The sequence below is a fragment of the Anas acuta genome, chromosome 2 (genome assembly GCF_963932015.1).
Source record: "Anas acuta chromosome 2, bAnaAcu1.1, whole genome shotgun sequence".
NCBI classification, from domain to species: Eukaryota; Metazoa; Chordata; class Aves; order Anseriformes; family Anatidae; genus Anas; species Anas acuta.
In genome coordinates, this window is record NC_088980.1 from 8,725,779 (window position 1) to 8,786,726 (window position 60,948).

At 44.0% G+C, this 60,948-nt stretch overlaps 1 protein-coding gene across 1 annotated transcript; it reads right to left on the minus strand.

The window, feature by feature from the left end:
- Nucleotides 1-2,571: 2,571 nt before the first annotated feature.
- CNPY1 (canopy FGF signaling regulator 1) lies at nt 2,572-46,648 on the minus strand. Its single transcript, XM_068673760.1, is given in 5 exon segments — nt 2,572-6,252; nt 11,228-11,324; nt 12,875-13,078; nt 40,251-40,353; nt 46,635-46,648. Coding segments are annotated over 5 exon segments (585 nt in total). The 3' UTR covers nt 2,572-6,085.
- Between the last annotated feature and the right edge of the window lie 14,300 nt (nt 46,649-60,948).

A 60,948-nucleotide genomic window follows, 5' to 3' on the forward strand; every position in this document is an offset into this window, starting at 1 on the left:
AAAGTACTAAAAACCTCAACATTTCCTTTGTGGTCCACTCTGGTTGTGCAAAGCAAAACCTTCCAAAGACAAAGCAAAATTACCCTGAGAAAACCAAACCTGGGACTTGGGCATCACCATTGTTCTGCTTGCCCCCAGCCCCAGGTGACCATGAGTGCCTCTGGGGACATGGCACGGCCGGAGTCCGCTCCGGGTAGGTTAAAGGATTAAACCATCAGTGTGTGTTACAGGTTGCTTGGTTGTGCACGGGGAGCTTCTTTAGGAAAGGCAGCGTCACCGTCTGGGGGCTGAGGGCTGGTGATGCTGGCTGTGCTGGAATTAAGCCCAGGGGACTGGAAGGAAGAAAAAAGATATTTGAAACTCTAAGATCTACCAAACTCAGACAGCTCAGTTTTATATTTTGTATTTCAGAGGTAATGGGGGAATTAAGAGGAAAGAACACACATGGGGGTATGTTGATCACCAAAGCCTAATCTGAGGCACAGCTCCATCTCCCCTCCCCACCCCCAGGTATGTAGGCACAAGGCACCTGGAGACTCACATGGGCCTCTTGGGTGCTGTCTTTGCACGTATGAGTTTAGACATGAAACCTGCTTGTGCTCTCTCTGTTGTCAGGTGATGTTTTGTCTGAGCATAATGGGATGAGCACAAGGACACTCCCCAGGGACACAAAGCGGGGACAGCCCCGTCCCATGGGCACCAGGCAGAGCCAGGCTGGCCTCAGCATGGCAAAATCTCAACAGATAGAAAGTCGTCACCATCCACCAGGACACGGCTCACACAGCTGAAGAAGTTAAAACCCTCCCGATGAGCATGGTGGAAATTGCACTGCCACCCCTGGTCCTGCTCAGCAGCTGACGGCTGAAGCTGACCTTATTTTAGGGGTGTGTGGCCCATGGCTGAAGCTGACCTTATTTTGGGGGCATTTGGTCCTCAGAACAGGTCCAACCCATGTTGTACCCATGCTTCTTCTTCTGGAGCTCAGCCCCCAATACTCCAGTGAGCAGCACCGACCACCACACCATTGGACAAATCCAGCCCTGAGTAGCACCAGGGCTTTCTGAACTCTCACCCTCTGCTCATGTCACATTTAATACAACAGCAAAGACTTTTTTTTTTTTTTTTCTTAGCATTTGAGAAACATTGCCATACTGAAATCTTTTCCTTCTTCCTTCATTAACGTCTGTGTCACCTCAAGGGTTGTTATAATTCCTCATTGGCTGCTCTTCCAGAATTTGCTTTAAGAAAACTTCAGCTAGTTTTGAATGCGGCTGCAAGGTTAACTAGAAATATAAAATGTCATGAACATGCTGGATATATATCCCTTCTGCTTCCCTGCCACTAAGCCGGCTTTCATAAAGTTTGAAACTGATATTAATATTTAACTTTTAACTCACACGATCTTTCATGGTCTCAGCTCTGCTTAATTAGCTGACATTTAGCTCCCTCTCTTCCACGGCACACACCTAGGAGTTCTCGGGTACCCGTTTATTAACATTCCCCAAAGTAGATTGGAGCAGGCGGTTACCAGAACCTTTATCAATTGCTCCCGAAGGCGATGGAATTTATTGCTGAATGCCATTAAACCAGCCAGGTCTGTAAATACGTCGAAAGGCACGGAGGCACCCGCGTTTTCCAGAGCTCCTCAGTCGGGTTAAATGAGCTTTGTGCATTGGTCGCTCTCTTTCTTTTCCTCTTGCACGCGCAGCCTGGTCGAGGCGCTCCTAAAGACAGACTCTGCATTAACCCGCACTGCATTAAGCACAGTTGTGCTGTTAATCAACGCTCTTACGGCGATACACGCTGCTGCAGCACTGCTCCAGCACACATACGTCTGCGTGGAAGTCACCGGGTGTAGCAACTCCACCTCGCACTTGCTTGCTAACCTTGTGTGCTCTTTTCCTTCCAAGAGCTCTCCTCCCTTTCATACTTGTCATGCAGCCTCAGGAATCCCCTGATAAGACAGCACAAGGTGTGTGTGATGGGTTTTAATGCATGTTGTGCCCAGAGTGCCCTACTAAAAGCATCATTCCCTTGCTCCTTCCCTACCCCCGGTGGCTCCCCTGCTGCCATCCCCAAGCGCGGTGGCAGAGCTCCTGCCTCTCCTGCCTGCCTGGAGCCAGAGCTGCTCAGGGCTCAGCCCCACTGCTGGCACCGAGCGGGCAGTTCACAGAGGCTGACATCATCTGAGATAGCTCACAACTCCATAACCGCAATACTAATTACCTACTTAAGCCTCCATAACAAAGTACGGCGTACATGGATGTGTACGCTGTAATTACGAGGTATTCCTCCCCGCTCCTGCTGTAAGACCCGTTAATAGTATTTCATTAAATGCATATCTGGCTCTCCTCATTTCTGGTAAACTTAATATGCATTAGGAACACCATGCAAGTTAATATTTTGTTCATAAAATTCTAACATGATTGTTCTCTGTGTCAATGAAAGAGTGACAAGCGATATGCATTTTCTAAAAACTGTATTGTGATGAAGCTATCACAGTGTGAGCAAGCGTCAGACCACAACAACAAATATGAACAGAAAATAAGACTAGTTAATGATAAACTTGGGTTTAGGGTTTATTGTAGTAAATAAAGTATTGATCTTTCCTGTTTAGGATCTCGTTTCATCCACTCTCTGCTCCTCAGTGAAATGAATTTAGTGGCCTCAACTCATTCAGCACAAGCCCCGTTTGAAATGAAATCTGTCACAAGGAAAGTACTCTTTTCCTGGCATATTTGGCATGAAAAGTGAAATAAAACATTTTAAACAAATGCATTAACAGCCATCACGAAACGGGGACCCCCAGTCACCCCAAGTCAAGTGTAACAGCTCAATCCCAAGTCGACACATTAAAGCTACTTGCTCTGGGCAAAGATCTGGTCCTGCTGTCTGACAAACCACCTTTACATTTCTGTTGCATTGATAAAAGGCTCGATCGTGCCTTCGGATACATCTCTGCCATCCTTTGACCTCATCAGAGCAATGTGAGATAAATGCGGGAGCAAAGATAGGGGCTGAAGTCAAGACATGTTTCTTCTGCTTTCCATTTAGGTTTTCAGATGCTCATCTCTTGAAGAGAACTGAGGAGATGAACTGTGGACAGACGTTTAAATATCTGTATAATTGGGATCCCAAGCAGTTTATCACATCATATCATATATCATATCATATATCATATCATATCATATCATATATCATATTATATCATATCATTCACATCATAATCATATCAATTAAATCATAATCATATCATATAATTCACCCAATCTGTTAATTAACACAAGAAAAAATGTATAAATCTTTTCTCAGATACAGCACTTTTTACAGAACCTGCACGAGTTTGCCTTCACAAAGGTTCTTGTGAAATTTAAGTTTGCTTCTCACTCTCTGCTTCAATAAGGCAATTCTGAAACATCCGAACATTTACCCCGAGCCCTTCCCAGGCTGCTTGCAGCTCCTATCAGAAGTCCTTCAGCACAGCACTGCTCCAGCTGCAGCCGTTACACCAGAAGAAGCCTGCACCACCAGATGATACAGGGATGAATCTGGCCCCTATCTCATCATCGGAGTGTAAAGGAACAGATACAAAAATCCTCCCGTAGTTTCTCACTGTGAAACCCAAAGACAGAATGTAAATGTGCAAATTAGAGTTTAGAGACAGACTTTCCTTCTGAGGGCTGTATGTCAATACTATGATCTAGCTGTATTTTCTCAGCAAAACCCACACAAACTTCAGCGGCTGAACACATGCATCGAACTTGGCACTAGAGGACTTGATGCTCAGTGAAACGACCCGGTCAGGTGGTCAGATCTCTTTTATATCATGATCACGATCAATTTTGAGGGAATATCCAATAAAGTGCAAGACAGCACTAAAATTTTGAAAGGCAGATAAGAAATCTCTAACATACCTGTCTGAAATAATTTAACAGTCATTACAGACAACACGTAAGTTCCCTCTAATTAAAAAGAAAAAAGAAAAAGAAGGAAAAAAGAATAAACCACCCACAAATTACTCTCTATTGACATCCTGGTTTGTTTATTTTGATCTTTGAATAATGCTTGGTTGCTCTCACTCTGCTGGTCTCCTGGATAATCAATTTTCTTTGTTGCTTTTATGAGTCTCTCACGATGAACAATAAAAAGAGGATGCTGGGAAAGGAAAAATATTTTCACATTCAGAGAAAAAAAATGTAATTAAAAATGAGGTGATTGCTACATTTTGAAAATTAGCTCAACTTTGAAATAGCTACACAGATTCCCAGCACCTGAGTTCCTTTTACATGACTTTGCAGTATATGTTTTTTAAATACACTTTGTGCTTTTCAGTCCACTCACAAAATCAACAGATACCACAGAATAGAAATAAGAGGGGAATGAAAAACTTTCAATTAAATTTTACATGAAAGTGTGAATAAGATACATTTTTTTTTTTGCTTTCAGTCTTTAAACGGAGTCAGCTGAGGCTGTAGGTCTTGCCTTTGGGGTGAGTTTGACATCAACACTGAAGACCCCGCTTCGGTGTAAATTGGACATTTCAACGCCATGCTACAGGATGAGTTCACGTATTTCAAAGTTACTTTAAAAATCAGTGTTTACATATACGTGAAAGATGGTGTTGAATTGGATTAAGTGTGAAGACAGTCTTCCTTAAATCCTGAAGGTATTCCCATTTTACATGGTATAGCTGCCTTGCAATGCTCAGATCTAAGTTTGACGAAGTATTCTGCAAAATTGGTCTGTCAGTAGGAAAAGGCAGAAAATAATCCACGCTGAGGAAAAACTTCAGAGTCCTTTTAAACACATTAAACACTAGACAACAAATCCCCGTGTAACAAATGTAGGGATGTTGAACTGTTGTAAATCAGTATTGCTTCTGTGAAGATGTAACAATTTGTGCTGAGGGTCGGCCGGTGTTCTTGTTTTAATATTTAATTGTATAAATATTGTAAAATTATATAAGTAAACTTTCCAGTTATATGACATATATTAACAGATTTTAGACCAATGTTTTAAACCATTGCAATTTATCACTTTGTATTATTTGGTGGTTACAAAATCCGTAGGAGAGGTAATGTCCTTAATTTTAGTAAAAAACAAACAAACAACAACAACAACAACAAAGAAAACACAACAGTTATAAATATTACTTTTCCTCTAAACATTTTACCAGACCATTATACTATTTTACATGAATTGTCCTCATTACCTTCAAACCCCAGTTCAGTAGTTTTAAGTCTTTTCAAAGTGTTTTCGCAGAGTCTGCAGCACTTATTCTCACGTTTCATCTTCTGGGGACCCAGCCACAACCTGAAACAAGCCACAGCTCTGGGGAGGATATATGAACTTATATTTTATACTGGTTAATACATATTTTGGACCCCCCCAAAAACCAAACCAAGCCAAACAAACAAACAAAAAAAACAAACACCCCAATGATGAAAGGAAGAAGCCTATCGGAAATATTTTTTTGTTTTTTTGACATTTCTTCAGCAAGAAAGCAGTAATTTTAAAAAGTTATTACACCAGTCCTGCTAAGGTTCAGTGAACATTTATATCGTGTTCAGTAGTACATTGATATGGAAATTGTAAAGGGATAGCTTGTTTAAATGAAACTACACACATGCCTTTAAGTTACCTCACCTTTAAAAGGATAAATATTTGGAAAGCTTCCCATCACTGTCTTCAGTGCAACAATATAAATTTAGCAGCAGCTCTTAGCTAAAAACTCTAAACTCTTTTCTAGCACAGAAATACACACGCATTGATCATCTGCTAAAACAAATGAATGAACATGACGAAAAAAAGAGGTTTATTGTGATTGCATTTGTTCTCTTTTCCTGCTTGAGCAGGACCCTCGTTTTTTAGGTGCTCTAGTTCTGTCACAATCAGATGTCGATTTTGTGAAAATCGGCACAACCGAGGCGAATACCTTAGGGTAAAAAACCCACAGAAATAAGGTCAATAGACAATTCCCTGTTAAACTTCACATTCTCACCAAAGCTCTGCAGATTTCATTCAAAATACTTGAATAGAAAGCAGCTTAAAAAGACAAAAATAAGACTAGGGTGTGTGTGCACATTTAAAGATGAAAGTAGAAAATACGGAGGGTGTTACAGTGGAAAGAAGGAAAAACAGCCGATTCTTGATTACACAAAAAAAAAAAAGGTGCTGTCATCTTACTTCGCTCTGCAAAGTGAGCAGCTGATCTCCTCCGTGCCCTGGGTGAGCAGCAGGCTGCACAGGCACCTAAGGAAGGAAAAGTTGCATGTCACTTACTGGTGTCCCGAGCAGCAACATCCTGCTAGGAGCAACAGTTTCTTTACTAAAAATATATCTGTTCTCTAGCTAGAAAAATACCCTTTCTCTTCTGTAAGCAATTCCATCACTGAAAGTGTTTAGATGAAAACTGAAGTACTTTAAAATACTTTTGCCCAGTAAATCAGAAATGAGAGTGAGGCATAACCACAGCACACTGACACAGTCAGGATTTTCTAGACATAACTTTTGCAGTACAGCAAGAAGATTTAGAAAAAAAAAAAAATAGAGTGAAACATTCTATTTTAAATCCCCATCCTCAAATGTGAGAAATAATTCAGGGTCCGATTCGTCCCTCAGAGGCAATGACCACAACCTGTACAAGCCCATATGAGGTGGCATTTTTTTGCAAAATGTTTAAAACCCTACAAAGTAAAACAAGTGCTTGCTACAACCAAAAAACAATCCCATGCACAGTTCCAGGGTCCCTGACAGTTGTCCTATCACCAGTACACAGCCGGAGGGCTCACTGAGGAACCCAAGCCTCGCGTACCCCATACAGGGGGTGCCACTTCTTGCTCGGGCACCTGCTCTGGCTCCTTGGCCATGGGTCAGCCTTGGGGAGCAGATCCAAGCACTTTGCGTCCACAGAAAAATGCAACTGCACTCCTAAACACACAAAACATCCCACATCTCTCCAAGGGGCTCATGGTAGTGCTTATATGCACATTTCCCTGTCCTCTCTGTATTGACTTACTGCTAGAGTAGAGTTAAATTTCTTTTTTTTTTTTTTTTTTTTTTTTTTTAAATCAGACTTGGTATTTTCAAACGAGAAGCTGCCAACTTGGAGAGCCTTCACTCCCTGGTAGCGCTTCTCGAAATCTGCACCAGCAGATCCTGTTGCAGGGCAGGGGACTCGAGGCTAATCTCCCTATATACTGTTCTCTTTCCGAGCGGCATGGTGAGAAAAATGTGCAAAAATATGTAATTCCAGAGTCCTGTGGCAGCATTAAACCACAGCTTTGCCCCCCCCCCCCCAAATATTGCCTTTCTTTTCCATAATCATTGCAGATGGTATTAAGGTAAATGGTGAATGGTTTAATGGAAGTTTAATATTCTGCACATACACATAACAGACATTTTAGCTGCTTTTAATTGATGTAGCTGCTAGCTTTGTTAGGCTCTCCAGGAGAGTAGTTCTCGCTGGGAACGAGCCTCCTAGAAAGTATCAGTTTGCAAAAACACAATAGTTTGAGCGATAATTGTGCAGAAAGAGACTTCTATATTTCTTCGCAGCTGAATGAGAGTGTTTTGTTTCACTTTTGTGTAACCCAGCATTGGGTGCCCAAATTATATTCAAACTTTCAAAACAGCTAAATAAAGAAATACTTGGGCCAAGTCATTTTTAGGATAAAACATGGACTGGAAGATTTTAGCCAAACAGCACATTTTTATAGATGTGAATGCATTAAAAAAAAAAAAAAAAAGAGAGAGAAAAAAAAAAAGTGGGGGGGAAGAGAAATAAAGTAGTAGCAGAAGTCCTGGTATTACTTAAATGGTAGCTTTCATCACTCCTGAAAGACATGGTATTAAATTATTTCCCACTTATAAATCAGCTGGCCCTGGTCCGTACATCAGCACAAGCCTTAGCTGGTGCCTGGTTTCGTATGGGCCGGAGCATTCCCTCTCCCAGCTCCTTCTGGTGCTTCAGAAAGCCCCATGGCAGGGCACAAACCATGGCCACCGAAGCCAGAAACATCCCCAGGCCCAAGAAGAACACCAGGAAGACTATTTTAACCAGCAATGGAAATTCAAGGGGTCCAGGATTAAAACAAAGCTCAATAATTTCATCGGTCCAGCCGGCATCTGCGCTTCCTGTCCAGGGGAAAAATAAAGGCAATGGTCTCGAAAATGAACTCTGAGATTTTTAAGCTTGTGAAAAAACAGGATCTGAGGATCTGAAGGTGTGTCTCAGCAGGTAGTGCCTGCCTGTCTGGCACAGGGACTTTTGGCATGATCAAAGAATACATGACAGAAAACGGATCCCTGCTTGTAAATATCAAACGTTTTGATCGTTCTAAAAGACTTTATTGAAGTTTGCTGCTTTTTAATCAAACAAGAATCACCCACCTACGGTTGCCATAGGAAAAGGTGGAGGATGATATTAGAATAAAACAAGTGCTAAACATGACTCACGGATAAGGCTTTTTCTTCATATATGCATACGACTTCCATTAATGTCAAGACTGAGAGGAAACTGCATTCCTCATTATTTTGCTATCGCACGGCATAAAAAGGATTTGATTACAACAATATGAATAAGTCTGCAGTGGGCCACAAGAAATACGCCGTGCTCACCTATACAGCCTTTTAAAACAAATTAAAAGCATAATAATGAAATGAATACATCATTGATTTTTTTTTTTCTCTCTTGCTTTATGGCGAAATCCACAGCATCAAAATCTGCAAGTGGCCCGTGGAGAGGTTTTATACACTATTTCTATCGCTCAGTATGATAATTTGCCAAAAAAAAGTTTAAAATCGCATTCTGGCTGAGCACGCGGAGCTCCGAATAAAAAGAGCCAATAATTTACAGTAAGGCGATAAGAGCGCAATATTGCTTTAATATAAGGTATTAATGAAAATTGCCGTTGTAAGGCAGATAAGACTTAATAACACAACTCTCATTGTGCTCTGTGAGCTGGGTGCTTTTGTAAGTTAGCCGGAGCGCTCCGCGGCTGGCGCGCAGCCTGACACGATTTTGAAGACCCGCGCTTTCCAATGCCACAGGAGCCTGAATCTGCTCTCCTGGAAAACCCCGGGCAGGCTTTGCTGCTCCGCCAGGTATCCCTGCACTGCCCTGCCAGCTCCTGAGCACCACAGCAAGCGTGCGAGCAGGCTTTCAGTGTTTTTAATGCAATTTAATACTCCTATTTTCATCCGCTGATAGCATTTAGCTTTAAAACCAAATGCCTCTGAGACTTTTTTTAGTCTTCTGTTTATCCTTTAATACAGTGACATTTTTTAAATGGGCAGTGGGACGATGCGGGGACGGGCAAATTAATTTCTCGCCCTTGTTTGTGTGCCCGGGCAGCACAGCGTTCCTCTGCCTCTTCTGCAAGCATCTTGTGCCGATGAAGGCTTGCACTTCTGCTTATTAAATGGCAGATGGTTTATTTGTGCTAATTGCCAGGGAGAAGGAAGGAAACTGCACTTTTTTTTCCCTCTTTAGAGCACTATTTGTATTTTTTGTGCAAGGAAGGGCAGCCCCACGTATCGGCAGTGGGGGCATTTGTGGGAATGGGACCAACGTGCAGGCACAGCCAGCTCCTCTGTTGGAAGGGTGAAATTGTTCTGCTGATGGGACAGGGCTGAAGGGGTGCACAGTGCAGGTTTTAAACCCAAAATGTGACCTCAAAGGGGGGAAAAAAGCTTTTGTTTAGAAGCAGGTACATTAAAAGAAAAAAAAAATAAAAAGGAGAGATTTTAACAGTGTGGGCTTTGATATCAATATTTTGTGCTCATCTTTGGCAAACATTTTTGTAGTTTTACCAAAGACACACAAAACTGTAAATTCGTCTCCAAAACGGTAATGGTGCGGCCAGAGAGGAAAGGGAGTTTACCTCACTCTTCAGTGCTCTCAGAAAATACACGTGGATGGCGATAATTTTCCTGCATGATCCCACAGACATATCTGCATGTTGTATCTGTATTGCCTACAAAGTTCTTCTGTTTGAGTCTGACTACCAGAAATTGTGCCATCCTTTTTGGACTAAGTGTGCAGTTTTAGATATACCATGTTAACTCTCTGTCGGTGCTGTTTTGGCAGGTCAGGAAGTTGCTCCATAATGACACACATGACAAATAAAAAATATTTCTTAAAAAATCAACAACTGTTCTGCAAAGTTTATTTTCTACAAATGATTTGTCTGCATAGATTCTAAAGATAACAGTGTCATTGCAGAGTTCCCCAGTGCTCAAGGCTGTGCTTTTTCAATAAATATTAAAAATGCCCTGATGCTTAAAAGTACTCAAACTTATTTCTGTGAACTTTTGGTGAGTCAGCTTTCACCGGCTTTGAGCACTTTTGTGGGCTATGTTTATCATACCACAAACAATTATTTCAGACTTTAAATCTCAGAAAACACACACTAATATTTACAAGCATTGATTCTGGGATCGATATTTCCATGCATATTCTATCACTAAAGGCAGCACGTTGAGAAAGGGTAATGCAACTTCATTTATAATCTTGTAGCACTTAGTATCTTAAGTGATGTGCTTTCAGATTTAGAACTGATTATAAAAGTTAAAAAACAAAACCAAAAGCATTAAAAACAAGGGCAACAAACAGTGGAGTGGGGGAAGATTTTTAAGAAGCTGAAATGAATTTGTGACAGCATTTTCCCAGTTTGCTGGGATTTAAAAGAGGCCTTGCTTATTTGGAAGGGTGTATTTTACAGACATTTTAAAATCTGTTCTTCCTAGCAGCTGATGGCGGTGGGCAGCCAGCCCCTCCGAGGACAGCTCTGCTCTCATGCCAAGGAAGAGTTCTCCTAAAAATGAACCGCACGCTTGTAAGCCCACGCTCTCCTGCTCGTAGCACAGCAATTAAACAGGAGAAGCAAATCCCCGCGTTTTGCTACAAGGGGGTTATTTTCATTCCTGGCTTTGAAATGACAGCACAGATACACAAGGAGCAAAAATCACGTAGCACCAGGAGGAAAAGACGCCGCGTTAGGTGGAATGTTAAAATTATGCTGCATTAATATGCACGAAAGAATTAAAAACAGCAACTAAAACCTTTAAAAAGGGCCATTTCTTAAAAGTCATGTAGTGTCATTGCTTATTCAACAACAGAACCCGTCTCCTCCAGAGTGGTTTGCTGCACCAAAGCAGTACACTGGGTTTGAAAAAAAAAAACACCACGCTGTAGAGAGAGCACATGTTACATCAGACACAGTACCTGATTTTTCACTGCACAGCTTGTCAGCTAGATAGTCTGCCTCTTGGGCGATAAGTGAGAATATTTCATCTTCAGGCTCCTCTACGAGACTTTCACCCTGCAAGAAGGAGAAAAGGAGGATGCTCACACTGGGCTTTTTTTTTTTCTCTTTTCTTTTTTTTTTTTTTTTTCTTGGGAGAAAAAAGCCTGCCGGCAGCTCGGAGCCCTGCTCACCCTGCACAGCGCGGGGCTGGGGGCTGCCGGCAGCGAGCGCTGCCCAGCATGACTTATATCGAACTTTATGGCCAGCCTCGTCAGTGCCTCACAAACATGGGGGGGGGAGGAATCCTTCCACCTGGATGGGCACCCCCCCTGTTCCACATCAACTAGGGAGGAGGCAGATGAAATTTAAACAAAATCAGCCCGTTCTGCAGGCTGTGTTTACTGGTGCCTGCATCCAATGGGATGCCGCGCCGGGGCTACGGGGAGCTCAGCAAAGGGCTCAGCGCAGTGCTGCCGAGGGGATTTGAGCTCATTTTGGGGCACATCTGAGGAAGCCTGGGTGTGCATTAAGAGGGAATTACTGCCCCCCAAATCCAGCCCATCCCGCAAGCCATGGGAAGAGGAAGTCCATGGGAAAAAAATAATAATAATAAAAAAAAAAAGACAAAAAAAGCAAAAACCAACAAGCTAAAATAAGATGTGCCTTACAGAAGTCATGCCCAGCACAGACACAAGGCCCTGTGCTGAGCCTCTCTGAAAAACCAACTTGTATTTGCCAGGACAAACCATAAAAGCGAGCTGCCACGGTGCTCGGGGCCGAAGGGAGCCGGAGGGCTCGCAGCCCCCCAGCACTCCGGCTGCAGCCCCGCACTGGCCGTGCTTCTGTGGCCGAGCAAGCCCCGAGCTGACCGAGGGGCCGCATCCAGCGCAGCCTCCCTCGCTGTGCTGCTCTCCCCACCCTGCAGCTAAAAAGACGCCAAAAGCCTTAAAAAATCCGCCTGTATTCGGAGGGGCTGGCCCTCCACCAGGCAGAGCGCCCCGGCTCCGGCACCACCGGCAGCATCGCAGAAGTGGCTGAGAGAAATTTGTCTGCACGCAGCGAGGCCTAGGGAGAAAAGGATGACATTCCTCCCTCCTCCCCTAACTCATCCATAAATATTTGAAACTCCTTCAGCAGTAATTTGGGGTTTCGGCCAATGCTCCAATTCCCTTATTTCCTACACATAAATCAACAGAGATATTTGCTGGGCAACAGTGATTTATATTTAATCACTGATAAAAATGCCCCGAGTAAAATGTAGTTTTGAACAGTTTAGGAAATTTGTAACATGTAAACTGAGAGCAGCTGGTATAATCCGTGGGTTACTTCTGCAAGTGACGTGCCTTTTGTAAACGGTTTATTCATATTTATGAAGCACTAAATAGATCCGAATACGTTTCTAAATAACATTATAAAGCATCTGACAAAACGCAGTGTTATCTCGAAATACTCAGCTTGTTCCTGCGAGGAGCCAGCACGGAGCATGTTAAAATATGGCAAGAATTTCAAACAATGCACGAGCTGCATGGGCTTCGTAAGGATGGTACTTATACGATAAAGCCTGGGTCCGCTAACACAGTTTTCACTTTAAAAGAAAAGGTTACTAATTTGTTACGTTGGCTTACCGCAGATTTCAAAGGTTTGTAAGCACCAGCTTAAACCCAGAATTTTTTAAAGTCTGCCCAGATTTTCTCTTCTTGCCTAGCAGCAAATCTCTCCACTCTCCTTGTCTGGGTGGGAGGCTCCGCTCGCAGCTGGCCATCCTCCGGTCCAGCACAGGGATTTTCCAACAATTCCGCTAAGTCGCCCTCTGACTTTGCAAGAGGAACCTATCGGAGGCAAAAATTGATTTCCCCCCCGCAACACACCCCACCCCACCTCCCCTCATTATACTGCCAAAACCGCTTCCTACAGATAATATCTAGTTAGACAGACGTCACGGAAGGGGAGAAGGAGCGACCGCACCTCTCCCGGCATGTACGGCTGTCGACACGTTACATGACACACGTAATTAAAAATGTCAGCCGGAGCCGCGGGGGCGGCCGGGGCCCTGTGGCCTGCGCGAAGCCTCCTCCACCTGCGGCCTCCCGCCTCGCCACGCGCCCCAGCCTCTCGCTCGCCGGGTCGACGGCGATGCGGCGACGTCCCGTGCCTTCGCTCGCTCGGCCCGTTGGCCGCCGCCGTCCCGCCCAGCTCCGATGCAGCTGTTTTAATACCTCCCAAGGGTTTTGCGCCGAAAATAATAGCTCCCACAACCTCGCTTCTCCCAGGTTCTACTATTTCAGCTTTACGCCCCCGACAGCTGCTCCGCGTCTTTGTCCGCAGCGCGACGGCGGCGAGGGGGTCCGACTTCTACCTACGGACCCAAGGAGGTGGTGGTGGTGGTGGTGGTGGTGATGGTGGGGGTCAAGGAGCAGCCCCCGCCCTCGGTACCGGGGCCGGACCCCGTCCCGCCGGGTCAAGGCGCCCACCGGGGGGGCGGCAGCGGCAGCCAAGTGCATGGCCCCGCCGCGCCGCGCCCGGCCCCGCCACCCTCTGCTGATCAAAGTAGGAAGTTTTCATGACAACCGGAGTCAAAGGGCCTGCATCGCAAATGAACTCGATTTCTGCGATGTTGATATATCCCGGCTCTATTGTCTCTTTTCAGACACAGTATGAACCCTTCCGGTCTCAATGATTACATTACAGAAGCACTTTCACATGTGTGCTTCGTTTGCACAAAGGGTTTCCTTGCTCCACCACCATCTGGCCACAAATCAGATAAATAAAGGCAGGAGAATTAAAATTAAAGCTTAGAGGTTTTTTTCCCCTCTGTCGTCTTCTTCAACCATTATGAAACCCCTCCCTCCCCCCCGTCCCATTCTGGATGTGGAAGCTACTTTTTTACGAAACCTGGGAAAAGCCCCCCCACCCCCTCCAAAAGGCTGTGAAGAAAAGTGCCTAAGGAAAAGGAAAGAAAGAAAAGAAATAAGTAAATAAAGAAAAAGAATATATATATTGAAAAAAAAAAAAGTTGGAAAAAAAAGAAAGAAAAAGATAAATAAGAAATAAAAAAATAAGAAAAAAATAAATAAAGATGAAATAGGAAGAAAAAGGAAGAAGGAAAGAGAGAAAGAACAAGAGAACGAAGAGAAAAAAAGAAAGAATGAAAGAAAGAAAGAAAGAAAGAAAGAAAGAAAGAAAGAAAGAAAGAAAGAAAGAAAGAGAGAGAGAAAAAAGAGAGAGAAAGAAGAGAAAGAAAGAAAGAGAAAGAGAGAGAGAAAGAGAGAGAGAGAATGAGAAAGAGAAAGAGAAAGAGAGAGAAAGAGGGAAAGAAAGAGAGAGAGAAAGAGAGAGAGAAAGAGAGAGAAAGAGGGAAAGAAAGAGAGAGAAAGAGAGAGAGGGAGAGAGAGGGAGAGAGAGGGAGAGAGAGAGAGAGAGAGAGAGAGAAAGAAAGAAAGAAAGAAAGAAAGAAAGAAAGAAAGAAAGAAAGAAAGAAAAAAAAAAAAGGAAACAAAAAAAAATAATAGTTCAGTCTTTCATTCCCAAACCCATTTGTAGGGCAGCGTAACCTATTTTACAGTAAAGATAGTCTCACACAAACCGCGTTTTGCTATTAAAAGTCTGTTTCATCCACTGGGATGCAAATATTTTTTGCAGGAAAACACAACTTCCCCCAAGCCAAAGACAGCTCCGCGCAGCGGAAGGCAGCGGCAGAAGTTGCGTTGGCAACTTGTGCTGCAAACTGCGCTGTGCCTTCCTCCCCCTGGGGTGGGGAGTAGAAGGAGAAGGCAGCGCTCGGGGCAAGCACTTTCCACCCCAAAGAAATAGGTTTCTCAACTTTCAAAATCAGACACCCAGCAAACATGGAAGGAAGGTTTTGCAGCCCTTACGACAGAAGGTGAGACAACCTCACAATCTAATTTCAGCCCTGGCATCACTTCTATTGAGGTCAGTGTTGCTCCGGGAGGGATTTTTTTTTTTTTTCAATGATTGCTATAGCAATAAATTACACTAAATTTCATCCCTCCTCTAAGCTACTTCTATGACAGTAACTTAAGTCAGCTGAGGGGGAAAGCCACTTTTAGAGCCTGTATTTCTTTACACATAGAGACACCCTGTATCATATGAAGAAGGGTTTTACCCTTTAACTCCTGGAAGAAAAAAAATCATGTTGATATTCCAAGTGGTATTCAGGTGTGCATTACCTCCCTAGCCCTTCCCTTCTGCTTTGAGCATGGCTTAGCCAAGACACACACATGCCTAAGCACAGGGCACTCACAAACCCTTGCCATGTGCAGCCAAGCCAAGTGCCAAGCCCTGAAAAAATGATTCACATATCCAAGAAAAACAACACAAATACAAAAATCTGTGGACCTTCACAAGGCAAAATCTGTAAATTTACAGAAATGATGCTCCTGCATATGTTTTCTTTCAGATAGATACACGAGAAAGTGTTTGTGCACATAGTGGCACCTATTTCTATGTGATATGGCTCAGGGAGAGCTTGTCTTGCATTTACCATCAGATATAGTTTTGGGTTGTTTTCCCTTGCTGTAGTAATGGAAAGTATTCTAGAGATGTCATATGCATGAAGATTAATAAAAACTGAAGAGCATAGCTTGCCAGCAGTTGCATTTTTCATGTCTGTTTGATGAAGTATATGTTGGCTGTGTGATCTCTGAATAACTTTGTTTTCCCTTATTTGTTTGGAGTCAGACTCACACTTTCGGTAGCAACTATTATTATATTAACATGCTTCTTGTAAACCTGCTCACACAGAAGCTGCCAATGCAATCTATTAATTTCTGCCATCTATTTATTGGGCTTTGCCTAGTGAGTTTTCTGCAGAAATAAATGCAACTTGAATTTAAAGGAAGCATTTCGGCTGAGCTGCGCTTTGCCTGGTCGTACAGGGCTCTACACAGTTGAGAGTGCTCTTTCTGAAAGTGTTTTAATAGTAAGAGAGGAATAAGTATTTGGACAAGTGGTGGAAAACTAAAGCCTTTCTTTCTATACTGTGAAGATTTTGAATAGTACTTGTCAATAAAGCAACTCCTATTGTAATTGTACCGGAGACATGGGCCTCCACCCCGAAAAAGCTGTCTCAGAGATACTAACCTCATTAAAATATGAATGAAAAGGCAGCCATCATTGTAATGGGAGAAAACCATTTACTCTGCAACAAACTTTATCTGCTATCTTTTGTAAAAATATAAATATGATATCCAGCAGAATTTTCATTAGTTTTGATGGAGGAGGTTGATGGATGTGTGATTTTTTTTAACATTTTCCACTAAGTCACAAAACCTGATGCTGCTTTTTCAACTGGGCATTTCAAAATTGGAAGAACCTTCAGAGTATTTGAAATCTTTAAAGAGGAAAAAAAAAAAAAAAAAAAAAAAAAAAAAGGCTTTGTTTCTTTGGGAAATTTTTAAGGTTCAAGGAAACTTTAACATCTATTTTTGTTTCCCTAGAACATCTCATCCAATTTCAAAACAAAACAAGAGAATTCATTACAGACTACTGTGACGACACCTTAATAAGAGTCAATTATAGGGTGCTCAAATGCCTGCTCATTACTATGTCTCTGTTAATCTAGTCCTAAATTTCTTGCTTGATAGATACCACAACCAGCCAAGAATACAATTGCATTACAAAGTGCAATGAAAAATATACAAAATGTAACTGCAGGAAGTAGGCAGTTTCAAAATAACCAAGCTGTCAATCAACCATTTGTCAAAATAATTAGACATATCTGGTCCTTTAAAAAAAGAATATAGGCAGACTCATGTGTATAATATGTGAAGCTTTATGTTTAAATAGAAATTGTTTCAAAGACTTTTAAATAAATCTTTTAAAATGTTTCATGTACTTTAATCATTATCTTTTCATCCACAAAAGTGTTCAAATCATTTTTGATATTAGTTAAAAGTCAATATTTAGAAGTGAAAATTCAAACCTCCTTTGCTCTAGGCTAAAACAGGAGCAACATGAATGCTGAGCTACTCTAAAGGCTGATGGGATATATAATTAGCTATTATGTTAATTGAATCCACTGTGAGTTTGTTGTATGAGATTTCTTCATATAATATGCAAATAGCTTCGAAGGTTTAGTTTTATTAGACAATATAATTAGAAATCTTCTAAAGGAGTGAATTCTAATGAGGCATAATAAAGCTTTGTAAAATATCTGTTTGCTGTGTGAGCAGACCACCTGGGCTTAATCAATAACGGAAACTTTATTGTGTTACAGCATGTTTTAAAGAAAGTTTGAGAATTTACCTTTCTGGCTCCATTCATAAATATTTTTATTTTGGGGGAACGAGAGTTCATTTTAGTGAGGAAGGAGGTGAAATTCTTGTAATCTGAGGGGAGGAAATAACTTCAAAAATAAACCATTTGAATTCTGTTTATTTAAAACAAAACAGAAATAAATAAAAAACCCTCCCAGCTGTAGTGTCAGTTATGTGCATGTATAGACACTTGAAGTGAAATGTTACACGAGCAACGTTAGCCATTATTCCTGCTATTAAATGCCCGATTCAAGCAGATGTACATACTTTAGCTTCTGCAGTGTAACTAATCAGCGTAACTTCACTTTTAGCAAGATAGACCAACATGTTAATATGTGGAATTAAGCACTCTCTTATAAAGGAAGAAATTCACACCAGGGTATTCCAGAGCCGGTCCCAAATTCCACACTCACATTCCTCTTGCTTTAAGACCACCACCAAAGACAAAGCTGAAACTATTTCAGCTAATGCCAGAATGCCAAAAATGTGTAATCTCTTGCCTAATTCGGCTTGTTCGCACTTTAGGCTGTGCCAAAACTCTAGTAGGCAACTCTTACAACTAATTGAAAATAGTAAGGGTGGTGTACTTTGCACTAGTGTGGCAAAGCAGTGCATGCTTTTACCTCCATCAGCAATAATCTTTAGCAACATATTAATAAATAAATAAATAAATAAATAATGAACATGAGAAGAGGGAAGCAGTGAATTTAATCTGTCAATAAGCACCATCACGACAGCAGGGCCCCACCTGCCCGACCAGAGTAGAGGCAGGAGAAGACCCGTCCACCACCCGGGCTGCAGCCACCCCAACCTCTTTTGTTTTGTGCCTGCAGGAAAGATGCTCACAGAACTGAAAATCCTGTCTCGGCAAACCCAAAAGTAAAATAGGCAACAATGCAAATGTAAGGCAAATATATTGAGCACAATGTGGTTTAGTATACAACTACCATGCCAAAGTCTCAGCAGAGACCTCAATGATAAAGTGCAAGTCTACAGTTCATTAACACTTCTCTGATCCATTCGCTTAATGTCTGCAACCACAAGTGCTTGTTCCTCTGAATAATATGAGTCTCACCACCATAGAAAAGGATGATATAGTACACGTCAGTCTTCAGCTGAAAAATCTCTTGGTTTGATTTCCCCAATTCTTCTCTCAGAAACAGAAGTTGTTTGTGACCTCTCAAAAACTATCCCCCAACATGGGGAAACAACAAGGCAGTCAAAGATAGCCATCCTTCCAAAATGTGAACTTCCTTCACACCCCAGTTTTTATTTCTTCCTTAGGTTCAGAGTGTCTCGAGAAGATAGCTCGGAGCAGCCTTTGGAAACTGGGACCATGCTCTAGAGAATTCATGTCAGAAGAGGATGTTACCTGCCTGCCTTTCCTGTTTCTCTCCACTTATCCCTGAAGGAAACAAAACTGCATGAATTCTGTTTATTGTTAATTAATTCACTCTGTTAATTAGAATTAAGGTGCTTTAGCAACAAGCAAACAAAGGGCCATAATCAGCCCCTGGCTCAAACTCTGACCAGACAAACTCCGGATGCAAAAGAGGCTGAGGAGTAACCCACGTGCCTTGACCTTCCTTTCTCACCTCTTCCTGAGGCCAAACGAGCCCTCCTAATGAAGGAGGTCGACGGTGCTAGGAGAAGCTGACAAGACAGAGAAATTGGGAACAGCTCATTTACATCACTAGGTCTCAAGAAAATGAGAAGGTAAGAAAAACAAACAAACAAACAAAAAAACAAACAAACAAACAAACAAAAAAAAACACTTTGTCTGCTATGCTGGAGAAAGCTTAACCATGGGTCCTGATGGCCACATCTGGACTAGCAGATTGAACCGGCTGTCCACACAGTTAATTTTTTGGCATGGCCTGGGCTCGGGCCAACTATTTGTTGGGGAGACAGCTGGGAAGATCTGTGGGGTGAAGGGCTGAGAGGTCAGGCGGGGGGTGAGCAAACACCCCATTTTGGGGTGGTGGATGGATGCTGTTCCATCCACCTGGAGGTCTCGGTGCTGGAGGGAGGTGCAGGGCATTTCATTTACTGGCTCTGTGGGAGAGGAAGTGAGCTAAGACAAGAGCCATGGGCCGTGGCAGTCTGTGTTCCCAAAGGACCCAGATTTGGGTTGAATTTGGTGCATCCAAGGGCTGGAGGTGAATCTCACCAAGCAAGGAGGCATCACCAGCCCTGCTACCACCTCACTGTGCCTCTGTGACAGCCCTCCTGGACCTCCATCCCATCCCCAGGAGCAGGTGAGTGGAAAGGCTTGTTATTTCCCTGTGTTCAGAATGAAACAACAAGTTCTCCTCATTTCTCTAGGAAAGTCATAATTTTAAAGCAGCAACATGTCTGTCAGGGGACTGGCAGGGACTACAGCCCAGGAAATAACACTGGTGAAAGGAAAATTTTAACTACTCTTCTACATGGCAGTAAATAAAGTTTTCTAGTCCATTGAAATGTCTGTGCTTCGAAGGTTTCCTTCCTAAAAGTGCAGAATTTCTCAAAGTCCTCCCCCAGCAGCCTTCCCTCAGAAGCAGAGGCCTGCAGCCTCCTCGCACATCTATGGGCAGACCCAGAGCAGCTCTGTCAAAGCCGAGAGACTTGCTCAGGTTTAGTTTTAGGTTTGGGGTTTTTAGCTACCAGAGGGCTCTGAAGCTGAGCTCTATGCCTTTGGGGCTGGGAGCAGAGGACACCTCTGATCCCAGGGGTCCCCCACACCTCCAGGGGACAGCACCGGTGTCCAGGGCCACGTGTCCCCACCTCAGCTCCTCCAGTCTGGAAAAGCAGCACGCATCCCATTGCCCTGGGATGCTGGGCAGTGATGGGCACGTGAAAAGCAAGGTACATGATGATTATTTCCACATCCACAGAAAACAAAACAAAACAAACAAAAACAAACACACACACAAAAACAAACAAACAAACAAACAAAAACAACCTACCAAACAAATAATAAAAAAAAACAGCACCTGATCCTGCTAAGACACTGCCTCAGCTCCTGGTGAAGCCAGGCCATGCAGCACATCACTCCATGTCTTGCTACCGAGTGCCCCTGAGCTGGCTGAAAACTTCAAACCACGGCTGCAGCTCACACGCTCCCAGGGCAAATCAAGGGTGGAGATTTCAGCTACTTGACTGCAGCCTTCTGAGACCACCTATAGACTTAAGCCTGTTAAATTAACGTTAATACCACCATTATACCTCCGCTGGATGGTAACCATCTGGCCACGACTTTGTGTTGCAGTTAACCTAGGCTCTTGGCTAAGTTTTAGCTGAAATCCACCCCCCTCCTTTTTTTTTTTTTTTTTTTTTTTTTTTCTCTCCATGCTGTAACAGCAGTGCTGAGGCTGGGGCAGGCTGTAAGCTGGGGATATGTCCCACAGCACAAGGAGGGATGGAGATCAACATGTCCCATCCCAGCCTGTTCCAGCTGAAGCCACCACCCTTGCCACATTTATGGTGAGAGCACTACACACTGCTTAGCTCCTGCCTCCAAAAATACAGCAGGTTGGAGAAGCAGATGTGCACATAAATGGCGATTCCTGCATACTTCTTTTCATTGCTTGGAGAAGCAGCTAAAGCAGTTTAATTTTCTCTTTAAACAACCTCTATCATGACAAATTAGTAGCACAGACACTGCCAAAGCTGGAGCTGTGACAGCTCTCTGTTTCTCCTTAGCAGCTGGATTTTCTGCCTCTGCTCCTTCACCGCTTCCACACATCTGAAGCCCCTTACATCCAGCTGAGCCCAGCACAAGGCCACTTCCCACATGCTTCCCAAATAATTCCCCTGCATGTGCCACATACTGTGCCCTCCCCTGTCCCACACGCTGCATTAACCTTGCTGTGTGTGTCCTTGGGAATGTCCCCAAGCCAGAGACACCACCTTCTTTGCACCTCTGTGAAGTCACCCCAGCACAGTGGCACAAAGTCTTTTGGGGACAGGACCATGAACTAGCAAACTACAAGGCTTAAAAACTAAATGCCCCCCCTGGCTGGGCTGCCTTCTGAGTTCTCTACACAAAGTGTGCTGGCTCCAGAAGACCCATAAGAGCCTCACCCTGAGCAGGAGGGGTGCAGGTTGGCACAGGAGCTCAGAGCAGCCCTTGGAAAGCTGGCTGTTTTCTGGCCCCACAATGCTCAGCATGGCACAAGGCTCTGATATCTCAGCCCCAGCTTGAGGTTCCTCTCAGTGAGCTTGGGACAATTTAACTCACAAAGCCGGGATGCTCAGGACATGGAAAGGGAGAGCAAAAACTGTGGGAGTGTGCCCCAGTGAGCGGAAGCACAGCTCAGCACCCGTGAAAAAGCCAGGTACAGCCTCTTCAGGCCAAAGTAAAACATCGGCTACAGTTTCACATTTACAAAGGTATTCCAGGAATGTCTAACTTTGGGTATTTTTTGCTTTTTCTTTCTCAAAAAAATCTAGAGTAACTTTTTTGAGCAACATATCTACCCCTGTGCCTGCTGAGGGCACAAAATTAATAGTGGTACACAGAAGCAACCCAAACTAAGCTTCCCCATCCCAAAAAGTTGACTCTGAGCAACTTAGCAGCGGTGCAAAGAGATCCAGATGATAAATAAACATGGCAAGCTCCTTCTACCCAGACTTATCAGCTATCGCTTAGCAGAGACAAGGCGGATTAGCACCCCAGCTGCCAGGAAAGGCAGCCCGCCCGCTGCACTCACCGGTACCAAAGGTCAGCTCCTTCCAGCAGCCCCCCGGGACCACGCACATCTCCCGGGCAGTTAGAGCACATTCTGTGGAGAGCTAAGAGCTGGTTGCAGAGAAATTCTGGGAAATGTTTGTGCACATACAGAATCAACAGTTAAAAAGTGCTTTCTAGTTTTATCGTAAGGGGGTGGTTGCTGTTAAAGCATCCCTTGTGCGGGAAGAGCAAAATGCAAGGCTGCTCCCCTGCTCAGTGCAGGAAGCTTTCAGCACAACCAGATTTTATTTGGGTTGGAAGTCGAGTGCATTTCTAGAATTAAGCCTGATTGTGAAGAATGAAGCCTTTCTAATTCCTAGTTTGGTTTCTAGATCATCTCTAGGGACCAGTGTGCCAAATATTCCAAGCACATGCATAGTTCAATGAGCCATCTAGTTTAAGGATATGTTTGACGATGCCTTAGCTACAGCTGTGTCGCTGATCCAGGTTCCTGTAAGTGTTCATGGGTGTTTTCTGCAGTAAAAGTGCATGAAAATCTACAAATATCAAAGTCATCTGTTTTCAAAGCAAATGCAGATTAATGGGAATGATTGAATATGAAAAAATGCAGCTTAAAGCTACGCAAATCTGCACACCACGAGCTACATACTTTAAGTACAAACCTGCGTTGAACCCCAGATACCCTCCCCCAAAATATCCATCCAACACCAAATCCCAGCCAGCAGCAGCAACCCCCACGTGATGCTGAAGAGATGATTGCAAGAGCATTTACCCCAACATCACTGCTCAAGAAAGGCTCCCACACTGAAGGGAGTCACAAATAATTAAATGTTTTAAAACACAATGGATATGGCATGCTTTCAAAATAGCATCTCCAGAATCGCTTCCGCTAGGGCGAGGAGCTCTTGGGAGGGAAAGCCCTTTCACTCACTTCGCTTGATTACCTGTGTGAAAGGGTTTTGTATCTCTGGTGTGGTTCCATCCCAAATCACCTATTTTTATGAATGCAATCATGGTAGGGCTGGCAGATACTCAGCCAACCCCAGGCACTTTTAAGAGTACATGGGTGCTGGCTACATTTATTTTTTTAATGAGCAATATATATATATTTTAAAAGACAATTCCTGGGATTAAAGTATATTGCTAAAATGCTAAATTTATTAATCAGAAGAAATCTGATAATGGCTCAAGTCTTCAACTCAAGATATTTCAGATGTGTTTGCAAATTTTTACTTGGAAATCATCTATCCTGTCCCAATTCTTCTGAGACCTATTGAGCAACATCCTTTCTCCATCCCGTTTGATGGGCAGCTGGTTCCTGAAGGATTTTGGCACCTCCAGGCTGGGAGCCAGCCCCACTCCTGCCCCTCTTCAGAGCCCGCTTGGGAGGGAGGGGCTGCCCAGCCACAAGTGTGCAACTATAAAGCTGCGTAAAACTATCGATACTAAAAAACAGCCAAGAAAACAGTTCTGAACACACAAACAAAGCCAATCCCAACTTTTTACATCTTCAGGCAGCTGCTATCAACTTTCCATGATCAACGATCAGAACGACTTCAGCTCTGACCCTGACACCCTAGGGCTAATTTAGGATGTGTCCCATTGACATCAGTAGCGCTCTCAGTTTTATCTGATGGGAGCCAGGTCATTGGATACTTCTGTATTTATTACCTTAATATGCTTTTAATTCTTCAGTAGTGTGTATTTATCCCCGAGCTTCCTGGGGTTTTTATGTTCTTTTAAAGGCTGATTGCAAGTCATTAGGAAAATGCCCTTAAGTTCTATAAATACATTCCTGGCTCTGATCTTGTCTTTATACAAATGTTTTGTCTGGGATTTTTCTCTCATTAAATATATATATATATATATAAAATATATCTAATAATAATAATAATGTAAGGGAGACAGAGTAAGAAATATAAAGGTTTGGGGTAGGTACTACTGATATATTCATAGCTTTGTGAACTTTCCCTGTGGATTTTAGGCATTTTATGCATTTTTACAAGCTTGAGGTTAATAAAATTAAGTATATGTAGTTTTTAGAGAAGATACAGCCAACTGCGAGTTTATCACTGCCAACACTGTATTTCAGATGGAGGCTTTTAAAAACCGGCTGCTAGAGGCCACGTGCACAGGCTGGTGCCTGTGCAGGTGCCTACAGGGACACACACAGCTTGAAGTGACCAAGCCTGGCATGTCCCTCGCCCAGCACCACCATGGCTGGCTGTCCCTTCCCCCAGTGCCCTCTCTTGGAAAGCAAAAACCTGGAGCCACCAAGCAACTAAACAAAAAAATCGGGTAGGGATGGAGACAAGAACAAAAGAAGAATAATTAATCATTGAAAATCCTATGTGAAAATGACTTCATTCTCAAGTGGGTATAAAACTAATATACGTGTGGGACGTTTGAAGAGCACCAAAGGCTCATGAGATGCTGCGGTGAAATTTAGACCACAGCTAATTTTATCTTCTCTGATGAAATGTTTTTTCCTTTTATCCCCCACCTTCCAAATTTCCAGGGCAAACTCTGATTTCACCTACTTGAAAAACATCCCTTCCTTCTATCACCTGACCAAATTCTTTGGAATAGTAATATCTGGGGGCAAAAGCTGGTTTTCTGCAATGCTGCTACGCTGGATGGTGCAGAGGTGATCGCTCCATGAATAAGACAACTGTCACACCTGTGGTGCCAGCCCTACGCTGTGGCAACTTCTCGGCGCATCCTTCATGCATCTTGCTGCAAGAGACATGGTGCAAGGTGATTTTTCCTTGTTAGTTCCATCCCACAGTATTTGCTCTCTCTCTCCTCTAGGTTATGGCTCTCCTGCTGACGAGACAAGTCACATGGATAGTTTTGCCTCTGTTTGCCCACCACAATGTTCAGAAACAGCAGTCTCAGCCCCTGCTTTTATACACATGCCAGGGTCTGAACTGGGCTCAGACAGAGATTTTTAGTTCCATTTGGACTGTTCGAAGGGATGTGGGGAAGCAGGCTACAAGGATGTTCTTATATTTTGGCACGCCAGCAGCGTAACTAAGGTGCTGGTCCATGATTTCAGCTTCTCCTCCCTGCAAGAAAGCACACACCAGTAAAATGGGTGGCTCCTGGGGCGGGGGATTAGACCTGTTCCCACCCCAGGGGATATTGGAAGTGACAAGAATATCTAAGATGAGCTTTAGAAGTGCAGCTTATCCTCCTTATATTGCCAATCTGCCTTTCACTGAGAGCTGCCTGGGAATGGATTTCCCACTGGATTAATTAATTCTAATTATGACCTTCCATCATCTACCCATAAATTGGCTTGGTGTGGACGTAGGTGAGATTTCAAATAGAAGCTGCACATTAAATATATATGTGTGTGTGTATATCCGTGTGTGTACATACACAAGGAATTCTCCATCTGGGACTGGACTGCAAGGCACATCTCCAAAGGATACCCCTGCCTCAATTGAACAGCAGAAGTCACACAGGCTGACATGTAGGTAGAAGTCAGATTTCGCAAGTGACCTGTACTTTCAATAGCAGATGTTGGGTTTGGCCCAGATTCCTTTCTTCTTGGTCTGCTTTCCAGAAAACCAGGCTCAGCTTTCCTCCAACTACAGCCAACATCGTTTTTATCCCTCGGTTAATTTTCTCCTCTTGTGTCTTGCCTTGCCTCCAACATTCTCCAAAGTGGTCGCCTGTTTAAAATAATGCACTGGATGGGGTCTAAGGGGCACCAAGAAAAGGAAATGACTGCAAACCTTCCACCTGCAACTCACCCCACTGAACGTGGGACATGCAACCTATTCTCACCTGATGAGCCCTGCTTCCCAGATTGGATCAAGAGAATGGGGCTGCCCTGGTCTCATTATTGCTTGCCCACAGCAGCGTTGAGCAGGCTACATTCTCTCTACCAAAAGGCATCAGGGTCACAGTCTCAGCAGTGAACAGGGGAGGGAAGAATATCTGGATCTCTTGGGTTACATGTATGGCATTATCCAATATCCAATATTTTGTGGTTTGACCCAATATTTTGTTCTTTCCAGGGAAAGTTTTGTAGAAAACTTCTTTTCATACAAAGTTTTGCAAGATTTTGATCACGAAAGTTAAAAGAAAAGAAAAAAAAAAAAAACAAAAAGGAAAAGGGGAAAAGAAACATATTCCTTCCTTCAAAAAGGAGAGGAATAAAGCAGCAATTCTTTTCCTGGTCTTCTTCTATAAAGCGTCTAGTACAATGGTCCTAGCAAGCACCAGCTACTGTTTGTAATATATATCCACAGTGCTATGTGGAGCCATGTGTATTACAGCCTGGATTAATGTAACCAAAGCCCATCTGATCCTGGTTGCCAATAAATCATACAGACCCTGGTCACTGGAATCTCAGGGACTGGGAAGCTTCCGTTACCTCTCTGCCTTATGGCATAACTAGGGATTCGCAGAAACTCTGAGACTGGTGCCATAAAAAAGTCTCATAACTACTCTGAAAACTATCACCATAGATATCTACTCAAAAAATACTCAAGGCGGGTCAGTTTTGACAGTATCAAATATGAATTCCACAAAATTCCTGTAGAGTATGAGAGAAACAGCCACTCCATTTTAAGCCCATTTTTGAATGAAAAATCATACTTTGCAGGATTGTGTCACTATGATGATGCTTGTAAGAGCATTATCCCCTTAAAAAAATAAAAAATAAATAAGGTCAGAAAAATGGGCAAGTAATGCTCGGAAAGCCTAATTATCCAAATTACGTATATATATGGCAGAACAGCTCCTCTAAACAAAGCTAAAATTTTCAATGCCTCCATTCCACTAAACCTCTTGCAATCCACCTAACCCCAGCACATTATTCAAGGGAGGGAAAAATGAGATTATTCAAGGGAAAAAAATGAGATGAAAGAACTGTGCTTAGGAGATGGCTCATGCTAGGCCTCAAACCCCCAGCATCTGCCCAACTCTTAGCACAGGTCGGGAATTTTTTGGGGCCATCCTGTTGGGGAGTGGTTCCCCAGAGCAGTGCCTGCCCTGAAGCCCTGGTGTGCTGGCTTTTCCTTGTGTGTCCTGACCCAATCACAGGCTGATTCTCAGTGTACTGAGAGACAGCAGTCACCATCGGGTAAATAGAGTGGGCTTTGTTGTTGGCAGCAGGCGGGTATCCTAGGAGAAGCCCGATAGCTCTGCTCAGTTATCTTTATAAACTGTGAAAGGATGGAAATGTACACTTAAGACTTTAAGCTCCCATGTATGAAATGTTTAACTACTGTTTTATTCTGCCTCTGAGCTCGCTGCTCCATGCAGACTGGAAGCAAAACTCTTTCTCTCTTTACTCCTTCTCCTTCCCTCTGCTCTCGGTGACCACTTCTGGCAGGTGCACATCCTCCTGCTGAGCAATCCCAGTGCTGCTCCACAAACCACATCCCTGCTTCTTTCGCCACCCAGGCGTGGGAAGTCCACCATCTCCTGAGCAGGTCTGGGAGCCTGGGCATGTTTCTGAGCTGAGATAGGTGTTGGGTGGCCTTGCTCCACAGCACACAAAAGCTGCAATTTGCTGTGTCCTCTGCAACACCTTTACCAATTTACTGAATTGTACAACTTGCTGATTAGCCATAATCCAAAGCTTCTGACCTAAAATACATCCCTTCTTCCCCTATCCCCTCCCTGTCTCAGCAGGTAGTGAGAACACGAGGGTGCAAAGAAACCATGAATGTATGGTTTATGAATTTTGGTAAGCTCTATGGAGATAGGAGCAATGTATGGAGGCACCAGAGATATTTTTGTCCATGTGACCTGGCAGCGAAGTTGTTACTCTCCCTCCAACCCAAGCAGCCCTGATGGGTGACTTCCCTCACCTTTTCCCACTGAGAGCAACCCCACCTTCTAACCAGAGGCAGAACCAAGCAGTTAATTTGTCAGCAGCAGGACAGGCAAACAGACCTTCAGACCCCATGGGACATTTAAAGTGGGAAAGAAATGAGCATGACCTGGGAGCGACGAGCAGAGTGAGGCAGCCTTGTATCAATGAGAAGGGACTACGGAGAGCTGCAGCAAGAGTGTATGTGATGGTGAGGGCTCTCTCAAAGCAGAAGAGAAGGCAGGCATCACCGTAGAAGTAGAGAGTGGTGGGAAGGCTGTGCTGAAAGTACAAGAGCATTGAATGAGGGTAATTTAATAAATTGGGAATTCTCTCTTGGGAACCATGTAGGAGGTCCCTGCCTTCCCCAGCTCTCACCTTCCCATTTCACAGAGAAGGAGGTGGCTCAGCACTTGGGATCAGCTGAGACTTGGCCAGCTGAGAATTGATGTCAAGGGAATTTGTGTCCCTGATTTCTTGGAAAGGGGGAAAGCTGATGGGAGCTCTGCATGTAGGAGATGAAAGTCCCAAAGGGGACAGCAGTGTCTGCCTGATTGGGGGCCAGGAGATGACGGAGCAGATGGAAGAACCTGCCCTGCTCTTCCCACACCTCTCAGAGAAGGAAAAGCTCCACACAGGAGCAGAAGTTTCTTTCAAAGGTCATAACATTAATATTTCCCCAAATGCCTCCAAAACCTTGTGGAGATATCAGTTGAAACAGATCAGCTGTAATCAGCTGAAACAGATTAGTTGAAATCATCTGAGACATCTTGCTGTACCAGAGCTTGTCATTTGGGTGCTGAAGTCTGGGTCAGTCTCCTCTCACCTACGATGGGTGGAGGGAGGAGAGGTGGCTACATGTGGGCATCCTGACCAGGGGCACGTTGGCAGCCATGGCAAATGAAATCAAACAAAGGTTAGCAAGTGCTTAGAGCTTTACAGATTTCAGGTTTGGGGCTCCCAAACCCCTGGGGTCCTGTGGCTCTTCCAGGCTGAGGAAGACCTGAGATGGGTCAGCAGCTGAGTTTGTCGGACTTAACTCCAGATTATACGAACGTTTAAGTCAGAGCAGTTATTTGAAGAGTATCTCATTGTGAAGCCCTCACAGAATATCAAAGGCTCTAAGTTTCAATGCCCTGAGGTTAGACAAAAAAGCTCAAAGAAACACAAAGCAGAAAACCTGAGCATCCCTGACAGAGGGCTTGGGGGAGAGGTAACAAAGAAAAGCAATCAGTATATGGACTATGTGATAAAGTATCCCAATACTCCTCGAGAAACGTGCCCATACAAGAAGCTGAATAGTATCTGTCTCTCACAAAAGGCAAAGGTTCAGCATTAGGGGGGAAAGTAACTGCAAGTGTTGTGCATTAAAGAAAAAACAGAGACAGGCTGTGCTCACGGACTGATTGCGGCACTGCTGAGGTGTTCAGGGAAATGGTGAGAGCAAAGTTTTTCTCCTTGTGCTGCCACAGCCCAGTTAAGGCCTGTTTGTGGAGGGCTGTAAGCAACAGCACTGATCAGCAAGCAAATGAGAGGGCTTTCATGCCTGCCAAGCCTCCTGGATCATTGGACTTTAAAGGCTCGAAAGTGCCTGGGACTGCTGACAGATGAAAGCAGAAATCAGTTCATTTGTTGAATGCAAACTGAAAACTCTCAAAAGCACAAGTCCCACTGTAGGGTTAAAAAAGCCCAGCTCAGAAGTCAGACGGCAGATTTCTGCCACGGAAGACACATTTCTGCCATGAAAACACAAGCTCCAACGCTGCAGAGCCAGGTTTCACATGCCGAGGCTGTAAGAGCATTTTACAGCTCCAGTGAGCAAACATCACCACACCTGATGGCACAGGAGGTGATGTCTGTCTAGTTCCTTAAGCATCAAGGTTTGATCCAGCCCTTCAGGGGAACTCAGGCTAGGAAATACAGAAAGCTGGGGATGGAGAGGTAGCCAGGAGAAATGGGCAGTGCTTGTGCCAGAGAAGGCAGGACAGAGCTCAGGGCAAGGCTGCATGAAGCAGCAAATTCCTCTCCATGGGCACTGAGATCCAAGCAATTCACACTGTCTTCTGTCTGAAGTATTTAGATTAATCTTGAACATCTTGACAGTAAGTGCTAGAGATAAGGAAGCCACATATACAAAGGACCTGATAAAGAGATCCAAACCTGTTATGTTACAGGGCTCATCGCGCTGCCAGGACTACTCTGAACAAAGGCTTGATTTTTATTAAAGCAACAGGTTTCTCCCTATATGCTTTGATCCTGCTTGCAGGGTGTCATTGTCTGGTCTGTGCAGAACTGGGACTGTAAAGCCTTTGCTGAGAGGTGAGCTAACGGCATCGAGCTGATGTGTAGGCAGCTGTCTGGATGGAGAGCTGTGCATTGCACAGGAACTGCAAGCTGGAGCAAGGAATGGAGAATTGCAAAGCACACCTGTGTGGGGCCTATGGGTCATGGAACTAATTTCATGCTGCCTTTGCAGTTTGCCTTGCCATTGGAACAAATGAATTTCCAGCCTGCAACCGGAAGCGGGAAACCTACTAGGGTTTTACTAGTCACCTCCAGTTTCACCTCCCGTAAGGTATTTTTCTCTACAAACAAGGCCCAATTTCCTTTGACATAAAAGCAGAAATTCCACTGAACCAGCGAGGGCTGAATCAGGCCCCTGTCATCTTGACAACTGGCATTTCACCCATGGGAATGCTGCTAATGTCTCCACTGGAAAGAGGAATATAAACGTTCGCTATCTCCTGGTTCCTTGCCCTGACCAGATGGATCCATCTAGATTAAAAACAAAATCTTCCCCTTCTTGAGGAGGGAAAGCTGTACAGAAGTGAAATATCTCTGCTGGCTTCAGACTTTTCACTAAAGAATCCCATGTATTGGGGCACTGCACGAAATGCAAATACAACTTTTGAGTGAGGGGAAGGAGGGTTTGACAGCAGAGCCCTTCTGGAAACTCTTCCAGCAGCGGATTAGGAGCTGTGGATGGTATTTCCATAAGCCCTTGTTTTTGGCCTGACTTTGACTCCCAGAGAGGCTGATGGTAAATCCGCCATTGTATCCAAGAGGAACAGACTTGAGACAGCACTGAGCAAACGGAAGATCCCAGCCTTTGACTCAGTAGTGTAAATATTTTGCCTCTATAAGCAGAGATTAGTAAATTCAGGGCCGTTATTCAAAACGCAATTTGGTGGCTGCCTCGCTGAGCAGTATCCATACACACTGAGCATACTTATCTCCTGCGGCCTGAAAACTGCTTCGTGTCCTTAAGGAACAGGGACATAAATCACAAAGGCAACAGCAGTCGGTGTCGTGGGGGGTAATCTCAGCACAAAGGAGACAAACGGGTCACAGATGCATTGTTCCCTTTGCACCCATGGTGAGGGCCCCCCAGAAGGGTGCGTGGTCACAGGGGTGGGTGCTAGGACATGTGGACACTGCTCCTGGTTGGCACAGGGGCCTGATTCTGCTTGACGGCTGCTAGCTCTGTACCCATGTGTTGCCCATGTGCTATTGCTAATGAGGATGGGAGACAGCTGTGAGGAAGAAAGTAAATCCATGTGCATGCTCAAAGTCATAAATATTGTTGTGGATAGAGGGAGTTTAATCCACTCCGTAGAAAAGGCCTTGATTGAAAAGGTATCCAATAAAGATGTTCAGATCTGCTTAAATGAGTCAGACAGTGGATTTTCTCCAGTTTTCTGTTCAACGTATATGGCAAGGAACAATGTTCAGGAGAGAGATGCAACTTGTCTTACCTTGTAGCTGTAGCAGAAGCCAGGGCGGTATCCACAGAAAGATATCCACAGAAACTGTTCACCTGTACCCACAAAATGCACCGTGCCCTCAGCGCTCAAGGATGAAATGACATTCAAGACTGGCATTTTAGACCATCAGAAAAATGTGTTTGTGCTTTCCTATAACATTTTTTTTGAGTAAAGCAGCTTACAGATCCATACACTCTTCACGAGTGTGCTCTGCTTAAGCTAGTAAGCTCTCCTGCCTTATTATGGAGGGTTGGAATTTGGTCATTTGTTGGAAGATCTTAAGATATTTCTTGATTTTAAAGAATTTCTATAAATTTATATTTTGAGAGTCATGAGGACTCTGTATCTGTCTTAAAAGTGCAATAACAGGACTCATCAAAGTTAACTCAGAGAAAGTCCCTGAGAGAAAGTCCCTGATTTTAAACTTGTCTGAAGTCTCTACTGATATCCGACAGACAGAAAGTAGAAGTCAATCCACACAGTAATGTAGGATGCAGGATAGTGCTCCAAAGTCATGATCTGCAACTTTGCAGGGATAGAATAGAGCCTTTTTACATAACAGCATTTTTAATTTTTTGAAGCAGTCCAGTAACATGGTAGCACAGAGAATTGGCACTTTTGCTCATATATTTTGCTGCTTATACCAGATCTGACCCTATGGTTATATTTAACCTGCCCAAAATATTAGCTCGACAATAAGCTTTCATGTCATGCTCTAGAATAAATCCTGAGAATTGACTTTACTGAGTGCTCAAGACAGTATGAAGAAGTAAATCCATCTCTGTACTTTGATCTGATGAACTCTTGCCTCAGTGAGTTTTTGCAACAGAAATCTTTATTGAGGAAAACAATCAATAAATCAAAAACAAACAAACAAACCAAAACAAACAAAACAAAAAACCTACAAACACGCAGCCATAAATTGAGAGCAAAAACAGCCAGCCAGAAAGAAATCATCAGAAAATGTGTATAACAGAAAGGGATGAACAGTACCAGAGGTTTTCATCTGCAAGGCATTTATCTGAGAAATGACCCTAGCTTATGAGAGCTCATTTATTCTCATTCACCTTGGGTCTTGATGCATGGAGGGAAAGTCTGCCAGCAGCCCACCACAGTGAATTACGTGAGGTGGGATAGCTGCTGCATTTAATTGATTTTAATGGAAGCATCAGTGACATCTGCCCTTGGCAGCAGTGTGTACCGGGAGAACACCTGAAAAAGGGAACTTCTCCTTCTCTAAAGCTGAGAAGTTGGTGTACCTGCCTGGGGCTGAGCTGACCTCCTTCTTCGTGTGGCTGTACACTGCCCACCAGATATGCTGACACCAACGGTTCAAGAGAACCTGTCACCCTCGGACATGCCTCTGGATCTCCATGAATCCTTGCTCCAGCTGCTGGAAACTTCATTATTCTTGAGAGAAATTCATGGTTCGAACTAAGTCTTGAAGTGATAAACAGAGCTGGCATCAGTTCTGCAGGAATGTGTCTCTTCAAGTGGGATGCTCCACCGAGGCTGCAGGGGAGGAACAGATGAGTAAACTTCCCCCAATCCCATCTGTTCACAGAGGGCAAGATGAGGAAGGGACAGCAGGAATAGCTGCAAAATCCTCACGTGAATGTGGGATCAACACACACCACAGGTTTCAATGAAAGCTGGGTTTCTGTTTCAGTGGGGACACTTGCTTTCCTGTACAGATCACCACAATCTTCTTCTGAAGTGACTCTCCATCCAATAGCGTTCATCTCATATCCACTTCCTCAACCCATTTTTCCTGTATTTAGAGAGAATTCAGGTTCCTCCAGAAACTGGTGTCTTGGAGCTTGCTCCAGCAGCCCTTTGAGTTCAAAGCCCTGAATAAAAACCACAACAACTACCTGATAACTTTCTGTCCCTTAAAACCTACTTTATTATTACCACGGACCAAAAAAAGAGAGGTGTTTGTCAGAACAGAGGGAAGGGGATCAGGGAAAGCTGCCCTCCAGATGCAGAGGGGAGGCGCCGCGGGAATGCAAACACAAACCTCCCTTGGGAGCAGCGTGGGATGCGGAGCCCTGCTGCTGGTTCCCGATCCACACAGCTGGGAGCCAGACAGAAGAAGGATTGTGCTGCCTCGACCTGAAGCAGCTGAAGCAAGATTTCATTCACACCCTGGCATTTCCATGGATCGCTTGAGCACAGGAATGGTGAAGTTTTGTTGCATAACTCCAGAGAATAACTTTCTGGACAACATCCAGTGGTGCTGGTCTGAATAAGCTTAAATGTAGACATTTTCCCCCAAACTGGAAATAATCCTGCTCTGGCCCCTGGGTGTGATGTAGGGCAGGGATGAGGTGCCAGGGGCCAAGTTGTGCACCCTCAGGCTTTGCATTTGACCTAGTTACTGCTTTATCCCCTCGCAACTGAAGGACTCTGTCCATTTCCATATGGTTTGTATTCCTGCCAAGTACAGTAAGTTGATTTTCATCTGATGTCTGATTAACTTCAGCTTTTGCTCTATGACTTTCTGCCTCCCAAAGAATTCCCCTTGTGTACTGGCACCAATGCCCAGTCAGAGGCATTGGCAACTGCCTCTCTTCTTCATCGTGTTGCCACCCTGCACATCACGATGGTGACAAATGCCATCCCTGGGATTTGTTCCCATCAGCCCACCTCAGGAGGGAGAAAGTGCAATTCTCCCCAAAATGATTCAAGTGACTATTCATTTCCCTCATTTCCAAAACATTGAACTTGTTCTCCCTCCCTAACATGTATGGACCTTCCGTGGTTCAAGGCAGGACCCGGGTTCCCCCTATGGTTTGGGAAGGGACAGGAGAGGACAAAGAAGCTGGGATGGGATCACTGGGATGGCATCAGTGCCAGTTGCTCTCTACCTTTTGGGGAAAAAGCTGAAACTCGGCTGTGTGGATTTGGTGCCATCTTGGACAGGTTTTTTCCCACTGAAGTGGCAGCCAAGGGACTGTCTGCCTTGGGAGCTGACTTGGCTGTTGTCTCTTCCACCCACAAAAATCAAACTCAAGCAACCCATCCCATACTTCCAGGGGACGCATGGGCTAGCTTGGCCTGCGTCCCATAAGGAGAGCATCAAGTATAAAGATGTTTCCTTTTCCCTCTGCCCAACAGCCTAATTTTCTTTGTGAGCCCTGCAGGGGAGCTGGCCATGGTGTATACTTTGGTGGGAAAAGCCAAGGTGAACAGAACTTCACCTGAAAATATAAGAACCCTCTCTGCCTTGTATTTGATAAAAACTTGAGTTCAGGTGTTAGAAGTTGCATTCTTCCCTCAGAAACAGTTTTACAGATTGAAGCCCTGACCCAGTCTCCACCATGGAGGTTTGGACAATGGCCATCAGACTGGCCTCCAGACTTCACTTTCCAGTAGCCCGTGATTTGATTGATGGCTGTGTTGCTGTGCAAAATTTTGGTAAATGCATCCAAACCAGGGGAGCTGGGCAGGGTGGGGGTCTGCTCCTGCCTCCAGCCTCCCCTGAGGCCGCTGTAGGCAGTGTCTCTTGGCACAGGAGAGGCATTGTGCCCTTAGTCCTGCTTTAGATAAGTAACAGATGCAAGCCTGTTGCTCATTCTGAGAAAAAAGATTCAGTTTTAAAAGTTCAGCATTCAGCAACTCTTCCACGAAAGTGCAAACCTGCCCAAATCCCGCCTAGTTCCCCTCTCTGCAAGGTGTGCACATTGCATTACCTTCAGCCTGCTGATAAAACAAGTGGAAAAGGCATCCCTGAGCAACATTCCTTCCCGAGATGGGTCCGAACCTGCTCCCTCCTGCAGCATTGCCTGCCTCGTCGCCGCTATTACCTCCAGAGTGAGTATGTTCAGAGTGCCACTGAAATGTATTGGGGGCTAACTTCAAAAGGCAGAGCCAGTGCAAGTGTGATCAGCTGTGGTGAGCGAGCCCAGAGCACTCCTGGCTGGCTTTCCTCTCTGTCTTGGGCTGGGTGTGTGGGTGAGGGTCTTATTCTCATTGCTTTCTGTTACAATAGGTCTCCTTTAGCTGATTCTTTTTTCCTTTTCTTTTTTTTTTTTTTTTAACCTCCTCTGACATTTAGGGTTTGTCCATGCTGGGGATTTAATTCAAATTATTCGAGGATGTGAATTTAGAGAGGAATAATTATTCTTGATTAACTCCCCACGTGGATGCTCTTGTTCCAAAATAAAAGTGCTTTATTTCAAATGGGTTTAATTGGCTCCGAGAAAATCTGGAGGTTGTTCTCTCTAAGAAAAACAGAAATGGAGGAAACAAAAGAATCAAACATTTTTTCCCCCACTAATCTTTGTGGAAAAAATGCAAGGACTTTTGAACATTATGAAAGTTTTAAGTGAAAATTGCAGTATGTTATTATGTATAATTTGCACCTCCAATAAACTGCACGCTGTTAAAACTATTGTTCCATGAAAATAATTACTCAGCAGCCAACATAATTAGACAAGCAACACAAAATCAGAGGCAGAAATGTAGGACGGGGATGGGAGGCTATTTGTGGGAATGCTGTTGTGCGCTGTGTTTTATCCTGTCCACACGCTCACATCCAGCCTGATTTGCTGCAACCAGAACGGATTACTGAGTGTAATGGGCCTCCTGAAAGCTTAATCAAGACAAGTTTCTTAGTTTTAAGATGTGATTTATGCTCAGAACCAAAAAGAAAGGCAAATCCCAGAATGATCAATATTCTTCTGGGGAAGATCAGAGTACCAAAAATTGTCAGATACCCCCAGCCACGGAGGTGTTGCTGCTGCCGCCTGTGGTACCTGAAAGTAGAGCCAGAGTCAGGAAAGGTCTCGGCTGCCAGTTATCTTAGAATCACAGAATCATTAGGGCTGGAAAAACCTCCAAGATCATCTGGTCCAACCATCCCCCTACCACCAATGTCACCCACCAGACCATGTCCCCAAGCATCACATCCAACCTGTCCTTGAACACCGCAGGGACGGTGACTCCACCACCGCCCTGGGCAACCCGTCCCAGTGCCTGACTGCTCCTTCTGAGAAGAAATGTCTCCACATTTCCAACCTGAACCTTCCCTGGTTTACCACACAACGCCTCTTCCTACTTCATGGAATTCTGGAGAAGACATTCAGGCTCCTGCTCTGCTCTTCCTAAATCTGGTCTTTCTAAATAACTAATAACATGTAAATAACTATAACCTATTTAGAAAGAAATATCTTTCTAAATAACTAATAACTACTTTCTAAATCCTTACTTCCAATAAGAAATATCTTTCTAAATATCTTTCTAAATAACTGCTCTGTCTAGGTAACAACCAGTGCTGGACATAAATGTCCTCCAGGAGCTAAATAAAAGTGTTTTCTCTCCTGGGACAGGAAGCCACTTCCCACCCAGGTGCAATTTACAATGAAGCAGGAGTGGTAGTCCCCATGAGCAGCCACCTGTCTGGGCTTAGCATCTCTGATTTGGAGAACACATAGGAGCATGCAGGAATCATGACAACACTGCTGTCTGTGGGATGTCTCATGCCCCTAAAAACATGCATTGTTCTGCAGAAACAGCACCTAAAATTGAATTTTTTCAATTGCACCAGGAGAAGTGTGAATCTTAAAATTAAATCTTCCAGTGAAGGCTTTTTCTTTGCTTTCTTGGTACTGCTTTCAATATAAGGTTTTACTGCTTCATTTGTGTTTCTTTGCCACAGTGGAAGAGAAATCAATAGATAAGAGACAATTATACCACTCTTTAAAAACCTACTCTACATTTTACATAGTTAGCAGCTCATCTGAGAAAAGATATCTTATACCCACATCTATCCAATCTCTACATTCACTTCAAATGCATTATGGACTCCTACTCACCCAAGTTGCCCAGGGAAGTGGTGGTGTCGCCATCCCTGGAGGTATTTAGGAGATGTATATATGTAGTGCTTAAGGACATTAGTGGTGGACTTGATAGTATTAGGTTGATGTTTGGACTAGGTTATCTTAAGGGTCATTTCCAATCTAAATGATTCTATAATTCTATACAAAGCCAAACCTTTCCCTCGTTTCTGAAGAGCAATATCCTGATAAAAATGCTTTCCTTTAATTGCATGACCCATAGGACCAAAATAGATCATGGCCGATAACACTAGAAAGACAAACTAATATTCTGAAAGCAGTGCAGTAGGTTGAGCTTCCTAAACCTCATGACCATGGGACACATGAATTTCATACAGTGAGGGCAGGTATGCTTTGCTGCACCTTTCCCTGTCCTGGTCACCTTCACCAGGTCCAGAGCAAACGTGGGCAACGACAGCCCTTTTCCAGCCTGCACACCCTCAGATCTTGGAGGGAAGGTGATGGGTGCCCAGACCTTGCTGTGAGATGGGAAAGGGGTATGGCAGAGACATACCTCTGAACTCAGGAGGTCTCTGATGCCACACTTTAGATATAGCATTCGTAGCTTTGGGGACTTTCAGTAGAGCTTTTTCAGTAGAGCTTGGGCTCTTTGAGAACTGAGCCGTTCTGAAAATAGGACTTCCAGATGCTTTTGTAAATTGTAGTCAAGGTGAATTTATACTGAAGTCTAAATCCACAGTTAATTACAATGAAGTAGAAATTGTTCTGAAGAGATTAGGGATGAGCTTTTGAAGGAGGCCTCTGAATTTTAAGTAACTTGTTCTCATTGAAAGTCACTGGATTTGGGCATCTAACTGCCTTACTCACTTTTGAAGATCCAAACCGGGGTATAAAACTCATTCAAGCCCGCCAAGATTTCTTGCCTGTGAAAGCATTCTTTTGATATCCCAAAATTTAGACAACAGAGGGCTACATTTCTTGTTTTATTCTCAAAGGCTAATATTGAAACAATATAGAAATCAACGTGAAAAATAAACTACAGCGATTTAGATATTTAGTTTTCAAATCAGTTGACAGGCATAGCAAGGAAATGTTTTTGCCTCTGAAGAAATAAATGTAATAAAATACTGTTTAAATAATGTTTAAGTGATGTGGTGAAAGATGGGTTCGCGAACCCTCTGTTATGTTACCAATTACCAGTGCAAGACATGGATTTTGTTTAAGAAATGTGTACTGCTAATATTGGGGTCAACATATGAATAAACAGGAATGGCAGTATGCACTACAGCCAGACTTCATTAGCGTGTGCTTAGTTATCTGTACTGCCTTACTTCTTGCATCAATCCCAACTGCAGTCATCTCCCTTCTGTCCATAGGCAGGTGTGGACACCCATTTGTTCTCTTGCCCGTGTTCAGGACATCATTTGTGTATTGGAATGACTTTCTTGCCCAAGCTGAGGGGAGGCACACACACCCATTAGCCCAACACAGGAGTCTGACACCAGCCCAGGCTGTTGGAGGCAGCAAGGACCAGGGGTGCTGACCTGGGAGCAGCCCAGGAGCACCCAGATGCTATCACTTGTTTTGCTACAGACAAGTCACTGTGCCCTCCTTCCTCTTATCTGACCATAAACTGGTCTCTTGCCGTTGGACATGTTGCTGACTGCAATGGTACCCTGAGCCTGAAGATCTCACTGACAGTAAAGATAAACTTCTTGGAGTTACACTTGAGAAGACTCAGATATCTTGGACAGCTTCCAGCTCATCTTCTCTCCAGCTACTTTGTAAGGCTGTGGGCTCTTTCCAGACATAACTTCGGACAGCTTGGTCCTCAGTCCTTCTTGGTGGTAGTTTGGGAATAGACATGCAGAGCCAGGCCTGAGAAGCATCATCTTGAGAAGGCTGCTGCCATTTACAAAGAAGCAGCTTTCATCTTTATTATGCATTAAATACTCTCTTAAGCCTGTTAATTTACAGACAGAGATGATGGAAAAGTCCATTATCTGAGTCAACAACAATCCACTGAAATATTTGCTGAATGACCTAGCTCACCAAACACTTCCAGAGGCTTTTCTATTTATATGTATCTAGTATGATCTGTATTTTCCATGCTGCAAAGCACATGGAGTAAGACAAGCTCTGCTTCTGGAAGCTGGCAGCATGAGGGCTTGCTCCAGCAAAATGTTGACCACTCTCACTTCCCACCATGGGCAATGAAAGTTGAAGGTATCTGGCACCCATAAGAAGCCCATGGCTGTTGGCAGACACTATTCAGACTTCCACCACAGTGTCTCATCAGATAAAAGCCTCTCTTCAGGTAGTATATGTATTTTCACCCTCCCATTCTCTCTTTTTCTTCCTCTGTCTCAATAATGTGTGTAGCTCTGATTTATTTTTTATCAAGATTAACAATGGAACAATACTGCTTCAAATATTAAAAAGGCAAAGAAATGTAGGTACTGAAAAGGAAGGAAAATACCTCAATTTCAAGCCTAAAGATTACTTTGGGTCCCAGAGGAAGCAGAAGCAATTTAGTGGCTGATACCCTTAGCAAGAAAAAAGGTTGTAAGATTAAGACCAACTGCTGTTTGGATAAGTGGTTGGTAATTGCACATATCAGCAATTATGTGCTGTCATATCATTTTTCTGCTACCTTACTCCTCTCTTGTGTCCCGTCAGGGTTTACTTGGAATGACCCTACATCCATGGCCCTCTTTGGATTCACCTTCTTAATGTCATACAGCAGCGCCTCACTACTTCAAAGAGAAAAGAAGTCATTATTGCACGAGATGCCTGGTGGAGGTGCTCCTCCTCACTGATGTAGCTGGAGGCTACTTCTGTAATAACACGGCTTTAGGAAGAGAGATAGAGGAAGGCCTCCCTGACCTGCAGAAGGCCTTCTTGTCCTCCAGCCTCCCGTGGGGAGAAGTGTCGGGGGGGGGATAGTTTTAGCACGGAGAGGACTGGCTCTGTGTGTGGTTCCTGTGGCCCAAGCTGGGTGCAAGGGGAAGGTCACCCACAGGACCCTGTGCTGAAAATGTAGCCCCACGTGGAGATGGGTACTTGGGTCATGCCTTTGGGGGTCCCAGCAGCAGTAGGACCCCAGGGCTTGCCTTGGTAGGGGAAGCACATGCTACTAGGGCCACCGAATCCTCTTCAGGCATAAAGCAGGAGCCAACCAGAGGTGTTTCAGGGCTTTCAGAGGTGGTCCTTGCTCAGCAGAGCTCCCTTCCACAGCCTGTCAGAGGCCTTGCATCACTCAGAAGAGTGAATGCCATTACAAACACCTTTTGTCTCACAGAAGTAGCTGATTTCCCCACAAAGTGTCAAAAGATAACAAAGTCTGTTAGAGCTAACCTCATCTGCTTATTGCCTGAGGGAAGCCTCCAGCTTATCTGGCACTGGGTGCTCCCATGGAGCAGAAAATATTTAGCTCGCTAATCAGATTCGGGTTGGAGACGTAAGTGCTGTTGTCTGCAGCGAGCTCGCGCCATATCCAGAGAAAGCTGGAGGTTGCTGGCTTGCAGGTGGCTTGGTACTGACCCACAGCAATGCCCCTGAGGTCTGAGATCCCCCCATCTCTGTAAGGGCCTCTGTGTCGAGCAGCTCTGGGAAGGACCAGAAAAGCCCTGGGTCAGGATTCAGGAGCTGAATGCCCACGTCTAAGCAGTGATAGTGAGGTGCCACGTCACGGCACACGGCACGTAGAAGAGCTAATGCCCTTTGAAAAGCGGCTAAAAGATTCATCAGCACAGATGAAGATATGAGGGCTTAGGATTAGACAGCCTGTAGCTCCTGCCAAGAAATTGCGTGGAAGGTAGAAATGAATTTAAAAGGTTGAGTGGGGGCCAGCAAGTCAATAACTGAATAATCCCACCCAGATAGGAAACCAAAGCATAAACAAGAGTCTCCACATACTGACGAGTTAGCACTGGTTGCACTCTGGAAAGGATCCTAAAATAACAGAGATTCCTGGAGACAGAATAAACACATCTCTCAGTTGTCATCCCGAGCAGGGGTAATTGCCTGGATGTCTGATTGACTCGCTGCTAGAACCAAATATGTAGCTCTCTGACATGCTGTCACCCCCGTCTCTGTACACTGGAGATTTTTCAGTAAAGCACATCAGGAATCAAAGCAGACGTCCACAAGAAGAGATGCACCTCGACCTTGAACTTTAATCACTGGCAAAAGGCTGAAAATGAAGTTAAAAAAAAAAAAAAAGTGAAGTGACTGCATTCCTGAGAGCATTTAATCCCCGAATTCCCTGAGGGCTGGTGCATGTTCGATGCAGCCCCCAGGAGAGGTGGGCATAAGGTTGCAGCCCCTGCCTGAGGGCTGGGCAGTGAGTGGGGGCCCTTAACACCCTGACACTGAGATATTCGTAGGGATTTTCCATCAGTTCTGGAGGTGCAGGGGACGGCAGGGCTGCTAATGTCACATCAGTTTTAAAAAGTAAAAGAATGACCTGGTTAAACTCCAGGCTGGTCTGGGTCTGGGGGAGAATGGCACGATGATTCACAGATCAGTTAATAACAGATATGAAAAGTAATATGCTAAATTTAATGCAGTGTGAACTCATAAAGGTAACTTAGTTAACTTTAACTGGTAAGAGACTTCCATAAGATAATTTAATCGGTATTCTGTGATAGATTAGGTACTGGACTGAAAGGAAAAATTACATGGCCCATCTTAAGTGAAAGGAAAGCCTTTAAAGGTAAATAATATATATATATATACATACATACATATATATAAAGATGACTGGTTCTTGAAAAGTCCCAGTTTTCAGTTCTCTGTTTTGCATATTATACATCATTTGAGGTAAAAAATATGATCACTATCAGCAAATTTCAGAGAAGGCACAGACATTGGAGGTGTGATTCATATGAAAAGGATGATCCACTGATGCAGGGTGACCTGTGTCACTGGAAAATTGTGGTGGCCATCAGTGTGATCAGGCACCAAGCAATTCCTGGGCAAAGGAGGGATGTAAGACGAGCTCCACACAGGCTTCACTGAAACCAGCTGGGAGCAAGAGCTCAGAAAGGAATAATAATAATTAAAAAATCTGGGAAAAATAAGGAAAAGGCAGCGGGGAAAAGAGGGGTTGTGTCACCTCCCACCAGGGATGGGTGAAACTGCCCCCAGCTGGTACTCAAGCTGCCTTTTGCCCTCTTTCTTCCTCTGTCCCTCTCTTTGGGAAAAAAAGTCCCCTACCTCCACCCACCCAAGGACACCCAAGACCAAGAGCTTCTGTTCTCTCTCTGCATTTGAGGACTCATCTCAGCGTGACCTGATATCCATGTTAGAGCCAGCCTGTGTGGCTGGTTTGTAAACCTGTCGCCTCCTCTCCATCGTGCACAAAAAAAAAGAAGTGGTTTCTAACAGAAAACGCAGCTGAGCTATCACTTTGTGAGCACTACAAATACCTGTATACAAAGCAACTTGTCTAATTTATGTTCAAGATAGAAGTTTGAGATGTCAGAGAGTTTTATCTGAAAGCACCAGGCATTCATGCACAAGAGGATAACTTCCAGCCTATCTGCCTATCTGCTCAACTCTAAGCTCAGGGTAGATAGAGAAATCAAGCGGAAGGTAAAGTGGGCAGAAGAATGCAAAATGATTTCTGCAGGCAGAAAAGAACAGGATGTCCCTACCAGTACTGCCAGACTGAGTTTTGGGGAGAAAAGTGGCAATTACACAGCCTGTGCCTCCTGCCCTCGCATGCACAAGATGCTGAGTGATGCGCCAAGATGAGACAGGCAAAACCTGCACCTAAGGGTGGGGATGGCACAGGGCTTTGCTGCAGCTCCTTCTTGTTCTACCACCACCATCCTTCTCTTCTCTTTCCCTGTAGGAAGAATATTACAACAGCAGAGTGGAAAACAGACCTGGAGGTGTGTGGAATAGACGGGAGGAATCCAGACCAAAGAGAAGAGACAGAGTACTGGTAGTGCTGTTCAGGCCTCATTCAAACCACATCTGGATCTGGTCCAAGTTCTGCAGACCTCTAGGTCCAATATTGTGCTAGTGATGGCTGGAAATAAGTGCACAGTGAATTCCCTTTTCTTTCCCCAGTTTGTATATATATCATCAAGAATCTGTGCTCATGGAGACTGCAAAGCCAGAAGGTTCTCTGCATTCATTTACTTATTAAAACACAACAGATGATGAAGGAGGAGGAAATTTCTGGAGATTGGAATGGCTTTTTTTTTATTATTTATGTTTATTAATTTTCCTTCTGCCCAGTGAAGTCAATGCTCAATAGCATGTTGAGTTTTTCATATACCTTCATAAGTGGTGCTTTACACCACCCTGTACTAATACCTGGCACACTGACTTAAAGTGATTTAACACAGCCAAATGGATGAAATAACACAACATGAAGGGAGCCTGCAGGCAGCCCTGCCATTTCAGCCAGGCTGTGTCTGTCTGCCTGCTGGAGCAGAGCTTTGTCCAGGAGCTGTGCAGCACCTCGAGGCAGCCTGAAGAGATGGATGCTGCCCCCCTGCCTGGCCAAATGGGACCTCTCTGTCTCAGCAGTGTGGGACAGGACACGCCACCCCTTTCTGCCCAGCTGTCAATGGGATGGGTGCTCTGTCTCCCCAGAATCCCTCTGTGCAGAAGTTGGATCCTGGGGCTGATATTTTAAACTTTCATTTTCCTTTCAAGTGCCACTTGGATTTATTTTTTCCTCTCTTCTATGTTGTATCATATTAAGTGCATTCAACTACAGGGAGTATCAGAAAATATTACCTAAGCTTGAGAATAGATTTGCTCTCAAGTGACATCTTCCAATACTACTGATTTATACCCTTTTCTTGCATTGATCTGTTGGGAGACTTCATCAGCTATATCTGACATAAACACTGTATCATTCTGTATTGCCTTATACCCTAGAAATCCACTCAAATCCCTTTGCTCCTCAAATTAAAGCAAAATGCATTACAGTGTCCTGATTTCCTTCTATTCTTGCATTTGCATTTTTGTATCATGCTCTAGATTACTCACTTATATTTTGGCATAAGCATCTCCCTGTTCATTTAAGAATACTGCCTTTAATCTTTTTTACACCTCGAAGTACACAAAATCTCTGCCCAAAGTACAAGTGGCGACATTTGGTTCCCGCAGCGGTTGAATTTCCAGAAAAGTTATTTACAGAAAAAATCATGTTGCTCAGAAGCCTTCTTGCAGGGATGTCCCATGGACACCTAGGATGGTCTCACAGCTCCACACAGTATGTGAGGTTCGTCTGCAACACTGCACATTCGTGAAGGGACTTACTTGCTCAGACTGCAGCTCTGTGGCCAAAAGGTTTTAGCTATGTGGCTGTGCTGGGATGCCTGGGTTTCACAGCAGCTTACCCACTCTTTTGTTCTTTTTTCATTTGCCTGCAAACAGCTTTCTGATGGCAGGAATAGAGCAGTAGCTGCAGGTTGTACTTTTGCTGCAAGAGATTGGGTGGATTCATTATGTTGTTCTTACTTTGAGCATCTTGTGGTCAGCAGAGAGACCTGCTACTGTAATTCTTAGGAAATATAACTCTATAAAAGTACACCTAATAATATACCTAATAATTTGGTGGTTTGGGTGGGGTTGGACTTCTTTGTGTGTGTCTCTACATTAATTCTTAAATTTATCCTGTGCTGGATCTCCATGTAGGTCCCATGTTTGCCCCAACCATATATTAATATGAGTATATTGGAAATGTATTCAGCCAGCCAGAGCCCCAATTTCAGCAAAACTACACAATATAAATGAAAGGATATACATATATATATATATATATTTTTTTTTTTTTTTTTTTTTTTGAAAGATGAATTTCAAACCTTTCTGAGGTGTTACATGCCAGACATGGTGGTTCAGAATGACTCCATTTGATAGCCTGTCTAGATAACCTGGCATACCCTTCTAGATTTTCCCAAATTATTACACACACACACACACAAACTATTTGTTAAAGTAAAGCTGGTAGAGGACTTCTGTAACTTATGGATACATCATCCGATGGGTGGGAGGGAACAGAGAAGAGGTAGACTTTATTCCAGATAGGGCTGAGATTGCCAGGTTTAGAAATGACCCTATGATTGTTTACTCTGAAGTTCAAACATCCACCATAAGACTTCTGAGACCTGACCCAAAGATCTGAGCACCACAGGCCCTAAAGGTAATCAGAGCACAGGGACACTAAAAATGCCCACTCATGCCGCTCAGGACAGTGTCCCAAGAAACGTCTTGAAAGCTGGAGTCCCAAAAAGCAGCAAGCAACCCACATCACCAAGGGTATCACTGATGTACCCGTGAGGAGAACATCTTCTGGAATCTCCCACAAAGTACCCCTCACTGGCCAGATGGCATAGAAGAGCAAAAGATGTTATAGCTGTTAAAAATTAACAAAATTTTATATCCAGCCTAAGCAGAAGACTCCCATCCCTGCTAACATCCACTGCGAGAGGAGCACGGACAGACAGAAAGACAGGGATAACAAAAATATCTACATTGTGCCCATCAGAACTAGCAAAATGCCATGGTATATTCATTGCAATATTTGTTTAAAGTTCAGAAAATTCCCTCCAGTAATATAATGGGTGATAATTCAATGTATTTATGTTTTTAAGGCATGAAGACTAGCTTTAATTTTCCTCAACTGTGCCTCTATTATTATTGATCTACTTATCTTCTATAAAGATCATCTAAACTACACTTCTATGGGGAATGTGATCTTTGGCCATGTAGGGCTTTGCAATTATCCAGTTCTGAATGAACTTGTTGTTAAAACATTTTTTAAGTCTAATGAAAACATTAGATCAATTCCTAGCAGTGATAGTTGTCATTAAATCAATAGCGTGGGTAAGTCCATTACACTGATATTTGACACGAACTGCTGAAGGTCTGCTAACAATGAGACCATACTGAAGTGTGTCCTCTGCTAAGCATATTTCCTACAAGATAAAAATCTGTTAAGTCTACAGTAACTGAAACTTTTCTTCTTTAACTAAAATAAACAGATATCCGAAATGTTACTGTAACTCACCCGAGGACCACCATGATCACGCAGGTTTTGGAGCCAGTTCTTTTATCACACCTCTATCACAGCTGTGCTCCCAAATCAGTTACAAAGGCTTTTTGATTGTTTATCTGTACGGCTCACAAAGCATTTCCTAACGAAATTCTGCTAAGCATGAAAGACCCAACCCTACCCCCTCCGAAAACAACGGCGCTGTCACTGGTTTCAGTGGCAGTGGGACCGTTCCTTGAGTGCCTGGGAAAGGAAAGGTCTTCACAAAGAGGAAGAGGAATATATCTTTGCATATCCCCATGGCAGCTTGCAGGGGAACAAAATAAAACCAGATCTATCCAGATCTATTTCCCCGTACAGATTTTTATTTTTATTTGTATGTACCATTATATTACAAATGGGAAAGATTACTGAAAGATATTTGGGTCTTTAAACATTTTTGCTGTAGCCTGCAAACACGCTGCGTACTCCTAACATGGGTGCCTCAGAAACAATATTGCTATCAACTCAATACTGCAAGAGTTTGACATCTGATGTACTTAATATATATTGGGACTGCTACCATGAAAGAAACACAACATTTGAAAAATTGGCTATTTGATGGGAATGCTGCAGTTCAGATAAGAGCCATTCAGCATGACTTTTCTTACAATTTATAAAGCCAATAATATTTCAGTTGTGGTATGTGGCATTTGCTCACAAAGTTGCAGTGAGTACATAAATGTACCAGGAAACAATGGTCATTGACAACTCTCTGGCTTAAAAGGCCACTTTGAAATGAAAATCTAAACTATTTTATCTGAAAGATGCTAAATATTTACTGAGGGGTGGGCAGAGGATTAGAGAAACTTCATCAAACAATTGTAGGAAATTTTTGTCCACAGAAATCGCTTTTTTTTTTTTTTTTGTAAACGAATAAACTAATTGATAGAAAAAAAAATCAGCTGGGACGTTCTGCGATACTTTGGCTTCTGCAATTCCTACAGCAGGAAATCCCGGCTAGTGCAGAAGTGGGGGAGGCACCCAAGCCGAGGAGGGTCCTGCCCTGCTCTATGCTATGGCTCCCACTAATGGCAGCAAGGGAAAGCTCATTCTGTCCAAGCAGTAGGGAGAGCAGAAAAAAAAAAAAGCTTTACAAAATATTCTTCACCCCATTTTTAGTCTTTATTTCTTAAATATCTAAAAACAGAGTTGCCAACCAGATGGCCCTGCATCGTTTCAGCGTTGAGAACGTAAGAGCTAAAGAGAAAACAATCTGAACGCCGGTCTCTTTGGGTGGGTTTTATCTCACCCTCAGGCATGTACAACGTAGACTTCTGGAGCTGAGCCACCTCATTGCAGCCCGGGGGAGATTCTGGGGTGACTCTTGTTACAGTCCCACCTATTTTGGACACAGGATGAGTCAGGTTCTGGATTTCACTGCCGGATCCTGCCTGGCCCATCCATGGAGCTGGGGCAGCCACTTCCCGTGCCTGGGGGAGGTTGCCCCAGTGGGACCATGCAGGAGGCAAAGCCCTTCTGCTCCTCCAGAGAGGAGGGTGGAGAATGAAAGCAGGGTGTTTGCAGGGATCCCCTTTAGGGAGTGTGGTCAGGGACTAGGAGGATCTTGTGGGTCGTGAATTGGGGACCATAAGGTTCTTGTTTGCCTTTGAGGAGAGCTTCATCCTCTTCACATGACGCTGGGGGATTTGTTCATGTCCATGCTGCAGTTCTGTTGCAAGAGGGGAAAGTCCAAAAACCTCAGGTGAGAACCAGTAACTGCGGGAGCAGATGGACAAATGTGTTTGTCTTACATTTCAGTTCTGAGCACGACAGAGATTATCAAAACAGCTGAGTAATTTTCTGTCGGTAACGCCACAGAGATATCTCACCACAATCAGGCGCTGAGACCAGGTGCAGGCTGTCCTTGGGTCCCACTTCTAAACCTCAGATACATTTTTATAAGGCCACTGACTCAGGGAATAAACATGAGAGGATTACAGCTAATCAGATAAGTATGTCTTTATTTAACTGTAACATCAAAAATTAAGCTTGCGGTATGTTCTTAAGAGATAGAGTCTTCAATCTAACACAAAGATTATTTTAAAAGATTTTTTTTCATTCTAATTAAATCGTGTTGATTTTATTTGACGTTTGATTTTGAGAGAAACTCCAGTGTTTCTCCCCGTCACTGTCTCTGACATGTTTGTATGCAACTTGTCACAACCAAAAGGCTACAACGCTCTTGTATTTTAGCTTCTCTGTGGGCTGTACCCATACAGCTCAGCCACAAGCCTGTGTGCTGCTCAGCCACTCAGTCATTTCCCTCCGAAAGGCTGGGTTTCTGCCTGACTTGCAAATAGCATCATGCACTCATGCATGTGTACAAACAGGGAACGCAGACCTACTTGTCCCCATGCACAGCACCATGGCTGTGGGTGTATAGACAAGAGCGAGTGGCCGAGGGGAGGAAATATCCCTCCATTTCTGCAGCTAGTGTTTATTGTGATGTATTTTCTGGTTTATGGGTGAAGGCCTGGGCCACTCTTGTGGTCCGGCTCCCCACCAGTGCAGCACATCCCCGCACTGGTGGCACTGGAGGAGGTGGAGGAGCAGAGCTCGTCCTTGTGATGGCAACGTGCAGGGCTACAGTGGCATAGCTTCTCATGGTGCCCTTTGGGGACCTCCTTCAAAACAAGCACGCATAACTGCAGAGTCCAAGAAGGAACTTGTAGAACTACTCCATATGTTAAAAAGGAGCATAAGCTCTTCAGAGACTTGGGCTGACGTGCCAAACTATAAAAGAGCTAAAAAACAATGCTGAGCTATACAGAAGCAATTACACAAATATATCAAGGTTGCAAATCAGGACCTCAGAAACCAGAAAACACAGGCATTGATGTCGGCTGGGAAAGAGCCTGGTGTCTACTGAATTCCCCTCTCATTCCTTGCTGAATCTGGAAGCAACACAGTGGACGAGGCAGGAAATTTGAGGAGGAGAAAGAAGACATGATGAAGGCAGCTGAATGGTGTCCTGGGGAACTGGCTGCTATCTCTGTCCCTGCTGAAGAGTTTCTCTGAAATACTGCCAAGTCATCCAAGCCATACATCGAAAGCTTTGTCTCAGTAATTGTGTGGGTTTTATTTTGTGAATGCATAAATTAACGCCCCAAGTTCTGATTCACAAAACTGCTGAGCACTCGGTGCTGCGAAAGAAAACAAGGGCACTGTCCTTCCGGCGCATAAAGTGCTAGAGAACGTGAAGTGTTCTGCAAAATCAGGTCATTAGGCATGCAAATTGGGTCATCAAAATTAGTGGATCTTTTTGACATTAATCTCTCTAGACTTCTTCCTGGGAAAACAGGGAGATCCCATACCCTACAGGAGAGTTGTGAACTAAATTAATTTAATGTTTGTTTCCCCACCAGCTCCCACTCCATCTGATGCTGATGCTATTTGCATGTCAGGCAGGCTGTTTCCATTGCTTCCTCATTTGCTGCAGTCACTGAGGACATGGTGGAAGTGTTGATCTTTGCTGTTCTGGTGCGGAGCATCACCAGCCCCTGACAGAGAGGGATGGGGAGCCCTGCCTTGGCCCCACAGCCACAGCAGGCACCAGCAACAGATGGGGCAGTCTATGTGCTGAGCACAACCATTTCCAGCTCCCAAATTTTCAAAAGTGGTCATAGTTGAACATTTTTTCACAGGTTCAGAGTATCGTGAAGGCCAGGATGACATCCCCACTGCCAAGCTTTGCTCCAATGCGTAGAGGTCTTCGGCAGCACAAGCAACCTTTGGATGCACCTACTTGTCAAGGTGCTTCTGCCAGCTCCAGATTTCATTTAGACAAGCCCAAGTCTATTATTCCCAAAGTAAAACACTAAAACTCACACCACAGATGTTTAAAGTAAGCAGTTCTCGGAACAAAGAGGTTATTCAGCTTGAAAAGACTTAATACCTACGGAGAAGTGCTAATGGCTCAGCTCCCCGCTTCTCCAGTCGCTGGCATCTGCGGGCCGTCTCGGTGGCTGCTCAGCCTGCCGCCCCGAATCCTGCTGCTGGCGGAGGAGGCAGGGTGGGACCTCTCAAAACTGTTGGGCTTACATCACCCAAGGCTTTGTCAGGGGATTCGGGGAGGGAGGTATGGCTGCATCTGAAGCCACGGCGTTCATCAGGGAGGACTTATTTCAATATGTTGTTGAAGCTATCTGATGTCAGGTTATGTGTCTCAGGGGGACACGTGTTTCTTGTAGTTTGTTATGCCATCTGTTAAGAAATGCAGCCACTTGTCTCTCTGCTGCACGACCACAGATGGGGAGTTTTTCCCCCTGTGTACATTACTGTCAATATATGCCAAAGCCTTGTTATCCGGAGCCAGGTGGAATCACCACCAAGACGAGAGCGCCTTGGAAGAAGGGTGCTGCCGGGGTGCTCCTGGATACCAGGGCTCACAGCACACAGGCAGGCTTCGTGAACAAAGCCAACCTACCACGGCTGGGTCAGACATGTCTGCAAACCCTTCAGCCCATCCCCAAAATCCTTCCTGCTTGCACGGCTCCAGAAATGGAGCTTAAGGAGAAGGTCATGCATCTCTGGTGGTGAACGTGCGACATGGCGTGCAACCTCGCGGTTAGGTTTGGGTTGTGACTCTCCTGTGGCTGGACAGTGTTTGCCCCAAATAACCATCTGACAGACCAGCAGTGGCAATTTCAGATTCAGAGAAAACACAGAGCTGTAGCTGCTGCCTCTGTGGAGATGGTGCAGCTCTCAATAAAGCCTTGGTGTGCGCTTAACTAAACATCACATTTCCAGGCCTCCAGACTGCAGTACGCTGCTGCCTGACCCAGCGAGTCCTGCAGGGGAATAAACAAACACAACGGGCACAGAAAGTCCCCCAATGGCCATAAGCAGCTATTGATTTAAGCATCAATACCACTCCTTTTCCAGAGTTGATTATCACACCTTTTAATATCGAGCTGACACTTTTCCAGCATGACTGGATCTATTCCTGAGTCTGTGGGCTGCGATTTTTAAAGGGGAGCTTTACAGAAGGGGGACTGTAAGTGAAAGTTTTATTGAAAACTGGAAGTTTTACAGAAAGGGGACTTTCATTAGGAATGAACATTTTACAGAAAGGGGACTGCAAAGCCAGCCAGTTGGGATCACCCTCAATTTGCTGATCTCTTTCACATCCTTGGGGAAGGCACAAGGCAGCATCAGGAGCAGCAAAGTGCCTGAGCTCCTCTCCCTGGGGACAAGGAAGCACTCTGAGGCCGGTGGTTGTACCAGAAAACTGTGATCATGTCTGAAAGCTGAGCAAAAAGGTATTTTTTTCCAAAAGCATTAGACACATCTTCCCTCTCCATCCCCAGCTCGGTTCCTAGATGTGGCTCAGTACTTCAGAAACTCAGTGTACAAGCTCTGGCCTGGGATGATGATCAGCAATAGGGAGGTTCTGGAGATAGCAAATCAGAATCATAGAATCACAGAAAGGTTTGGGTTGGAAGGGACCTTAAAAATCATATAATCCCACCCCCTGCCATGGGCAGGGCCCCCTCCCAGCAGCCCAGGCTGCCCCCAGCCCCATCCAGCCTGGCCTTGGGCACTGCCAGGGATGGGGCAGCCACAGCTCCTCTGGGCAGCCTGGGACAGGGCCTCACTGCCCTCATGGTAAAGAATTTCTTTTGAATATCTAATCTAAATCTACCCTCTTTCAACTTAAAGCCATTACCTCTTGTCCTATGACATACCCTCTCAAACAGTCTCTCTTTATCATTCTTCCAAGCCCCCTTTAACTACTGAGAGGCTGCAGTAAGGTCTACCTGGACATATACTTGTCTGTCGGATTTTTACAGAAAAATGCAACTTTTGATTGATGGCTCCTGCAGTGGAAAGGCATGTGCTGTAGGCAAAGTTCCCGCTGGAGCTCAGAGAGGATGTCAGGATCCGTGCTCCCATGTCACACTGCAAGGTAGGGCTTTAATTTACCAAATAACATAAACAAATCAAAGAGTTAAAATATTTAAATATAATACTGTGAGTAATAGAAAGGACATCTTAATTTACAGGTATCTTGTTTTGTTCTGTCACAATTTAAATGTGCACAGGCCCATATAAAAAAATAATACATAAAACCACAACATCTTCCAAGACAATTTTCACAAAACCAGGAAAAAAGTTACCTTCCAGCATACACATATGTCTTGGAGGCACGTAAAGCCCCATACCTAGAGCAGCCACCAGTGCTCTGCTTGCCGTGAGCTTTCAGCAGGGATTTCCCATACACATTTCTGGTGAGTGCCCACAAGCGGCACCTGCCCCTCTGCTGGCACTGCAAGGAGGCAGCTGGAGGATCCCCCAGCGTGGGGAGGTTCAGCTGTGGGTCCGGACACACCACATTCAGCAGTGCTTACGTGAAGCCCCACATAGCTGAAATTTTCCCCCACGTCCCTTGCAGCTGGGAGGCTGCCAGCCCTACATCTGCCTCCACCAGCAAGGGTCCCCTAACAAGTATTTGGACTCCGAAAAATAAAATAAAAATCAGGGACTTGGGAGAGAAAGGATTAGGCACAGCCCTTAAAGAAAAAAAAAATAAAAAAAATAAAAAAAAAAAAATAAAATAAAAATAAAAAAAAATAATGTATTTGTGTTTTAATATTCTCGTTTGTCTTGAGGGAACTGCCCAACTTTGCAGACAGTACTCGGGGAGAGGGGACAGCCAGGGGTCACCTCTAGTGGAGGCTGAGGTGAGCCACGGGCCCTCCACCCTGCATCTGTACAGCTCCCCAGACAGACCCAGGCTGCTGGGTTTCATGGCTGCAAAAGAACCGTGCAGCAGCTGGAGGAGGCTGTGAGGGACATCTCTTCCAGCATGTCACTGAAAAAAAAGGAGATAAAATGGAAGGGAGAGAGGAAAAGTGGTGGGGAAGCCAGGATGGAGGAGGGGGGAATAGAAGTAGTGGGAAAGAAACATCAGCTTTCCATCCTGAAAATGAGTGATTTTGGAGAGACATAATAATTTTGCTTTTACAAAAAATATATATATATATATATAAATAACTACACACAACCAAATGGGGAAAAATACTAGGCCAACTAAAAGTCATAGCCTACTCATTTTTTTAGGCAAATGAGCAGCAACACAGCAACTTCTGTGTATCGATCCTTAGGACACAGCGCTGCCCCCATTCCTGTCAAAGGGGACAGGGGATTAGCTCCGGCGCTGAGGAGCTGACACAGGCAGGCCCTGCTGCTGGCAGATACAGGCCAGTTTATGACTGAGGCTGGAAAAACACGGATGAAAGCAAATTTGTAAGAAAGATGCTCTAATGAAGATGTATAGAAGGGCTGTAATGCCACGGAGCCTCCTGATAGCTAAGGCCCTGATCCTGCAAATTAAACTAAGCGGTGAAGTTAATCAGATGCATAAGCGTTTGCAACATCAGTGTTTTTTTTTCCCTTCCCCAAATGAGCTAAATTCAAAAAGGCTCAGTTCAAATTACGCGGAGATATTAGCCACGTTGGTTCTTTCTGAGAGGTGGTTTATTCATTCAGGGCGCACGGAGCGGAGCAGCACGCCTGGCATGGTTAGTGATGCATGAACCTGGAGGGGGAAAATTCCCTTTGCATTCTATTCACAGCCAAGTTTCAAAACAACCCAGGCTGCTGCCTCAGCAGCCAAATGGGCAATTTTCCAAGCCTAAAAGTCAGCAACAAACCAAAGTGTTAATGCAGCTTTGTTCTCCCTTGAAGCTGGCCGCGTACCCTTGGAGCCTTCCCTCGGATGATGCTTCCCCCTCCGCGTCTTCTCATCCTTGGCAGTCTCTTCCACTCCAAGAGCAAAACCATGATGGTGCATTTCCTTGCTCTCCGCCCAGAAGCTAGGGGTGAAAACCTCAGGGTCGCCAGAGAAACGTTTGGTTTGTGGCAAAGCTATAAGGGAAAAAACTAAAGCAATGCACCTGTGGAAGAGGAGAAGGAAAAAAAAAAAAAAAAAGGCGGCTCTGTGACAGTGTATCTCCTATCTCTGGGGTAAGTGAAAGCTGTGGCAGTGTGCAAATGTGTGTTAATGGCAGTCGTGGCAGGGGAACATACAGGAGCCACCCTGAGCACACCTTCATAGCAGGGAACGAAATGCAGTTCTTCCCTAGCTCAATGCAAAAAAAAAAATCCTGCTTGCAGTTTGTACACCTGAAAGCTGCTGCTGAAATCCTCCCCGTTGCACAACGCAGAGTGTTGTGTTCAGAGACAAACTGTCAAAAGCTGAAAAGGCAAATGGGACTGAAAAGCACTCTCTGGAGCAGGTAACAGTGATCTTAACACAAAGTGAGCAAATATCCGAGGCCAGGGGACCTTGGTGTCCCCATGTGCAGCCATCAGTGTGCTGATAAGACCTTCCACATGTAGCACACAAGTGGTGATGGTGGTTTCATGTTTCAGCAAATTTACACAGAGCACAGCAAAGCACCTGAGCAGCATCCATTAGGCGAGCTGGTAAGGTTTGTGGGGTGTGATTCGGGGCTGCTTCTCCCACAGCAAAATGCAGGCGATGTTGGGATGGGGTGGGTAAGCTATGCTTAATAAACAGCAATGCATCAGGACTGCAATAAGGGGCAAAATTGTGTAAAACACTTTAGAAAAAAAAAAAAAAAAAAAAAGGCATTTATTCAAGCAAGAATGCTACACCTAGGGGCAAGAGGGATACAAAAAGAAGTGAGCAAAAGGCTCTTATTTTTTTCCACCATCTTTAAGTGGTTGAAATGAAAAATTTTAAACTTTTTTTTTTTTCTATTGATTTACATTTTTTCTCAATATGTACCCTTTCCATTTTCTCCTGGCTCTTCGAAGATTCATTTTACATCCAAGCATTCTGGCAACTTCCTGGACTAGTCCTGCCTAGTGGATATTGCCATCCCATGCCACAGCTGTACTTGGGTCTTTAACAGCTAGTTTGTGCTGAATTATTATAACACATTTAGACACCAAGAATGCCTATAAATGTTTCACTGTGCATAACCTGAATTTAAGGGTAACCCCACCAAAGTTGCTACCCATGACTTGAATTTTGCAGCAGGAGCAAAGGACCTAAACTTGTCTTTGAACCTTGGTCCCAAACCAGTCGAAGCAAGACAGCATTACTCGCATAGGTATTGCTTCTAGTTCCCCAGCCACAAACCTCTGGAAAGTATTTTCTCTAAAACTGTTCTTTTTGCCTTGTTGGTCTTGGTTCTGCGTATCTTACTGTCATTCTTGGAGGTAAATACAGTGTTAAATGGACTTTTGTTCTGACCTTGTGCACAACTTCTTAAATGTCTGTAGGACCAAGACCCAGCTTTTCAAAACTTCAGAGGTCTGGAAGCTCTGCAAAGGGAAAGATAGAACAGAAAAGTAAATGCTATCAATCTAGAAATGTTTTTAAACTTTCTCCATTTTTCCCTGTGCCATTCATAATTACAGAAAAATATTAAGTAGCAACAGAGTGGTGAGAGGAAAAGCAGATGGAAAAGGGAAAAGATAATCCTAATATCTCATGTTATTTCCTACAAAGCAAAAAGAGGTGAAGTGAGTATGAAAATTTTCTAAAGGAGTGAAAAGAAATAAATGGCAGGAATGATTAGAAAAACAAAATGCTGCCCTATTTCAAACTCACAAGAGAAGAACTGCTATTTTTTTTTCTTAATTCATTAAACACAAATTAAATCAGTTCAATGACTTCATGAGGTAACCTTTTCATTCCAGTCTAACCCCTCCGCGTCACAGTGCCGGATGAAGGGGACATGGAAGGAAAGGAAGAGGGGGGTTCCTGGAGTGCTTTGTGCCGGGGCTATTTTGGGTTGCATAGCAGCCTGTGGACAACCATGGGCAGCAGCTATGAGCTATAGCAACGCGTGGGGCGACTGCTGGCAGGCACACCAGCCATTTTGCCCAGAAATGCAAAGATATTAAGAAGCTATTTTTGTTCCCGCGTCTCGCATTGAGCTCCTGGGAGGCAGCAGACAAGACCTGGCACCGACTTGCTCCTTGGTCTCTATCAGCCGAAACTTCCACACCCAGAACTCAGAGACACCTGCCCCACGCACGTGTTTTGCATTCACGGAAACAGACCCACATTTTCAGAGATCGCTCTTTTCTTACAGTCAGAATTACAGCAAACGCTGCTTGTACAACAGCACTCCACAATAGCTGCTGGACCAAGATCAAGTTGTTACACAGGATGCTTAGTCCAGCAGGGCCTGGCTTTCAACCAGAAGTGTTCCTAGCTTGCAGCAGAAGACCTCTTTTGCTAAAATCAGGCACAAAGCAGCGCTGCCAGCACACTTTGTTGCATGCTCTGAAAGCAAGTCTTTAACACAGCTCCACACCTGCTAATGTAACTTTAAGGGTTTGGGAAAGCACAGGCTTAAAAACTGGCTGGAACTCATGCTATCAGTGCCTGAGATGCTTGTTCTTGAGTCAATTCATACTGACAATGCAAAAATATAAGTGAGCAGGCTCCAAGATGTCCGATGCAAGGCAGCAGAGAGAAGGGCTCTGAGCAGGCAGCAGTGGCTGGTAGCTCAGCCCCCAGCCACCCCCAGCTCCATCAGCTGGAGTTGCCACCTCACCCAGAGCCTCGGGATCTCTCTGGCAAACCCAGACTGTTGGGGCTGGCACGAAGCAGCACTTGCTGACCTGTTCCTGCTGATGTGAAGGGCTGGGAAGGCTGGTGACCTGCCCATGGAGCCCCAGGCAGGCAGGCAGGTAGCACAAGGGTGAGGCTGGAGCTGGAGTCACCACGGTGAACTACAAGGACAAGACCTCACGGGAGACTTCCTCCTTATGGGATTTCTGGGGAATGCAGGGTGAAGCTTATTTTGATGCTAATTTTGTGACAGGACTGTGGCGTGGGGCCTGTGGCAGCTGCTGAGGCCTGCTGGTGGCAGGGCTGGCCCTGCCCCCTTAGGGACTGGGAATCCTCCTTTGGGTCACCAGCAAAAATAAAGTCTTACAGGTGCATTACCAAGATGTTTGGTGATGAGTGTTGTCCTTTTCACAACCTTACCCTACACCAGTCCTGTTCATGATTTGACTTCCTCCAGTCTGTGTGTTTAAACACTCTGAGCCCAAGGTCACCTAAAATACCTATATCACACTCACTATCATTCATTCGCTTTATATTTTCTTGCCTAAATCTCTTACATTGGTTATTTCCCAGCTTTTCTTTCCATAGGTCTCCAAGATTGGAAGGGACTGTGACAATTATTTGATCTCATTTCCTCCATTAAACAGGCAAGACTTTCATCAAGTCCTCTGCTGAGTCTATTATTTCTGGCTAAGTTAGGAAACGTCATTAAGTAAACAACCTGTTTCTGATTTAATGGCTTCTACTGGTGTGGAAGCCATCACTTTGTTAGGTATAAGTAAATACATGCATTGTGTGTACACATTTCTTTTTGAGACTACAGAATTTACAGATTTCCCTGTAGGAATGACCCAAGAATATCCAGTACAGGAAGGAATTGTAAGAGAAGCTTCTGTAGTTAACTGAAATAAATAGATGGAATATGGATCAAAAACCCACTTCGGATCTTACTCATTAAATAACTTCTGTCCTGGAGTGAGGGAGTGGGCTCCCATTTATGTTAATGACCACAGGTTGATCTGAGTGGTCTGTTTGACACTTAGCTACCAGCAGTGTTCCCAAGACACAGCCCGTTATTCTCCAGAGGTAGGTGCAGAATTGCTTCAGAAGATTCAAAAAATAAACAAAACAAAATAAAATACAAACAACCGACTAATAAAATAAAAATCAAGTGAGCTATGTTGCCCAGGACAATATGGAGAGCTACAGAGGAGCAAGTAAAGGTTTTATCTATCTAATTTACTAGACCTAATTCTGTACTCTAGATTACTGAGTAACCTAGCTCCTGGTACCAGGAACAAGAAGATCCATGATATATGTAAAGAAGTCAAAGTTCTTACTTAAGAAGTAAAACATATGCAGCTATGGAAAGGTTAAGTGAGTGCTCACATACAGAAGATGAGCTGTGTCTTGTTTTTACAGGAATGTCCAGGTTTGGAGTGAAGGCCAAGCAAGCAATCATTAAGGAAGCTAAAATGATGACCAAACTGCTACCTAAATGTTCTAAGCAGTTTGTCTCTGTACAAATTTATCAACAGTTCAAATGAATGTCTCTGCATTGCTGATATGAAACTATTTGGTTGTAGCAGAGGTGGATTCTGTTGGGAAAAATATGCATTTTGGTTTCTGGAAAATACTGAGTTTATGCAACTGGGTTGGGTTCTCAGAACTACAACCTGTGCTAGCAAGCTGCTCTTCAGGACTCCAAGGTCATAGATTGGCAGGACAGGGCACAAATCTCAAGTACATATTGGTAAGATATCTTTCCCCCTTTGAAAGTAGTGGGGTGCTCATTTCAGGACGTAAAATGCCTTCCTTATCATCCAGCTTTAGGTGTTGGATAACAAATTCTGAGAGTGAATAAACTATCTCAAAAATGGACTCTCTGCAGAAATCACACCAGAAATGAAAGAAGGTCACTGAATCAATCTGGCTCACCCCTGATTAGTGATAGATGCTACTGCTAGATAGCCCTAACTGCTGCCAGCTTGTTCCCTGAATATTTTGTCTTTAATATCAAGGAGATTGAAGCACAAATCTATTGCCAGTGTTGGAGTTATATTGAAGGTGACATCACATTTCTTATAATCTGGAGCAAGCAACATTGCCTCTTCAAGCCATTATTTCCTTTTCCATCTTCTCTGTTTTACCCTTTAGGTTGTCATTTTGTTAGGACAGGAACTGTCTTACCCTGACCTTGTGCAGCACCTTATGAAATGGGATGAAGCTATAAGTAACCCTTTTGATTGACACTGGAATGTTAAAAATAACACAGAGAAAATGGAAATTGAATGTTAAGCGTCGAACACTTACTTTTTTTTTTTTTTTTTTCCATACTTTTGAAGGAAAGCTGAAGACTTCATTTCACCCACCTTGGCTTCTCAACAAAGTTGAGTCAAAGGATGTCACCACGGCTGTGATTCTGATAGCAGACCACAAGAACAGCCACTTACCAAACAGCACACAGCCTGCTCTGCTCCTGTTCCTGAGACTGCCCAGGGGTGCGAGGTGTGGGTAATTGTCCGCCCAAGTCCCAGCTGCCACCGCTCTCCCTGTATGGCATGGCATGAAGTCAGCATGCTGGATAGCAGGCGCTGCACAGTATAGTCATATAGTATCCATATGTCTGTGGTCTTCATATGGACACCTCTAATCCTCCAGTGGCTCGTGACTCATTATTTTTTTTTTTTTCTTTTCTTTAAGCAGATGAGAAATGTGTTTGTCTACCTAACAGGTAAAAATGAAGCTTGTTCCGTACTCTCAAAAGATTTTCTTAACTGTCTTGCTGCTATTTAAAAGAATTTTCAAGGTATTTTGCTGTTTGAAGTTGAAAGCGTTCCTGTCTTGAAATATTTGTCTAAGCTTAGTTTCTTTGTCTAACTACATCAGTAAACTGATGTGTGACCCAAACATAATGACTGCATTTTTACATCAGTAAAACTTCAAAGGAGCACGTTCATTGCAGACTACAAAACTGTCCTAGAATATTCACTGACATACTCTACATCAGGAAACACATACATATTCATTAGTAGTTTTTATTTATCTTCAAAACACTACAGTAATTTGATTCTGAAAGAGCAAATCAACTAGTAGGCAAAAAAAAAAAAGCCTTTGTATTCAGCCAAGACTCTTCCAGAGCTTCTCAGGAAATGATTAGTATTACTGCAGTTGTACTGAGTAGACAGGATTATTAATTAAGACATATTGGTTTGCTCTGGTGCACTCTATCCTCAGCAGAAGATCTGTCAAGTTATTGTAGTTTGTACAAAAGTTTTCTCTGCATACCAATTCTCATTTTTCTAAAAAGAAAACTCACCTGAGGTCTTCACACTTTTAAAGATCTCAGGGCTACATTCACTGAAAACAATAGCAAAACTCCTACTGACCATAATCTGAACAGAGTCAATCCATAAGTATATTTGTTACAGGCTTGAAAGTATCTTACTATCCCTCCAATAAACAATCTGTAACTCTAATAGATAACTATTATAAGAAATAATAGTACATCCTTCAAAATCTTTGGGTGAAAAGAGGGTTTTTCTTTCTGGAGTGAAAATAAAACACACCACAAAATCCCCCTGTTCTGGGGGTAACAGTTTAGTGAGCCAGGCCACTCAGGGTCAGAGGGGAATCTCTGACCTCTTCTCTTTACTACAATGGGTACAGCCACTGAGTTCAGTCTAGGATTGCTTTTTCATTGATTTTTGTTTTTGCTTTTTTGTTTGT